The sequence below is a fragment of the Primulina eburnea genome, chromosome 9 (genome assembly GCF_022965805.1).
Source record: "Primulina eburnea isolate SZY01 chromosome 9, ASM2296580v1, whole genome shotgun sequence".
Taxonomy (NCBI): Eukaryota; Viridiplantae; Streptophyta; class Magnoliopsida; order Lamiales; family Gesneriaceae; genus Primulina; species Primulina eburnea.
In genome coordinates this window covers 15,457,285-15,527,397 of record NC_133109.1, presented here as the reverse complement: position 1 = coordinate 15,527,397, position 70,113 = coordinate 15,457,285, and the positions used below count along the sequence as shown (strand labels likewise).

The following is a 70,113-nucleotide window of genomic DNA, read 5'->3' as shown; positions in this document are numbered from 1 at the left end:
GTTTGCCAGAAGAACCGACTCCGCTGGAAATGATCGCTCCTGGTGAACCTGGGAACGAGATCAATGTCGAGAATCAACCGGACTTTGAAGTCTTGAATAAAGCTTTTCCCACTGCGCCTATGCGCCGAAGGTCAAAGAGACAAGCAGGGTTCGATCCTGACTTTGTTCCAACCAAGAAACCACAGGCATCTACCTCCTCAAATCTTCTGGACCCTGATTTCTCATCTAGAGACGACTCCAATGATGATGATTTTGAGTTGGTGGCTCGACCCAAACCAACTGCTGCTGCAAAGAAACCTGGTTCTACTTCTGGTATTCAAAAGCAAAACCCCATCACACATACTCAAAATGTTGCAGAAGAAAGAGTTCCTGATGAGCCTGTAGAAGATGAACAATCTCTGGCCGACTTTCTTGCTCCCCTTAAGGAAGAAAAGGCTGCCAAGAAACAAATTTCTAAGGATGATGAACCTGATTCAGAAATGATGAAGGAGTTTGAGCAAAACCGACCTGGAGCTTCTGATGATTCCTCTTCATCGTCTGTATCTAACTTTGAATCTGAGGAATAGGGGGATGCTGAATCTGAGGATATTGGCTCTGAAGCTAGTGAGTCTTCTGAAGATGTTGCTGCTACTGCTGCCGGTGTTGAGGTGGATGTTGACAACACCGAGCACCACATTGACTCTGCTGACTATGATTTAAGTAAGTCTTTTTCTCCCAAATTTTATTCTGAGGATGCCTTGGCATTATGGCCGATGTTTTTCAAAGAGAGCTGATTGAGGAGAAAAATATTGAGTTTAATGCATATGGGAAATACAATTTGATTGAGTTTCTCAAAGACCGAAGGGTTGCTATCCACAGTCACTACTGTTATGCCCTACTGTCGCCGTGTATTGTTAGAATTCTACTACAATCTCTTGTGCAGTGTTGGAGATGAGGAATCAGTGAAGTATGGGAGAGTGTTTGTTCGTGATCGTATTTACAAGTTCTCACCTTCTGTGATCAACGCATTCTATAACACTCCGGATATTGAGGAAGTTGAAGAGGATCTGGACATACATGCTGTAACCTCTGTGCTCACTGGAGGCCTGATCACAGTATTCCCTGATTATCCCAAAAAGTTGAGTGCGTATATCTCACTTCCTTTTTCTCCGTGCTTCACAAGACATCAATCTTGAATTGGAAGCCGTCCACCAATTCTACTACTATGACTAGATCTCAGGCCCTGGTGTTGTTTGCTATTGGTACTGGAAGGGCCTTTAACTTTGGAAATCTGGTGTTCAGGACAGCATTGCAATATGCTGAAGGAGACTTCAAGAAAACAAAGCTGCCCTACCCTTCACTGATTTATGGAATCTTGGAATCTCGAGGTTTTATTAGGGACATTGATGAAGATCACTGCCCTGTCAGAGAACCTCTGAAAATTTCTCCTGCTTATTTCAAAGGCAACAGAAAGATCGATCTGCCTTGGGTAAATTCAGGTGTTGCTCCGGATGTTGGCAACACTGATGATCCAACATTTGTACCTGTGCATGAGACGGCTGAATCGCCACCTACAGAGGTCCTTCCTACTGGTTATGCCACACTGTATATCTCCTACATTCAAGCTCAGATTGCCTATGGTCGACAACAAATTGAAAATGCCAAGAAGACCATTGAATATTATGAAAATCAAGTGGCTGACTATGAGCTTCTTGTGGGTGCAAGTGTCCATTCTGGACAAAAAAGGGGAGTAGATACAGATATAGCTGGAACCAGTGGAGCAAAAATGGCTGATGATGATGATGATGGCAGTAATGAAGGATAATGAGATTTTGAGTTTTTTTTCTCTCTTGATGGTTTTAGTCTCTCTTGATGGTTCTAGTACTTCTTACTTTAGTTGTCCTTTTATTCTCTCTGATATTTGTTCCTCCTGATCAATGAACTGTTTCAGTGTTATGATCTGAATGTTGCAACATGTAACATACAACACCTGTGTGAACTGTATTTTTCATAAGGGGAAGGCTAAACGGTAGAATTCAGGGGGAGTCAACGAAAGTTGGCTGAGTCACTGATTTGCTAATTCAAGGGGAGCTGAGCTGTTCAACCATTTTTGGGTTGTTTTGTACAGAAAAGCAAAAAGGGGGAGATTGAAAGGAATTTTATTCCTTGATATATTTTCTTTTTTGCATCTTTAATATTTTATCTTTCTAGACATGAGAATAATCTTGAAATTAATGATAGGATCTCGTATAAATTCAATATGTGATATAAGACTATATGACCAACAATATCTTTAAGATATGGCATAATCTTTAAGATATGATATCCTAGTTTTAAAAGAGTTTGTTTCCTAATGAAATTGCTTTCCATGTTTAACAGGACTAAGAAGAGAAGTTAATATAAAAAGGAGAGAAGAAGATACAGGGCACAACGAGGGAGATAGAGACGCATTCGTACGAAGAAAGGTTTTCTGATTGAAGCAATCCCGCGTCGTTGATAAAGTGTTGCTGTGAAGTGCTGACAACATCTGAAGACAACACCTAATCACGGTTTTGATTAGTGCGCTGATCTTTGAAGACTTTTTCACTTCTCAGTTGATGCATCCTATGTATTTTGGTTATACGGTTTGTTAGAGGTTTAGAATGCAATTTGTTACTCTCCTTAATAAGGGAGTTGTTTTATTCGTTCACTAGTATTGGTTTTTGTAAACTTATAAGTTTTTCTAGTGAATTATTTTGCCCTAAGGCACCACACAAGTATTTTTTACTTGTGCATAATTTATATCTCGTATCTCGTATAGTTATCATTCAAGTTGCGTGTTAGTGTATTAAACTATAATTTCCGTTGCATGTTGTCGTGAGTGTTACAACACCTACACACAACACCTACATTATGATACACACAACAATCACCCTCGTCACTCTCACACTGTGGGAACAGAACTTTCAAAATCGATATTTAGAACTGGAAAAATCAGTTAAATGAATTGAAAGAGTCTTCATTAGCTAAAGTATCCCTAACTGAAAGGACATCAATTTGAACTGAAAATGTCTAGCTGAACTGATTCGCTGATCAGTTTACTACTGATCAATTATCCACGATATCAGTTGAAGTATCAGTCGATAGACTGACAGTTCGTACAAAAGCAAAACAAATGTAACAGAGCAGAACAGTCTGATATTTCGTACCACTGTCAGATAAAATCAACAACTTGAACTAAATGATGATTGAACGGATGTTTGCCATTAAATGCATTCAATATTACAGTTGAGATTGGAGATTATATATAGCTTATCAACTAGTTGAAAAAAGTTAGTGAACAAACTAAACACATTATTGATGATTATCGATCAGTTGCGATACTCTCCTCAAGAATTTTTTGAATATACAATCTTCATTGTATTAATTCGTTTGAGGCTACTTATCAAAAGCGAATAAGTTTTCTGTTGTAAGGTATTTGAAAAGCTAAAAGTTTCAGTTTGGCAGTGCATAAGTTCAACTACAGAGGATTATAACAATCTGTTGCAATACATCAAAGCCTTTTAGTAAGAAACATATCATTGAGATAGAATGGATGACATAGGAACATTTGAAGATTCCGAACATTCATAAAATTCGTGTGTGCTAATTGCTTATCTATTCAGTTTTTAATATATTCTACACTGAGTATTCAATCCATATTTCAGTCTATTTTTGCACTATTATCAGTTGAATGATTTATATCGATAAACAAGTTTTCAAGATCAGTCCAATAAAAAGACTGATTCATATTTTAAAAGATTTGAAAAATCTCAAATGTTTATTCAACATCTCTTCTAAATATGCTAACTGTATTAACTTAGCCTATCATAATAAAATCCAAGAAGAGCATAATAAAATAGTTGTATTATAAAATTAGACATTTCTTAAATGAAAAATCAAAAAAAAAAAAATTGAACTACAATTACGTAAAACCGAATTATAACAACAGTTGCTCACCCCTAATCTAGGACACAACTTCCAACACGGTGAACCTTTTATAATTTTTGGGGATTATGATAATTCTAACCAGGAAATTACAAGCTACCAAGGGCACTACAATTCAATTGTGAATCTAAGGATCAATATTTAATAATCAATAAATCTCAAATATTGATAAATATTCATCATAACATGTATGATCGGAGTAGTTCTCTAAGCAAGGACGGATAACGCTGAATATTCATATATTTTTCTTAAAATCAATCAAAGTTACGCTGGGGATAAAGCTGGACCAAGGATTCTGACAGACACACACACATAAAATCATGATTCGTTCACATATACTAGTCAACTGGAGAATTCTACCCACATATATGTGTGTGTATATATATATATATATATAAATATACACGTATCGAGCCGTATTACCTCAAGCCGCCCTCGGAGGAAAAAATGAGTTATGCTATATTCTCACTGCTTCTAATCAGTTTCGTCACAGCTTTTTCTCTATTCATGAAAAAGAAAATAAAGCATTCCGACCATCCTCCAGGTCCTAAAAAACTCCCGATCATAGGCAACCTTCACCAACTTGGAAAATTTCCTCATAAATCTCTAAAAAAATTGTCCAAAATTCATGGAGATTTCATGTTGTTGCATCTAGGATCCGTGCCAACCCTGATCGTGTCTTCTGCCGATGCCGCACGAGAAATCTTTAAAGCACATGATCTTGCTTTCTCTGGGAGACCACCCTTGTATGCTGCTAAAAGACTGACTTACAATTCGTCGAGCATATCTTTAGCACCATACGGCGAATACTGGAGAGAAGCAAGAAAAGTCGTAGTTTTGGAACTATTGATATTAAAAGAGTCCAATCTTTTCAGAAAATAGTGGATCAAGAGTTGGCTCTCATGATCAATAAAGTTACTCACACAAAAAGTCCTGTTGATCTAAGTGCGACAATATTTTCCCTTATCAATAACATTATTCGTCGAGTGGCCTTCGGGACGAGGAGTGATCTTGATCACGGTAAAAGCGATGAAATTAGTGCAAAATTTCAAGAAATATTTCTTGAGACACAACACTTGTTGGGTGAATTTAATATTGCTGATTACTTTCCATCGATGGCTTGGATTAACAAATTTAATGGGGTAGACAAGAGGATCGGGAAGAATTTGGAGGATTTCGACATGTTTTTCGATAAAGTGATGGAAGAACACCTGGTTTCTAAAAGGGCTAAATCTGATTATGAAGATATTGTTGATGTGTTGCTTGAAATTAAAATGGATACAAATCAAGCCATTATTAAGAAAAATGAACACATCAAGGGTATACTCATAGTAAGCTTCTTTTTATTCTCTCATTTTCTATTTGAGGCTTCTTCTTCCATGTTAGTTTTTTCTCACTTCTATGATATTTTTTGTTTACGTTTAATTAAGATTTAATCATTTTTAATTTGGTGAGAAAATATTTGATTAAAAGTTTTTTTAAATATTTTATAAAATAATTGATGTTTATATGCAAAAATAAATGAGAAAAACAAAGGAAAACAATATCTAACATTTCAAATCAAAATAGGTTTTTTTTAATTATTTTTTATAAATGATTTTAATACGTATAAAAAAAATTATTTTTGTCGCATGAGTCATATATAAAATAAACAATATTTTGAAATAAATCAAAATAGTAGATAAAAACTTGACTAATATCCAATACATATCAACTTACGTGACTAAAAATATATCTCTAGCTAGATATGGAACAATCCATGCATGAAAATTGGTGTGATGGTTAGGAATTTGGACGATATTGGCGGCTTAATTATTTTGATCATGAAGATATAGGGGCCGTTTGATATCTGAAAAAGGAGTGAGTCTCATATGAGACCGTTTCACGGATCCTAATCTGTAAGACGAGTCAATCCTATCTATATTAATAATAAAAAATAATATTTTTTATGGATGACCCAAATAAGATATTCGTCTCACAAATACGACCCGTGAGACCGTCTCACACAAGTTTTTGTTCTGAAAAATATATATTGTTTGAAATTCCTTATCATACCCACACCCTTTGGATTTTCATTTAGCACTAAAGATTAATCCATGAGATATGAACATTTCAGGATGTATTCGTGGCTGGAAGCGATACTTCAACTGCAACCATCATATGGACAATGGCGGAACTCATAAGAAATCCAAGAGTTAAAGAAAAAGCTCAACAAGAAGTGAGAAACATATGCAAAGGGAAGTTAAAAGTAGAAGAAAACGACATCAACAAGCTCCCGTACCTCAAACTAACCGTAAAAGAGTCGCTCCGGCTCCATCCGCCCGCCCCGTTAATGATCCCTAGAGAAACTATCCAAGACTGTACCATTTCCAACAAATACGAAATCCCTACAAAAACAAGAGTGATTTTCAACGCAGCAGCAATTGGAATGGATCCGAATTATTGGAAAAACCCTGAAGAATTCTGGCCTGATAGATTTCTAAACAGAGATATTGATTTTCGAGGACAACATTTCGAGCTATTACCCTTTGGTGCTGGAAGAAGGGGTTGTCCCGGAATTAGTTTTGCTATATCGATTGTCGAGCTAACTCTTGCAAATCTTTTATTTCAGTTTGATTGGGAACTTCCGAAGGGAATTCTAGCGGAGAATATAAGTATGGAAGAACAACCGGGGATCACAATGCATAAGAAAGTTCCTCTTTGCCTAGTTGCTTCACCAGCAAAATTAGGCTAATTTATATTTTATATATTTCCTACGCATGTCTTTTTCCTTTACCAAAAAGCCCATGTATCTATTATATATATACACATATATATATACATACATACATATATATATATATATATATATATATATATATATATATATATACAGATATATAAAGACAAATAAATAAATAAAGTATGGATTTCGATACTAAATGCGACTGAAATTTGTCTTACGTTGGACATTCAAGGCAAGTAACAAACTAGTTTAAATCTAGCAATTAATATTTATCCGATTTTGTTATCTTAACTTTGCTTAGAGTTGGTCGATACGGTATATTGTATCGAAATTTCGGATATCGTATTACCGAAAATACCATTATGAGAAAAATGATATCATTACTACCGATACCGAAAAGTCGGTATGCTAAAGTTTCGTTATGATATCGGTAAAATACCATTATTCCGAATGTATATGTAAAAAAATTCATTTTCTTGTAATTCCAAGACCAACAGTGATCATCAATACTAAACAAATCTCTCAAGACAGTCAAAGAGAGCATGAAAGATATATACAAAACAAATTCATCGAGACAATAAACATCAACCGCAACATATATCTGGAGATCCAAGACATCAATGAACAGCAATAAACTTCGATCAACCGCAACATGTGCGACTTCTTCATCCGTTATCTTTGCAACAATGTCTCAGATCCTGTTATTTCTGAAGCCTGTCATCTTTTTAATAAGTTGAGGTCCAGCATCCAGTCCTCTAGCTAGTTGTAAGGTTAGGTGACAGATATAAGACTTCACAACAGCTTAAATTCTCAACTATGAGCCGAGTTGTTTCATACCATTATCATACTGAATAGTTCGGTATCGATGTCACACTGTACTGAAAATTTTAGTATACCAAAAATTTCAATAAATTTGATATTTTCTGGTATGGTAACACCTCGATATACCGAAAATTCAGTATTTTTCCCCATTCTTATATCACTTGGTAATGGAGATATCCCAAAACTAGCTAGAAAAATTATCTTGCTAAAAAAATAGATGTCAAAAGTCAAAATCTGATTCAAATATGGAGATGCTGAATCGATGTGAATATATGGGCAAATAAATTGGTTAGCAAAATAATATTGATCAAACTTTGGAAAAAAAAAATTAACTCTCTCAATAGTATTTGAATACACTAAAATAGTATCACAGGGGAACATATCATAGTTAGAAAAATATATTTAGTATTGTTATAACATAGTTTGATGGAAATTATTTTTTAATATTTTAGGCGTTGGGCACTGTGTAGCTAAAATAAATATAAGAAAAATTGCATTTTTAGTTATATATGTTTGTCAATTAGAGATTTTGATCGTCGATTTATGTTATCAAATTTAAATTTTAGTATCACATCTTCTAATTTTTCGTAATTTCTAAAATAAATATAAGAAAAATTGCATTTTTAGTTTTATATGTTTGTCAATTAGAGATTTTGATCGTCGATTTATGTTATCAAATTTGAATATTAGTATCGCATCTTCTAATTTTTCTTCATTTCTAAAATAAATATAAGAAAAATTTCTTTTTTAGTTTTATATGTTTGTCAATTAGCGATTTTTTATCGTCGATTTATGTTATCAAATTTGAATCTTAGTATCATATCTTCTAATTTTTTGTAATTTAATTTAGTCAATTTCATTATGAATGCTGATGTTACACTGTACACATAAAAGTCTTTGTGCTTCTCCTCTTCCATTCCATCTACACAATTCCTTTTGCCCCTAATTTAGGAACTGCTTCCTCCGAATTCATTCATCGGCTAATTCAGAAATTAGAACTTGAGCGTGCGAGCAATCAGCTGCATATATCAAAAAGGATGATGACCTGGCAACAAAACATCCACAGTCATGAACGGATATATTTGGAACAGATTACCGTTGCTAATTGAAGGTATAAATAGATCAGTTGACTTGAATCAATATATAGTTCCAACTCTCAATCATACAAAGAAAACTGATAATCTCCGGATTAAGATTTTAAAGCCCAACTGAAAATCAGCACACTCAACTAATTCATTATCATATCAGTTCAAGGATCAAATTCTTGCTTAGAATTTTTCAGTACTATTTGTAATTGAAAGTAAGAAGTCTTGGTTCTCAAAATTATTTAGATCAGAGTTTTTATTATGAGGTTCAGTCAGACAGTGTTTAAGTGTTGCTGAAGTGGGTGATTTCAAACTGCTTATAATTATCAAAGTCTTTTAGTGCAAGCCTTCCGTATAGAAAATCTCCAAACATCCAAAAAAAATTCACGTTTCAGTTTTCTACACCCAGTTTTATGGAGTCATTTGTTCAACCATTTTCAACAAGCCTACTTCCGTACAGGTACACTAATTAACTTTCTGAAAACCTTACTGACAAGAATCAAATTTCAATTTGCTAATCCAATCGAAATATTTTTGGGTACATTTATTCATTCCCCTCTAAATTTTAGCTTTGATATTAACAAGTGGTATCAGAGCAGTTCATTCATGTCCCTGAACAAAATATCATTTATGGCATCATTCAAAAAGTTTTTAATTTTCTCTAAAGAAGATTTTGATTTTTGGTATATCAGGATATTGCTACTACTATTATCATGACAAATAGAAGATTCATCAAATACTATATGCACATATTATTCAACGGTTAGAGTTTTATAAATATGTATTCTATAAGCTTTACTAACAAAATAATATCCTAAGAACATAGCTTAAGATACTCCAACATAATATTTAGCATCAAAAGAGATTAAATGAGTTTTACCATTAATGTTAATGAAACACTTATAAACAAATATGCGGAAATATGATATTTCTGATTGTTTTCTAGTCCAGATCTCATAGAGAGTATTTTCATTATTCATGTTAATCACTACTCTGTTCTATGTATAACATGCAATATTGATAGATTTTTCCCAAATCCTTTGATTGATTCCATATTCAGCTAGCATGGTTTGAGTTGCTTCTTTGAGTGTTTTGTTTCTTCTCTCAGCAACACTATTTTGTTGAGGCTATATTGCAGTTGAAATATCATGCTTAATGTCATTGTCTTCTAGATAGGTTGAAAGGATTCTATTAGTGAATTCAGTGACTCCGTCACTCATTATCCTATTCACCACAATGGTTCTTTCAATTTTTAATATTTTTAAGAGCTTGATGAGTTGGGCAGCGGTCTAATCATTAGAACACGGGAAGATCACCCGTGTAAATCGTGAAAAAACAACAATATTTACCAGAGTATAATTCTTTCTGCATAGGCTCATCACGGTTATTGTGGGGACCCGGACGCTAATCAAGTTCTTAATCATCATTGGGACTAATTAATCAATTATAAAACAGGGTCTAAATTTTTTTTTAAAATGCGGAACGTAGTGAAATCAAACTAATATACATATCAGTATAAAATACAATACAAGTCATGTACTGCATGCATTCAAAATAAACTAAGGTTCAACATCTAAATATCAAGTGTCAAAACCCTATATACATCCAAGTCCGAAGTCTCCACTCTATCACGATCTCTCCTCATCTCCTGGACCCTGATCTCATCCCACCTGTTGTCATGTACACATACAGACAAGACAACAGCCGGATAACTCCGGTGAGAATAAATCCCAGTATAAATCAACGAAACATGCAATCATATAAACAATATAAAGCATGTAATCAGGTAACAGATATATGTATCAAAATCTGAAACATAATCAATCATAAAACTTTCAAACATATACGTGACTCCACGTCTTAGACCAGACTCAATCCTAGTCTAGGGATCCCGGTTTCCAAATGTGGTATTCCTATATCGAATTCCGTAATAGAAGGAACTCTGTTCCTATTACTCGATATAACCAAATATGGTGTTCCTATATCGAATTCCGTAATAGAAGAATTCCAATCCTATTACTCGATATAACCAAACATCCGGTGTCCTGACCTAACCGTCATGGACTGTAGCTCAATCGCTAATATCCTTATCTTGAGACATCGTGCAATATGCCCGTGGCGATCCCGCCACTATCAGGCACTTCCGTCCCAAGATTTCTATACTATCTTGTGACATCGTGCAATGTTCCTGTGGTGATCCCACCACTATCAGGAACTTCTGTCACAAGATTACTCATCTACTACCTGTTATCTATAATTCAAGAGAACAAGTACATCAATCAAATCAATGCAAATATCAATGCAATAAAGTAAAGTATGTGATTTAGGGAAACTCAAGTCTAATCCGACTTAAGTCGATCTCCCAATACCACATTGACTTATACCTTTCTCTCGTCGATTTCTGGCTCAGTCGAAGTCCTGAATTCACAGTCTGTCTGGTAATGACAATATCAATAATCTCATGTCAATATACCTTTCAAATCAACACAACTCTGATTAATCTGGATTTAATTCAAATCATCGGCATAACGGCACAATTTCAGTATTCCCGTCAATACCAATATCAACAGATAACAATTACAAATCATAACTCATATCCATTCCAATCCATAATCAATCAATAATCCAAATATGTCTGATTTTCAATCGATATAATCAGAAAATCATAACATTTCCATAATAAATCCATTCTTCGGTCTGACTTCGATTCTACGATGTCTAACATGTCAAGAACATCATATATGAATTGTATCAAATTCCTACTGCATCATATTTTCAAATGATACCAGAAATCAATAAAACTTACGTCTAGTAGTAGCTGTCGATACGAGGATCGCTGCACCGTGTCCGGATTGAAATTCTGATAGACGGATCGTACAAAATCAATTTTCCCAAGCTTTAAAGAAACTTGAGGATTCTTTAGCGCTGTTCTCGATTTTCTTTACTGGAGCATGAATTGAAGATTATGATACATATATATCAAGTTGTATGGTGGTGACAAGTGTCCCACTCAATCCATATTTGCACTTTAGTCCATCAACTTTTCATTATTTACAATTCGGTCCTCAAAGCTCTTTTTAATTCCATTTCAATCCTAATTAGTTACAAAAATCATGAAATTTAATTCATCATTCCAAAATTTGTAATTTAAATAATCTCGGATTAACGCGATATAATCTCGGGCTTTACAGTTATTGTATCTAATATGTCCATGTGTCAGAGTTCTAGACATCAAGTCGTTGAGGTACTTTCTTTGTTCTTGAAAGTAGATCTAACCTGTATAACTAACAGACATGAAGGAAAAAATCTTATCCTTAGTGAATTCAATGTAGGCTACCTTGAGACCAAATTTTTCTTTCTAAGATTGACAATTGATTTGAAATTCAAATGATTAAGCAAATTTTGCAAAAGACAGTTCTTATTTCCATGCAAGGCAACAAAACATGTTGGAGCATTTTGGTTTTCATCATCCCATATAACTTTATATGTATTTTATTCTCTTAGTCCAGTTAGCATAATATCACAATTTTCATATTTAGCAGTGCATGTGTGTTTATGAAATTTGACAGAGTAAAAATTATCACAAAGTTGGCCAATACTATTCAAATTGTACCACAAATTTTCAACCAATAAAACATCTTTAATGATTACCTTGCAATGGATAATTTTAACGCTAACCACGGCTTTACCCTTTGAGTTATCACTGAATGTGACTTTTTGACTTTTGTGTTCCATGACTCATGATAATAACATGATGTTACAGGTCATGTGTCTGGAGCATCCACTGTCCATAAATTAAGAAGATTCTCTAAGAATCTTCTTGTTTATTATCTAAAATAATTGAAATAAGATTTTGGTACCCAAATCTAGTTGGGTCCTGAGCAGATTAACCCTTTAAGAACCCACACTTGAATTAGCTAAAACTGCTTACTAGTATGTGTATCCAAAAAGTGTGAGCATGTGCTTAAACCTGTGAGGTTGTGTGATGTGTTTTCTCTCTCACCTAATGTTGTTCAAGTCGTTCATTTTTCCCATTTAGTCTGTATTTCTTTTGAACAGGTCTACAATTGTCGTAACGGCTAGACTTCTCTTTCACAGATTAATCTCCGGCTAGACTTGGTTTTCTGCGAGACCAGTTCAAACCGTTGTGACGGCTTGACTTTTTCATGTTTTAACCATGTCCTGTAGGACTTAGAACTCTTCGGTTCGATATAACCTAAACCACGATGCTTGCCCCTATTTTCAAATTTAAATTATGTTTGGTTGAACTTTTTGTTGATCATGAATATATCGTGCTAGATCAGACAAATTTTATCATTTTAAACTTGTGTTTGTCTAGACACAATTGAATATTTACCTTAGAAGAACTGCACTCATTGTTTCCGAACCCAGACCTAGTTTTATAACCGATCGGATTTTGCAAATTATTAATCTTCTTAGTGCAGGCAGAAGACTTGTTCCAAACATTGACTAGAAGTGTCAATCATTTACTTTCATTTAAAGTTGCTTGGAACACTCTTCGCATATTATCATTTTCAGCCGCTAGCAGATTGATTTTTACTTTCAGACAATCGACTTTTTCTTTGCTTCGAACAGCTAAAGTTGTTTGACTTATCTGTCAGTTTTTTACTTTCTAATTTAGCTTCATTGAATAATAGCGAAAGCCTTTTATACTCATCTACGATATCATGCAGTTTCGTGACAAGATCCTTCGTGTAAATTCATTAGAATCAAAATCAAATACTATGTAATCAGATGTTTCCAACTTGACTTCTATGGTCTCTGGATTGATATCTGGCATGAGACATTGGACATTCTCATCATCAGTCTCGCTGGTATATGTCTCTGAACTTGTTCGTTTTGAGTCTGGATCAGCCCATTTTCTCGTACTCTCTTCATCAACCAACACTTTCTGCTCTTTTTTCTAGTAAGATCTTTTATCGTCTTTGGACTGTCTTTTCTCAAATGGTTTCTTATCGTCTTTCTTCGGCTGTTGTAATATGCAATGAAATGACCTTGATTTCCACAATTAAAGCAAGTTCAATTATCATCATATTGATCTTTTTTACGATATTAACTGAATTTAGACTGGTTTTTCTTCATAAATTTTCCCAAAAAATTTAACAAATAAAGATATAGCCACATTGCTTATCTGTTCAGCATATTTTCTGTAAAAGCTTCTTCATTGGAGGTTGTAATTGGGGCTATGGCAACTAAATCTTTGGTTGGTTGTGAAGTGAATGACTCCTCTTCTGTCCAGATCTCCAGCTCAAACTCATAGGCTTTAAGATGAGCAAACAAGTTGTGAAACTCAAGTTTCTTTAGATCCTTGGGCTCGAGTTTCTTTAGATCCGTGGGCTCTCTCATAACCACCGTCTTTGCATCACACTCTCTGTGCAGTACTCTCATATCCTTCAAAGTAATTTTGAGGTTAGAATATTTTTTACCAAGAGAATTCAATTCATTAATGATACTACAAAACTGTTAGTCGAACTCATTAAGAGTCACGTCGGGTTTCTTCTTTGTATTATCGAACTTCTGGATTGCAACAGTCAACTAGTTCTCCTTGGTTTGATTGTTGTCTTCACAAATTTGGGTCAGCTTCTCCCATATTTATTTAGTTGTTGAGGAAGTTTTGATTTTTCCCAACATGTTCTAGTTCAGGGACTTATAAAGGATGTCTTTGGCCACATTGTCAAGGTTTTCTTTCTTTTTATCATCTACAGTCCATTCAGACGGTGCTTTTCGTCCATCTGTGGTTCATCCTCGATCAGTTAAACTATTGTATGGGCTTTCACACTACAAGAAAAATGTAATATCCCAACCTTTTATCCTTCTAATGTCAAAAATGTTATTCTATGGTTTGGTATTATGGATATATGGTTAAGTTATTATTGATCATGGTTATTGTTATGGTTTATGATTATAGTTGATGGAAAGGTTGATATTTCATGTTATAGCATCAATATGGTTATTGTATTGTATTCATGATTATTTATTTTATGGTTTTGGTATGGTTAAGTTGATGGTTGTGTATTTGAGGAGTTGTTATTGTTGTGAAGGTATAATTTTAGGAGTTGGATTGATGGTTTGGATGGTTTGAGCCAAATAGGTAATTGGGGTGCAGAAACGGTATGAAAATTTTGGTATTTGTTACGGTTTTTAGCATGATGAATGGGATATTGATCCAAATGGCATGAGGCCAATTGCATTAGAAAGATAAGATAGAAGTCTATAACTTTCTTATTTTGAGTTTTGTTTAAATCATTAGGGAAGACGAGCCAAAAGTGGCCCGAAGTGTGTCGTGTGTTTCGTTGTCCTTCCACTAACACATGTTGGGAGAATGGGAATAACTCTTGACTCCGATATCCAAATGATCTGAAATTTGGAGAGGTGCAAGAAAACACATAGGGCTACAACTTTCATGTTTACCACTTTGGCTAATTCGGAAGATAAATTGCGGTTTTGGCCCCTGGCAGTGGGTACACGGACCCCTACACGGGCCTCTACACGGGGTCCGGGTCCGGCCATGCAAAATAAGTGATTTCCGGTGTTTACACGGACCAATACACGGACGGGGGCACGGGGTCCGTGTCTATGGCATAGAAAACACGTTTTTGGGAGAAATGAAGACTTGTAATCCATTTTCTAGACTCTTCTACTCACTTCTCTCCTTCTCCCTTTATTTCTATCGGTTTATGCCCTTTTCTCCTTCAAGTTTTTCTCTCCTTCATATTACACTTCAAGGTCAAGGATTATAGTGATCTCTTAGCTTATCCCACTAAGATTTCAAGCTTCAAGGTAAGAAATTTTATATTCTTGGAGTTTAGAAGGGTTTGGAGTTTTCAAGGGCTAAGTTGAATTGTTGATTTCTTGGATTAATGTTGATGATTGTTGGTTATTATTGTGTTTATTGTTGTAGGAAGCATTCAAGATTATCATAACTATCATTTTCTTGTGGGTAGTAAGTAGAAGCTTTCTTTTTAATGCTCACATGATATATATGTATGTAATCCATGTTTTTTGATGTCTAGCTCTTTCCATTGTTAATTTATTGATGTATGTATTGTTATTTGTTCATTGAGCCAAGAATACCATTGAATTCATTGTTAAGGAGCTAGTACTCTATTGTTGCCTATCAAGTATTTGTTAAATTGCCTCAATGAAGTTTCCTATGTTAAAGTCAAGGAATGATAGTAATTCATGCATGTCATTGGCCAATCACATGATTATGAGTATCTCTCACAGTTTTGATATATTTATATATCAAAGAGATACTATCCACAGGTCACAGGTCACAGGGCACAGACTATCATTTTCTTTCCTTTAATTCATGCCATGAAATACCATCTATGTTGTTTTGCTACCTATTGTTCATTGAAGATGATATTATTCATTGTTCATTGCTATTGACTTATTGTTCATTGCCATTGATTCATTGTTTATTGTCATTGTTATATCCATATTTCAAACCAACCTCATATATATATATATATATATATATATATATATATATATATATATATATATATATATATATATATATTTGTTATGTATAGCTTTCTGCTTACTGAGTTTTATCTCATTCCAGTTAATGTCATGTGATGCAGGTGATAAAAAGAATTGAACCGGATTGTCCAAGGAGAAGAAGTCATATAAAAGCAAATGGGAAAGATTTTGTTTGACCATGTCACTTTTATTTTGTTTTTGGTGAACATGAGAAGTTAACAAATTTCCTATTTTGTCAAAGGAAATTATGGGTTAAAATCATGTTGATATTTGGATATTGTTTTGGATGATACAAAGTCAAAGTTTGTGTAGACTAATTTTAAAAAAAAATGCTTTTGATGTAAATGTTTTATTATTCTTTTCCTTTAAAATGCAAAGGCTTCCGCGTATATTATTTCTTTAAATTTAAATGTCATGGGAGTGGGGTGTTTCAAAAAATGACATACGACAACGGTGAAAAACCATTGTCCTTTGTCCTGAAAAACCGTTGTTAAAGCCCTTGTGGTTAAAAGGTTCGCTCAAAGACAACGGTTTTCACCGTTGTAGTAGCTGCAATTTGCGCCGGTTTTTCTGAAACCTTCGCAAATAAAATTGGCGACGGATTTATTCAAAACCATCTTATTTCATGATTTACGTCGCTAATACTAGCGACGGTTTATTTCATGATTTCCGCGACGCTTTTTTAATAAGTTCCGTAGCTAATATTAGCGACATTATTTTCATGATTTCTCTCGCTAATATTTTCAGTAAAATGAAAAAAATTACTTTTAATAATTTAACAAATCTAAAAAAACTTACAATTTGTCTGTGCTAACAATATTCATGACATTAAATAACACTTAAAATTTAAATCGAAATTAAAATCGTGTAAGAGATAAAAAATTTAAGTGTTGTGGAGTGATGTGAAGGAATATGGAGCGAAATTGCGGATATTTATAGAAACTTTGCGACGGTTTTTGCTTCAACCGTCGCCAATAGCGACGGTAATTGCAAAACCATTGCATATTTTAAATTTGCGACGTTTTGTTTACAACCGTCACTACATATAGCGACGATTTTTAGAAACTGTCGCTAATTTACCGACGGTTTTAAGCAAAAGTGTCGCATGTTTTAAATTAGCGACGATGTTTCTTAAACCGTCGCGAATTGTAGCGACGGCTTCAGCAAAACCGTCGCTAAATATGGCAATAATTTCTCCAACGATTTTATAGAACCGTTATCACTGACCCCAAAATCGTTGTCTTTGACCCACAAAAAGACAACAGATTTATGAAAACCGTTGTATTTTGCCCCTGAAAGACAACGGTTTTTATAAAACCGTTATCTTTTGCTTAAAAAACCCACATACGACAATAGTTTTCACTAAAACTGTTGCTAAAAAGCATAAGACAACGGTTTTAGTAAAAACCGTTGTCATATATGCGTTATTGTTTTGGTTTTTTCTTGTAGTGTCATGATCATGATTAGACTGTCGGTTATGACATATCACTTATCATCATCTTGAGCTCCTAAATGTGTCTCCATACGTATTTTCCAATCATCATAGTTTTGTTTAAAAAAACATTTGAATCTTGTTAAAATATGTCATTTTAAAATGTAGCTATCAGAGTTAAAAAAAAAACCTGCTCTGATACCACTTACTCGGATTATGTTAGAATTTAGTGGGGGTCAATAAACTCTTTTAAAATTTTCTAAACTTTGAACCGTTGTTAACAAATTTTAGGTTGTTAAGAGATATTATTGAACGCCTAGTTTTGTTGTACAAATAAAAATTGAGTAAGTTTGTAAACGATCCGGCTTGACTAGTGATGAACTAGATATAGAAATTTGGTTATTTAATAAGAAATGGCTTTAAAAAATATTTGCAAGATTGTAAAATGATTATTCAATAATACAAGTATTTTTATGGATGTTGGGAGATAAAACTCTTACGTCATTCCTTCTTCCACCTAGGAAGATTTCCACCAAAAGACTTTTGTTTTACAATATCTTGTAACAAACCACTTCAACTAGGACTTAGCACTGCCTAAGATGAAACTCTTAGTGATCATTTTATAAATCTGGATATTTAAAAACCCTCGGTTCACCAGAAAATAATACAATATCCCAACGGTCACTCTTGACGGCTTGAATTGTTGGTGTGGCACAAAACAATTGAAACGTCCCTCACTTTAACTTTAAAATCCTACTAATTTTTTTATAAGCTATAAAATTCGAACGACTTATTTAAAATAACTCAACATTTAAAAATCTTAAATGCATAAAAATCCATAAAATCTCAACCACCAAAATCATATGTCAACCTTTAAAATTCTCCAAAACTAAACTGTAAAATAAAGCATAAAATCTCTAAATAAATAATCCTCAAAATCTTTACGTAAACTTTAAAATACTAAGAAAATGCAAAAAATAAATGTTCCTCGGGAGTGTACTGTCGGACTCGATCCACTCAAGCATCAACGCCTCCCTCAATATCATCATCAACTGCAACCATCCAAACCTAGAGAGTCTAATGGCAAAGCACGTTCTAACCGTGCATAACAAATAATACATATACATGCACATGCATAAAAATCATACTATTATTTAAAATAAGCTACCATAAATTTGTAAGCGTAAATAAATTATAAAACCATTAAATCGTAAATATTTCTATCATCGTATATCATTTTGTATGAAATTTGATTCTTGAAAGTGATTAGTTGTAATCATATTATCATGCGGTTGACTGATCAGTCTTAGCTCACCAATGTACATGGGGGCGGGCGTCAGTAACTTTCGTCACAGGGCCTCGGCCAAAAGTGGAAATACGATCGTCGGACTCCCTCAAGGGCCTTCTTTCTCACGATATCCCCAATCATATCATAATTGTCACAGTCAATTCACATCCTTCAAAATATTTCCTTTCCTTTTATTTATAACATATTGTATCCTTTAAAATTCGTAAAATAACATTTTTCAGGAAAAATCGTACATTTTTATTATATATCGTAAAATACCATATTTTCATCATAAACGTTTCAAAATATCATTTAGCATGTACTATGATTTTTTAGGACACTGCCAGACCCTTCGTACTACCCGGGACATGAAATGACAATTTTACCCTTGAACTCAAAATTCCCGATTTTGACTTTTTTCTCACTTATATTGACACGAGCGTATCCCAAATCATTGTATAAGTTTAAATTTGACTTCTAATATTTTTTAGACATAAACCCGAGTCTTTCGATTTAATTACTTAATAACTAAACCGTGAAGCGTTTAAACCCGAATTAATTCCAAACTTAATATTTGCTCCCAAACTTTAAACATAAGCTTTCCATACCTAATCTACCTCGTGAGCCACGAACCACATCCCGTGAGCCATGGTTCGAGCCACTGCTAAGCCATAGATGAGCCCTTCACAACTAAGCATCGCGCCTTGTCAAATCCTGAGCCACCTACGAGCCACTTCTGGCCATTCCTTGACCAGAACCTAGCCTACTCTCTTGGACCCCTATGAACCATGCCCAAACCACCGCAGCCAGCCAGGACTAGCTGCGCGCACACCATCATCATCACGCAAAGCTTGCGGCTCTTCTCCCTTGGACCATTGGACCACCGACGCTTAGCCAATCGTGCTCTCACCCTTAGCCACCCCATTCGAGACTACTAAGAACCCTCTGGTTCAAGCCTACATCATGCGCTCTTCTCCCTGCCTCGAACGCTAGCTGCGTACACGCACGCATGCTCACGCCCTTCGGGGTCGCGGTGCCTACCTTCATCGAGCCATGAGTCCAGCATGTCGTGGACTCCTCCTAACATCAAGTCGCAGCCAGCACAGGCCCCTGCCCATGCCCTGGTGTGGCTGCCCCCTTAACCGAGCCACATTGTCCCTTAAACCCCATGAATAGCCCTAGAAAGCCTAGGTTCGACTTCCTAGCCATGCACAGCCCCCAGCCTGAATCCAGCCTTCATCTTTGCCTAAACGACACTTTTCCTAGACCTTTAACATTTTATATTTGTAGCGTACCCATTAGAAATCATAACATGACTCATATACGTATAAAAACTTCGCAACTTTGAAGAATATACGTCTAACATTAAATAATTTGATCTAAATAACTTTTTATGCTTAAAAACATAAATCATGCATATTATGGATTGAATGGTGCAAAAAGAAGGTTTAGAAGTGTGCCTTTGCGGTTAAAATAATCGAATATTCGATCGTTGGAGTGGGTCGAGAGGAAGAACGAACGAGCGACGAAATCATTGAACTTTGCTCTCCAATTTTTCAAAAAAAAAATTGTGTATGCGTGGTGTGTGAAGTGGGCAGCTGCTATGAGGCTTTAGAACCCTAGGTTTGCTATTTAATTTTTTTAAAAATTTTAGATGTTAACATGTTAGGGTTTTATGCTTTTAAATTTAGGAGTAATTAGGCTCGAAAATCTTAGATAAATCATTAAGACCTATTTAATTTTAAAATAAAATTTTACAAAAATAATAATTTTTGGGCCTTTAAAAGTCCTTCGTTTGTCTAAAACCGGCTTCCCAGATAAAATCGAGCTCGTCTCATAAAATAATTTTGACACCAACATTTTTACAAAATTTTAATCACATTTGATAATATTATCGAGCCTTAAAAAAATTTATCGAAAAATATTTTCATCTTGGTCATCCCGATCTCTTTTCCCCAGCCTATTATTGAATGTCCAGATAAAATCTTTAATTTTCATGAAATCATGCAATTAAACCTTCAATCATATATTATATATCATTTAAGCATTTAAAACCAATTAAATAAAGCAATTAAGCAATTTAAATAATTTGCATGTATGCGGTTTACGTGGACTGATTTTTGGACGTTACAACAAAAGTTGATGATCTGATATAAACTGATAAAAGTGTGATAAGTGAGCAACTTGATATTGAAAGCTCGAGTGTGCTCGAATGTCTTAGAAAATATGCAGGCTTAAGATAAATTTGTTGATTCAGATGTCTTCTTCTCTTTGAAATCTACATATAGATAGTTGAAAATCTCCAACGGTCGGATTTAATTTTCAACGATCATCTGTACGATTACCTGATAGAATAGAAATGTCATTTTCAATTGCCCTACCTATCATTAAATGCCCATTAATGCTCCTTGTGCTTTTGCGACTTTAAGTTCCTTGCTTTTAAAAAAGATGACAGATTCTATCATTCAGGAGTTTTTAAGATATTGTGTAATCATTGTAAATATTACAGTCGTTTAATGTCTTGACTTATAGTATCCTTTGTAAAATTACTCGATTTTGATCGGTTGCAGCGTTTGGACTTTCAACGGTTTGAACACGTGTACTCTAAAATGACTTTCATCCGACTAGTTTGACAAATGATTTCATTTAGCTAGAGTTCATACAATATACGGATTGACTTTCTTGTGAGAATGACTTGAACTTCTGATTTTTTGTCTGAATTACTTGAAATGATCCAACGATCCGAAAACCTCAATATACAATTAAAGAGCGGTTGGATTTGTAGTAGCTCGATTCTTTTATTTGTTGATCACCAAAATCAATGGTAATATAAAAATTCTAACAAGGCCCGAGAGGGACTTTGGGGTCGTGTCTCACTTCTGGTGTTGTCTCAGTCTTTTCAGATCGGTCAAACCATTATCCTACTACTAGTATTGTCCCCAACAGAGACAGTCTTACCCATTAAGATCTGACATAACTCTTTACGATCTACATGGCCAATAAGATAAACGACATAGGGTTACAATCTTTTCCATTATGATCTGACATCCTTTTTTTACGGCCCACATGGCCAACAGGATCAAACAACGCATCGACAATAACATGACGCACAAGGGCCTTTCACGGGAGGTCAACCATCCTAGTGTTTCTTTAATTCATGCACGTTTAACCCAACAATTCATCCAAGCTTCTTGGGAGATTCGAACACATGACTTCACTTTGATTTTAGTTGTTAAGATCAATCTTTTACCATTAGCCCAAAAGCTATATAGGTTATCCAATGTGCAACTTTTTTTCATTATACTTTTTACAGCATAGAGCCTTGTTGTAGGCCCAGGGCCGAAGAGGAAGGGGGGTGATCACCGGTGCCATGAGGTTTCATGGATAATGAGCGGCTCCTGGAAGGCTTCTAGGCAGGGGGAACATGGATGAACCGATCTTACAACGGAAGGAGAGGGATTCCGAAACTGTTCAGGTATGAGACTGCGTAGTTGAAGAGGGTTTAAAAGATTTGATATGTACTACTCATATCAAGAAGGTGCACCTTTTTTTCGGTAGCTCATCACATAAGAACTCCAAAGTTAAGCGTGCTTGACTTGGGGCAATTCTGGGATGGGTGAGCTCTTGGGAAGTTTCCTAGGGTGCGTGTGAGTGGGGACATAAGCACGCTGGAAAGGCTCTTCTTGGTACAGTGAAGATAGTCGTCAAATCTAGGGTGTTACAGTTGGTATCAGAGCCGACCTCTCCGAGTACGGTGTGGTTCAAGGACGAACCAAGCGGAAGTTGGTGGGCATGTGAGGCCCGGGGCTGAAGAGGATGGCGGGTGATCGTCGGTGTCATGAAGCTACACGGACAATGAGCAGCTCCTGGCAGGCTTTTAGGGGGAGGGAATGTGGATGAACCGATCTTACACCGGAAGGAGAGTGATTACGAAATTATTCAGGTATGGGACTGTGCAGTTGAAGATGACTTAAAAGATTTGATATGTACTATTCATATAAAGAAGGTGCATCTTCTTTTCGGAAGCGCGTCACATAAGAACTCCAAAGTTAAGCGTGCTTGACTTGGGGCAATTCTGGGATGTGTGACCTCCTGAGAAGTTTCCTAGGGTGCGTGTGAGTGAGGACATAAGCACGCTGAAAAGACTCGTCTTGGTACAGTAAGGATAGTAGTCAAATCTGGGGCGTTACACTTGTACTAAGCGAGAGGTGGACATGAGAGGTTGCACTGATGTGGGTGCCAATTACCAGACTGTTAGGCAATTGAGTTCGAGAACATTTTTGGGGTCGTGCCTCACACTAGTGATATCTCAATCCTCGAGATCATCCTTACCATTATCCTGCCGCTAATATTGTGCCCAGCAAAGGCAGCCTTACCCATTAAATCAGACGTCCCTCTTTTTACTATCCACATGGTCAACTAGCTCAAACGGTGCAGCTTTAACAACACGACACGTGAGAAGTTCCCAAGAGTTCAACCATCATAATTCTTAGGTTAACCTTGCACACTTAAACAAATATTCAGAAAAGGGAATTAAGGTTGATTCTGAAAATTAAATATATTTCACATATTTATTTCTACTTCATAAAACATAAGTTTGAAATATAAGATATAGTGAGTGTTTCAACCTCTAAAAACAATGATTTTTAGATTTTATTTAATTTGAAAAGACAAAAATAAATATTTTGAAAATTAGTATTAAAAAAAACATTTTGAAAATGAGTAAAAGTCATTTTGGAACACAAGCTATTGATAAATTATCAAATTGATATATGAACTATTAAAAATAGTTTAATTGATATATGATCAAGTTATAAAATCAATTTTACGTTTTTGTTTAAATTATTTTTAAGTCTGGTATTATTATTGAATTCAACTAGATACAATTTTTTTTTTCAAAACTATTGTATTGATTAAAAGTATAAAAAAATTATATTTATTTAAAAATTATATTATAATATATATATATATATATATCATACTCATTATATAAACATGTTATAATATAGGTACAATTGTAGAAACTCAAAATTGTCTTCTACTTATCCTAGAGATTTTTGTAGACTTTTAATTGAACACATATCATTCTCACCGATATATATCTCTTTCTCACTCAAAATACGTGTTTTTCTCATATCTAAAGATTAATCGATAGTTTCTCAAATTTCAAAAGTATGAATCTTTTCTTGAATCGTTATTGATTTGATAAAATATATATTATGATTTCTATGTATTCAAATCATGTGTTCAACAAGTGTATTGTGGTTCATCCACGTAGGTGTGACTGGCAATTAAAATTTTGATGATTACATTATTGGTATTGACAGTAGCTTAGACAGTTTGGATAGTGTTTAGTGGAATCAATTTTTTATGATTTTACAGTAGTTTTTTTTATTAGTGGTGAGTCGATATCATTGTTTAATTCATTATTTTCTTTAAATTTCTTGAGATGAAATGGATTTTTTGAAGTAATACAAAAGATTTTCATAACAATATTTTTGTTTACTTTCCTTTGATATGCGAGCTAAAATACTCTCATAATATACTTTATTGTACTGTTTGGGTCTCTTTTTGGTTTCAATCTTAGCAGAGGATTTCACAGTGGTCAGGAATTAGGATATAAAAATCTATTTTAATTTTATGTGTATCAATATCTTGGAAGGTGAGGAGAAAATGCATCATATGAGGAGGCTTTGTTTTCTTAATTTAATGCCCGATGGTTTTACAGGATATAACAATAGGCTAAAAACATGTGTGTGTTTTGTATTCAAATATATATTATTCATTCATATGACATTATGATGACCAAATTCCCTAACAATTTTTGAACCCCATATGCAAAACCCTTTCGATACTTGGCCAGAAATATACAATACCTCTACATAAACTAGAAGAGCCTTGAAAGAAGGCGCGTTATCCATGAGAAAACCAACCAATGCTTCCCAAATCATCATCAAGCGGGGCTTCGGCACCAAGATATGCAAAGATGGGATAGCCCGAATCCGCACTTGTGTTGGATTCACATAAGAATGTGTATCTATTATATATTAACCATAATAATAAGTAAGTTTGACATATTAATATCTAATATTAATATTTTTAGGGCATTCAATAATATTAATTTCATTGCATTGTTAAATGTTGCACAGTAAAAAACATCACATGTATAGTCCATTTATGAACTAATTACATTGACTTAAAATCACTGTATATCATGTAGTTGTGATAAGCATAGAACTTAGGAGCTTCTTTCTTAAAATTCTTGTTAGTCCTTGTTGTTTTATTGTTTGTATCACTAGATCTTTTTACTTCTTTTGGTCAATATCTAGTAAAATATATATGATTGTTTGCTTCTTATCACCGTATATTTTATATCTTATGCATATTCAAGTAATACTTACAATGAGAGATTCATAAGCAAAATATAATGAGTGGACGACTATAGAGAGTAATGAATTGCTAAAACTCATGGTTGATACCGGAATGCGGGGATGGCGTGATAAGAATATAGTATTTAACAAAAAACCTGTGGAGAAAAAATACTTCCTGCTCTAAACGAAAAACTTGAATGTGAAAAGAGTACTATTACACAATATCAAAGTCGTTTAAAGTGGTTCAAACAGTGATATAACAATTATTGTAAGCTTATACGTCATAAATCTGATTTTGGATGAGATTCTGTGACAAAGAAATTCACTGCTAAAGATGAAGTATGGGGGGATTATTTCAAGGTAAAAGTCTTTGAGTTAAAATAATAAATTTATATTTATAATTAGAATTATAATTTATAACTAGTTTTAATGATTTTTTTTTTGTTCTTTACCAGTCTCATCCTAAACATGAATACTATCGGACAGACACTTTTGATGATTATGAAGATTTGAGAATTGCGGTCGGGACTGGAACTGCTACTGGAAAATATTCAATTGGATTACGAGATGACACTGATACAAGAACATTTGAGATAGAAGAAAATAGGGAAACTAATTTATTAGATGATTATGTCTTTGATTATGATAGTGGTGAATTCGTGCCAAGTGACAAACACGAATCTTCACACCAATCTCCATTTGTTGAGGACTCTGCTTTACCATTATCCCCTCAGCCCAGAAGTTCAAAGGTTCCACCAACAACAAAAAAACGAGATAGGGCTGAATTTGAAGCAAAATCAAGCACATTCAAGAATACAGACCCGAATTATATATGTGAAATATCTCACACTCTTGAGAAGGTAGTTTCTAAGATAGAATTAATAGAGAATGCATGTGATACTTGTTGGGATGCTATTGAAGAGGTCCCAAATTCGGATAATCGTACTCAATGCAAAGTGCTCGATTTACTTAACACCAGATTAAAGAAGATGGATTTCTTGAAAATGAAAATTGAAGAGCGTTCGGGATGGATAGACTATAAATTAAATGAATGAGTATTTTTAGGGACATGATCAATATTGAGTTATATTGTGATTTAATTTCTGGACATATTATTTTTATTTGTTTTTTGATTGTGGATTTTTGGATTATTTATATAAGTTTTGAGTTTTACATGGAATTGAAGAGTGTGGGCATGATACTAACAATTATCGTAATCTACATGGGACAATTTCTCAAAATGTTTTATCAACCATGTAACTTTGATTTAGAATTTATTTATGTGCTCAGTGGGTGGGATGGATCTACCCATGATTCAAACATATTGACAGATGCTTTATCAAGAAATAACGGGCTTAAAGTGCCATAAGGTATGTTTTTTGTTTTATATGCTACTTATTTAAAAATTTTGTAATTTCCAGGATTATATGTGTAATCACAAATATGGTTCGATAGGTAAATTTTTTTTAGTGGATTGTGGATATGCAAATCGGCGTCAATTCTTGGCTCTTTTATAGGTGTTCGTTATCATCTCCAAGAATTCACTGGCCAAGGTTGTCATCCTGGAGATGCAAAAGAATTATTCAATCTTCGTCATGTGTAATGCCCGAGATTTAATCAATGTAATCAGACGTTTATTAATTGACATAATGGAGGTTGTAGGAACTCAAATGAAGAAGCAGGGCATCGTTACAGTATAAGCCAAGATGTTGGACCGAACATCTCGCGCCCGAACGGTAGAAAAGAACCGCCTGAGCGCCAATTTTACGTCTTGGACAGAGTGTTTGGCGCCCGAGCGGTAAAATATTACCGCCCTAGCGCCAGGAGATGTTCAACCGAGGATCTTGACAGAAATTTCCGCGCTCGAGCGCGAGTCATGCAAAACGAAAGGGAGCCACTTGGCCATACATGCAACGCGTGTATATTTATATATATATACATACATATCAGTTGTAAGGAAGGAAAATGAAAAAAAAAACGAAAACCAAAGGAGAGAGTTTGACGTGGAGATTTGGGAATTGTGAACGATCCGCTCGTCTGATTGTGAATCCGAGTACGGTATTGTGTTCCTATCAACGCATGCTACAACTGGACGTAAGTTTTATTACGTTTAGTTATGATTTGAAATTATGATATTGTCATAATTGAATAGGAATCATATATGGTGTTCTTGATACAGCGGACATCATATATTTGAAGTCAGATTGAAGAACATATTGTTTATGTAATTGTTATGATTTTCGGTGTTGATTTGACTGAGATTCGATATCAGATTCGTGTTATCGTTGAGATTATGAGTTGTACCGATAGTGATTATGAGTTCTGGTATTATATATATGATGTTGAGATTGATGGGGTTATCGAGACTGTATTATTATGCCGTCGAAACATCAGTAGATTGATATTGATCAGATTTTGTATTGATTGAGATTGTATCGTACTTCGTTGACATTGATCAGAGTATGTCTGGATTTAGGTATTGATCAGAACATGTCTTAAATTGAATTGTACATTGATTTCATGCTCGTTGTATCTATGATATTTTGATATATTTGCAGCATCTGATTGATTGAATCGAATATCTAAAGGTTGTATTGAATACTCTGAGAACTGTGATTATTGTATATAGAAATTATTCAGATATGAATCCAGCTTGAAACATATTGTATTCAGAGTATGGGATATCTGAAGTTAGTATACCGATTGATTTTGACACAGTTGAGATTGTGATCAGTAGTTGGGAATGATACCGATATCAGGAAGATCAGAAATATCAGAAATTTCAGAAATGTCAGAAATTTATTTTTGGTCTGAGTTGGCAGATTATCTTATACGATTGTTTTTTTGTATCTACTTGAGTAGTGTTATTGTTCTAAAACAGTATTTGAGACAGCTTATTTTGTTTGGGGGCATATTATATTTGCAGATGATATATGGCAGTTGATCAGAACGACATGAAGACTTGATTGATTAGTCAGAATTGACAATATTGTCAGAAATTGTCGTTTTATGAGTTTACTGAACTCATTAGATCAGTATAGATTATTGATATTGTGAATCTAATTTGATAGTACTGTTATTCTGAGTCAGTGTTTGATACAGATTATTCAAACCGAATCAGAGCTGAATTCTAGAATTACGGCAGTTCAGATATTTAACCAAAATGTTCAGAACTTAATTTCGATAATCAGAGCAGAGCATCGATCAGAGTGACAGATATGTGATTTTTACTATATAAGAATGATTATCTTGTGATGTCAAATGTTTCAGAATTGTACAACAGAATTTGGTATCGATAGTCAGAACCGAATACCAGGTAGGTATTTTTCTTTAATTTATATTATTAATTGATTTGGTTGTACCGGATATTTCGAATTGAAATGACAGATATGGTCAGAAACGCCCAATAATCGATTCAGTATGTATCCGGATAGCAGAAAATGTTTTGATAGAAACAGATGAGAATAAATGTGGCATAATTTGTACTGAGATGTCTAAATTACCGACAAATGAAAATAGAAAGAAAGACAGAAACCAAGAGATTTATTACAGAATTTGTATATTTCTGACTAAACATGGGGAGTATATTTCGATGAATTTCGTAATGAAACAACTGCAATACTTTCCAGATTGTGATATGATATGATTGTGATTGACAGATTGTTCAAAATATATCTATTAGTTTGTACAAGATGACGTACAAACATGACCAGAGGACAAAGATCGATGTCAAAGAAATGGTCAGATTGACCAGAATATTGGAGTAGATTATATCAGATTGAAATTTTGATTGATTTTGTACTTATGGCAGAATATACCATGAGCTCTTTCATATATTATTCACAGACTGACAGATAGCCAGAGTGTACTATCCAGATATTGGAAGATAATTATGGAGCTGTAGTGCTAGATGCTAGCACTAGTTGACATGACATATTGTCACTATATGAATTATTGTATAATGATATCTATCAAATGAGTATTAAGATAGCTACAGATGAGACATTGTACAGTGAGTACTGCGGATTTCCTTTGAATGGGAATGATATTACGGTAATATTTGAGATTGAATTTGAGAAAAGCAGAGATCTGATAAAGAAAATGAAGCTGATTCAGAAAAGAATCTAAACCAGCTTCGAATGAACATACTGAATATGCCAGAGTCGGACGATGACTGTTAGTATTTGAAGCCGAAGATTGAGTATATCCTTAACCGGGATAAACAGATTTGATAACAGCTGATGATGTTGATTTGTTATGAGCTGTTGATTGGTATATACGGATGTTGTATAACCAGTATTGTGAGATTGATTTTATCAGAGTTACTTTGAGTTATATTATGATATTATATTTCTTGAAGTATTATTCCAGATTGAAATTAAAAATCCGTGAAAGACAGATAATTCAGAACGAAGACTATTCTGCTATTGAAAGTACAGTAAAGTCGTCAGAGCATCAAAGAAATTATCTGGGAGACAGATTCTGATATGAAACAAAGATTTCCAAAATTGTTTCATGGTTGTAAGTTTTCTGATTGATTCTGTTATGCATTTTTTTCCATATCTGATTTGATTGCCTGTGATTTCGGGGACGAAATCATATCTAAGGGGAGGAGAAATGTAATGCCCGAGATTTAATCAATGCAATCAGACATTTATTAATTGACAGAATTGAGGTTGTACGAACTCAAATGAAGAAGTAGGGCATCGTTACAGTATAAGCCAAGATGTTGGACCGAACATCTCCAGATGTTTGACGCGTCCGAACGGTAGAAAAGAACCGCCCGAGCGCCAATTTTACGTCTTGGACAGAATGTTTGGCGCCCGAGCGGTAGAATATTACCGCCCGAGCGCTAGGAGATGTTCAACCGAGGATCTTGACAGAAATTTCCGCGCCCGAGCGCGAGTCATGCAGAACGAAAGGGAGCCACTTGGCCATACATGCAACGCGTGTATATTTATATATATATACATACATATCAGTTGTAAAGAAGGAAACAGAAAGAAAAAGGAAAACCGAAGGAGAGAGTTTGACGTGGAGATTTGGGAATTGTGAACGATCCGCCCGTCTGATTGTGAATCCGAGTACGGTATTGTGTTCCTATCAACGCATGCTACAACTGGACGTAAGTTTTATTACGTTTAGATATGATTTAAAATTATGATATTGTCATAATTGAATAGGAATCATATATCGTGTTCCTGATACAGTGGACATCGTATATTTGAAGTCAGATTGAAGAACATATTGTTTATGTAATTGTTATGATTTTCGGTGTTGATTTGACTGAGATTCGTTATCAAATTTGTGTTATTGTTGAGATTATGAGTTGTACCGATAGTGATTATGAGTTCTGGTATTATATATATGATGTTGAGATTGACGGGGTTATCGAGACTGTATTATTATGCCGTCGAAACATCAGTAGATTGATATTGATCAGATTTTGTATTGATTGAGATTGTATCGTACTTCGTTGACATTGATCAGAGTATGTCTGGATTTGGGTATTGATCAGAACAGGTCTTAAATTGAATTGTACATTGATATTATGCATATTTGATATTGTCATTGCCAGATTGGGTATGAACCGATTGGAATGTGAGACTTTGTCTTTGTCATACCAAGAAGATAAATGTATAAATAAATGTTGATTCGGGATTGCACAACTCGAGTCAGGTTTGACTTGAGTTTCCCAAAATCACATACTTTATTTTATTGCATTGATATCTGCAGATTATCAGATTGATATGTTTAGTCTATTGAATGATAGCAGAGCCAGAGTTTTAGTTTAGGGCAAAACCGCCGAGTCTTTGTCAGAACCGCGAAGAGTCTAGACTTACGGTGTATCGATGATCTTAGATGTAGATCGACGTCTATTGTAGACATTCGATACAGCATACCAAAGTCTAAATTAGATCGGGATCCCTAGATTAGAAATGAGTCCTAGATTTAGGTACAGATTTGTATCGATTCCTGTGGTCAGATTAGATACATGTTTTAATGATTGTTTATGCTTTTATATATGTTTTATATGATTGCATTAATACATTGTTTATACTGAGATATTTATATCTCACCGGAGTTATCCGGCTGTTGTTTTGTCTGTATGTGTGCATGACAACAGGTGGGACAGGTTCTGGGTCACAGAGGTGAAGAAAGATCGAGTTAGAGTGGAGACTACGGACTTTGACTAGAGATAGGGTTTAAACACTTGTCATATAGTTGTTAAACCTTAGTTGAGACTGATTGTATATAGTGCAAAATTTGTACTTTTAATACTGACGTGTATGTTAAGATGTATGCCATTACGTTCCGCTTTTGATAATGTATTTTTAAAAAAATTTAGACCCTGTTTATCTTAATTGATTAAATTAGTCCCAATGACGATTAAGAAGATGACTAGCGTCCGGGGCCCCACAACAGGTGGTATCAGAGCGATAGATCCTTTAGACTGAGATAGAAGAGAATGAGCGGGGTAGATTGAGTTTTCTTTCCTTGCATGCAATTGCTAGCATGAGATTTATTTTAATGCTGATTGACATTGAGTATGCTAGCATGAGATTATGTTTTACTGCTTTAAAATACATGTTATCTGATTATCTGAGTTGAATTGATATTATGTATTATTGAGTATGAATCAGATTTGATTCTTGATCAGCAGTAAGATGATCAGAGAAAGATTGGAACAGATTTGTAGTATTTGGGTACTAATGTTTTGATAAGCAGATATACCTCCACGAAGAATTCCAGAAAGGGGTAGTACTTCGACTGAACAGATATATATATCAGAGACTCAGATGGAAATACAGTGGAAGAGGTTTCAGTCATTTCAACCGCCGATTTTAAATGATACTGAGACGCCAGTAGATTGTGAGAATTGGCTTGAAGACATAGAAATGCTATTTGAATTTCTTGGTTTCACAGAAGATTGTAAACTTACAATGATTGGGAACCAGCTACAGGATATTGCAAGAAGTTGGTGGCTGGTAACCAAAGAAGCCCTAGAACAGCGCAGTTCAGTAATTTCGTGGAAAATTTTTAAGGTTGAATTTTATCAACGATTTTTCCCCGTATCATATAGACAGGACAAAGGCGCAGAGTTTGCAAACTTGAGACAGGGTCAGTTGAGTATTGATGAGTATTTGGCCCAGTTCTTTACTTTGCTACGTTTTGCTCCTCTTGTGGCTAGAAATGATGAAGCTATATCTAGTCAGTTCATTCAGGGATTGAATCCGGAGATACGTACGTTGGTGAATGTGAAACGACCGATTAATTTTGCTGATACCTTGAACAGAGCCAAAAGAGCAGAAACAGTTCCGATAGGACAAAAGAGAGCATCATATGATCTTCCAGCACCGAATTCACATCAACTGCCTTCCAGAGTTGAGATTGGCGGTAGCAGTGGTAAAAAGACAGAACAGTTGGAAATTCGGAAGAAACAGTTTAAGAAGTTATGAGGTGGACCGAGTAGTTCATCTAGCTCCAGTGGTTCCAGCCCGAGTTATACTGGAGTATATTGCAGGACTTGCGGAGGGAGACATCCCACAGAGTACTGCTAGGGAGTACTTGATAGTTGCAATATATGTAGACAGGCGGGACACCTTGCTAGAGTTTGTCCACAGAGAGATTCCCGAAGATTTCAGGGATCAGGACCATCTGGTGGCAGTGACCGAAAAATAGCTCCAGGAGGCACTTGATGATATAGTGGCAGGTACTTTTACTCTATGATTATGTTGCATATGTATTGATATATACTAATGCATTCGTTATGAGTATTTTTGAATGAATTTCATTGATATATGTTGTATCTGTTGAGTCTGTTTGTACTGTAGTATTGATTCCCTTATTTTTTGGGAAAGAAAGATTGATATCAGAGATTTCTGTAAAATATTGTATACTACAGTAAGAGGGGAATGAGATCGAGTTAGATTATGATGTACTTGTGTTTCTGATTTGATCGCATTATTGATATTAATATGCTGAACAAGTACAGAACTATTGTAGATTCCTTCCAGAAAAATATAAGATTAAGATCAAATAGGGCTGATAAGTAGAAATTCCATAGTAAGGATTCTAGATCTACAATTCCTTTGAAATCTGTATTGTCTATGACTCGATTGATACAGAAAGGAGCAGATGGTATCCTTATGTATTCAGTAGACGTACTGAAATCGAGCCTAGCATTGGCAGATTTGCCAGTGATGTACGAGTTGGCTGATGTTTGCCCAGATAAGATTTCAGATTTGCTTTGTATTAGAAAGATAAATTTCAGAATTGAATCGATACCAGGTATTGTTTGTTGTTTTAGAATTCAGTACAGAATGATATTGAATGTACAGAATGACACTGAATGAATTGAAAGATCAGTAGAAGAGTACTGACCAGGAGTTACATCTGATTTAGTGTTTCTCTTTGGCATGTTTCAGTTTGTTCAGAGATATTCTGATGATTTCATGCTCGTTGTATCTATGATATTTTGATATATTTGCAGCATCTGATTGATTGAATCGAATATCTGAAGGTTGTATTGAATACTCTGAGAACTGTGATTATTGTATACAGAAATTATTCAGATATGAATCCAGCTTGAAACATATTGTATTCAGAGTATGGGATATCTGAAGTTAGTATACCGATTGATTTTGACACAGTTGAGATTGTGATCAGTAGTTGGGAATGATACCGATATCAGGAAGATCAGAAATATCAGAAATTTCAGAAATGTCAGAAATTTATTTTTGGTCTGAGTTGGCAGATTATCTTATACGATTGTTTTTTTGTATCTACTTGAGTAGTGTTATTGTTCTAAAACAGTATTTGAGACAGCTTATATTGTTTGGGGGCATATTATATTTGCAAATGATATATGGCAGTTGATCAGAACGACATGAAGACATGATTGATTAGTCAGAATTGACAATATTGTCAGAAATTGTCGTTTTATGAGTTTACTGAACTCATTAGATCAGTATAGATTATTGATATTGTGAATCTGATTTGATAGTACTGTTATTCTGAGTCAGTGTTTGATACAGATTATTCAAACCGAATCAGAGCTGAATTCTAGAATTACGGCAGTTCAGATATTTAACCAAAATGTTCAGAACTTAATTTCGATAATCAGAGCAGAGCATCGATCAGAGTGACAGATATGTGATTTTTACTATATAAGAATGATTATCTTGTGATGTCAAATGTTTCAGAATTGTACAACAGAATTTGGTATCGATAGTCAGAACCGAATACCAGGTAGGTATTTTTCTTTAATTTATATTATTAATTGATTTGGTTGTACCGGATATTTCGAATTGAAATGACAGATATGGTCAGAAACGCCCAATAATCGATTCAGTATGTATCCGGATAGCAGAAAATGTTTTGATAGAAACAGATGAGAATAAATGTGGCATAATTTGTACTGAGATGTCTAAATTACCGACAAATGAAAATAGAAAGAAAGACAGAAACCAAGAGATTTATTACAGAATTTGTATATTTCTGACTAAACATGGGGAGTATATTTCGATGAATTTCGTAATGAAACAACTGCAATACTTTCCAGATTGTGATATGATATGATTGTGATTGACAGATTGTTCAAAATATATCTATTAGTTTGTACAAGATGACGTACAAACATGACCAGAGGACAAAGATCGATGTCAAAGAAATGGTCAGATTGACCAGAATATTGGAGTAGATTATATCAGATTGAAATTTTGATTGATTTTGTACTTATGGCAGAATATACCATGAGCTCTTTCATATATTATTCACAGACTGACAGATAGCCAGAGTGTACTATCCAGATATTGGAAGATAATTATGGAGCTGTAGTGCTAGATGCTAGCACTAGTTGACATGACATATTGTCACTATATGAATTATTGTATAATGATATCTATCAAATGAGTATTAAGATAGCTACAGATGAGACATTGTACAGTGAGTACTGCGGATTTCCTTTGAATGGGAATGATATTACGGTAATATTTGAGATTGAATTTGAGAAAAGCAGAGATCTGATAAAGAAAATGAAGCTGATTCAGAAAAGAATCTAAACCAGCTTCGAATGAACATACTGAATATGCCAGAGTCGGACGATGACTGTTAGTATTTGAAGCCGAAGATTGAGTATATCCTTAACCGGGATAAACAGATTTGATAACAGCTGATGATGTTGATTTGTTATGAGCTGTTGATTGGTATATACGGATGTTGTATAACCAGTATTGTGAGATTGATTTTATCAGAGTTACTTTGAGTTATATTATGATATTATATTTCTTGAAGTATTATTCCAGATTGAAATTAAAAATCCGTGAAAGACAGATAATTCAGAACGAAGACTATTCTGCTATTGAAAGTACAGTAAAGTCGTCAGAGCATCAAAGAAATTATCTGGGAGACAGATTCTGATATGAAACAAAGATTTCCAAAATTGTTTCATGGTTGTAAGTTTTCTGATTGATTCTGTTATGCATTTTTTTCCATATCTGATTTGATTGCCTGTGATTTCGGGGACGAAATCATATCTAAGGGGGGGAGAAATGTAATGCCCGAGATTTAATCAATGCAATCAGACATTTATTAATTGACAGAATGGAGGTTGTAGGAACTCAAATGAAGAAGTAAGGCATCGTTACAGTATAAGCCAAGATGTTGGACCGAACATCTCCAGATGTCGGACCAAACATCTCCAGATGTCGGACCGAACATCTTGCGCCCGAACGGTAGAAAAGAACCGCCCGAGCGCCAATTTTACGTCTTGGACAGAATGTTTGGCGCCCGAGCGGTAGAATATTACCGCCCGAGCGCTAGGAGATGTTCAACCGAGGATCTTGACAGAAATTTCCGCGCCCGAGCGCGAGTCATGCAGAACGAAAGGGAGCCACTTGGCCATACATGCAACGCGTGTATATTTATATATATACATACATATCAGTTGTAAAGAAGGAAACAGAAAGAAAAAGGAAAACCGAAGGAGAGAGTTTGACGTGGAGATTTGGGAATTGTGAACGATCCGCCCGTCTGATTGTGAATCCGAGTACGGTATTGTGTTCCTATCAACGCATGCTACAACTGGACGTAAGTTTTATTACGTTTAGATATGATTTGAAATTATGATATTTTCATAATTGAATAGGAATCATATATCGTGTTCCTGATACAGTGGACATCGTATATTTGAAGTCAGATTGAAGAACATATTGTTTCTGTAATTGTTATGATTTTCGGTGTTGATTTGACTGAGATTCGATATCAAATTTGTGTTATTGTTGAGATTATGAGTTGTACCGATAGTGATTATGAGTTCTGGTATTATATATATGATATTGAGATTGACGGGGTTATCGAGACTGTATTATTATGACGTCGAAATATCAGTATATTGATATTGATCAGATTTTGTATTGATTGAGATTGTATCGTACTTTGTTGACATTGATCAGAGTATGTCTGGATTTGGGTATTGATCAGAACAGGTCTTAAATTGAATTGTACATTGATATTATGCATATTGATATTGTCATTGCCAGATTGGGTATGGACCGATTGGAATGTGAGACTTTGTCTTTGTCAGACCAAGAAGATAAATGTATAAATAAATGTTGATTCGAGATTGCACAACTCGAGTCAGGTTTGACTTGAGTTTCCCAAAATCACATACTTTATTTTATTGCATTGATATCTTCAGATTATCAGATTGATATGTTTAGTCTATTGAATGATAGCAGAGCCAGAGTTTGAGTCTAGGGCAGATCAACCTAGCTAGGGCAGAACCGCCGAGTCTTTGTCAGAACCGCGAAGACTCTAGACTTACGGTGTATCGATGAGCTTAGATGTAGATCGACGTCTATTGTAGACATTCGATACAGCATACCAAAGTCTAAATTAGATCGGGATCTCTAGATTAGAAATGAGTCCTAGATTTAGGTACAGATTTGTATCGATTCATGTTGTCAGATTAGATACATGTTTTAATGATTGTTTATGTTTTTATATATGTTTTATATGATTGCATTAATACATTGTTTATACTGAGATATTTATATCTCACCGGAGTTATCCGGCTGTTGTCTTGTCTGTATGTGTGCATGACAACAGGTGGGACATGTTCAGGGTCACAGAGGTGAAGAAAGATCGAGTTAGAGTGGAGACTGCGAACTTGGACTAGAGATAGGGTTTAAACACTTTTCATATAGTTGTTAAACCTTAGTTGAGACTGATTGTATATAGTGGAAGATTTGTACTTTTAATACTGACGTGTATGTTAAGATGTATGCCATTACGTTCCGCTTTTGTTGTATTTTTAAAAAAAAATTAGACTCTGTTTATCTTAATTGATTAAATTAGTCCCAATGACGATTAAGAAGATGATTAGCGTTCGGGTCCCCACATCATGCCTATTTGAGGAACACCATTGAGAGGATATTTGATATATTTAAATCGTAGTTCAAAATATTCAAAACAGCTCCTCCATTTCCATATACAACGCAGACGGAGCTTGTATTGGCTTTCGTCGGATTGCACAATTTTCTTCGGAAGGAATGTCGATATGATGAAATTTCAGTTGAACCAGAGAATGAAGTTCCATAACCTTCATCAGAACAAGTTTACGAAGATACCAACTTTGATCAAATATTTGACACGGATTGCACAATTTTCTTCGAAAGGAATGTCGATCTGATGAATTTTCAGTTGAACCAGAGAATGAAGTTCCATAACCTTCATCAGAACAAGTTTACGAAGATACCAACTTTAATCAAATATTTGACACTCAAGAACAACAATGAGCAAATGCAAATGCATGTAGGGATACTATAGCAAATCAAATGTAGATTGACATTGATCATATTTACAACAACGAACCTTAGATTTTTTTCATAGCGCTGCCTAAAATTTATTAAATTTCGTACTATTTTGATTAGTTATTTATGTATATATAAACGTACAAAATTCACATCATCAACGAAAAGTTTATAAATATTTACAAAAATCTTGCAAAAAGTCCACAAAAATCCATGGAATTCTGTTTACAAATCTTTGAACTTCTATAAAATTCAATAAAAATCTATCAAATTCACGAAAATATATAATTTTAAAAAAGTCATTGAAAATCATTAAATCTTTATATTGAAATGCTATTGTGTTTGTGTTTTTGCCTCCACGTACTACCATTTTTTTCAAAAGATGTATCTTTTTCATTTGACGTTGAACGTTTTTCTAGATATTTAATAAATAAATTTCTTCTTATTTATTTTTAATATAATAAATATAAATTTATTTCTAAAATTTTAATCAATAAACTAATCTTGAAAATTAAATTTATATTTAGTTGAATTTAAAGACGATATTGAATTTAATGCAAATTAAACAAAGTGTAAAATTGATTTTCTTGTTTGATCTTTTACCAATTAAGCTATGTTCAATTGATTATGTATTAATTTGATAATTTATCTTCGAATACCGAAATAACTCTTTTGTAAATCATTAATATGGAAAATGAACTTTTAAAATTTGAAAAGTTAATTTGAACTAGTTACATCCACACGCGATGCGTGTGTACAAATTTTTTTTATCATTATCGATGAACTAAAGTGTAATTTGACAATTTATGGAGTGACTAAATTGATATTTGAATTGTTGAAATAAAAAAATAAAATAAAAATGTGTGTTGAAATTTAAAAAACAAAACAAAGCAACAAAAAACAAAAATGTAATATTAATATTATATAAGGGTAAAATAGGAAGGAAAAGTTGGTGTCCTCTTAGGTAGTTAGTATCATGTGCTCAAACTTAATATAATAGTATAGATTTATTGAAAGTAATTTTTCTCGTTGCAGATTTATATGAGAGGAAAAAAAGATTTACCACCGTTTGTTTTATTTGTGAAACTTCTGAGAAAAAGCCAGTAGTGGTGAAACCGCATGTGACTCCCCACTGCCCTTCGACAAGACCATGTACCCTCCACTCTCCACCGACTAGTGCTTCTATCGTTTCACATACAAAAGCGCAAGTGCTGTGCAACAAGGTAAAGAAACATCTGTTTTCGAAGAAAAAGAGAGAACAAGATTTTGGCCTCTTCTTTTTCTTGTTTTTTCTTATGTTTCTGTGTTTTGGCAGAAGTTTTATAATTCAATCTATTGGGTTTATCTTTTTATTGGATTTTCGTTGAGTTCCTGCGTGATTTCCGTATAACTTTTGGTTCTTTATGCCTCTATTGTTCTTTTTCTAGTAATGTGGGAAATTTCAACTTTTTTATTGGATGCTCAAGAAGTGAAAAGGTGTAGTCTTTGTAGTGTTTTGATAATGCTCCGTAATAATGTTCACTTTTGTTATTGTTTTTACTTTTCAGTTGGGATTTGGTTTGTGGCTTCTCATTGTATTTGGGGAGTTAATAGCTATATTTCTTCAGCATGATTGTTGACATAAATATGATTTTATAATTTTATTTTTTTAAGATTCAAATTATTTTATTATGAAGTATTTGAACCATGGTTGTCAAAACATGGATGCATGTGATTCAAGAAGTGGAAGCTAATTAGATAAGTTTTATCCAAGACCTAAACTCATATTAGACCAAAACTCCAATACCTTGTACTTGAAACAACATGATCAGCATCATCAGAACATTGATGATTATAGTTTCTTCTTTTGATGTTTCTGATTAACCGTGTAGTACTGATGTTTTCTTTAGGCAAAGCTAGCTACAAAAGTCACTTCAAAATGTAGCCCTTGTTGCCTTGGCTGCTAAGCGTGAAAATGTTGTTCCGTGAAATTTTATTTTTGTTCCTTTCATAACAATCTACTTCTATAGGTTCAAGAGCTCATGGGTGCCAAGAGTTCAAAGAGATCGATTTCTGGTCGGTATACATCTTATGTATCCAGTTCAAATTCATTGACACATCAAAGATGTCAACATACTTCACATGCTCAACCGGGTCACAGCTACGAATATCCACATTCAACCTACGGCGGTCCACCACCCCATGAATATAAAGGAAATCCGGGGAAATACTTGAGAATAGATGACAACTACAGCAACTTAGATCAGGTAGAACTATGCTGTTAAAATTCCCGTACTAGCATAAAATGATGTGACATTGCTGGTTTGAGAATTTGAATTGTTTTTTATTGCTGAGATATGAAACTATCTGTTGCATCATTCAACCATTAGAATGTTGAGTTCTGTAGGTCACTGAGGCCTTAGCACGCGCGGGTCTGGAATCCTCTAACTTAATCATTGGTATTGATTTCACCAAGAGCAATGAGTGGACAGGTATGTCATTTGTGCCAAAAAAAATGCTTTTGAAGAATTTACAATGCAGTGTAATTGAAATTCTTTAATTTCAGGTGCAAAATCATTTCACCGAAGAAGTTTGCATCACATTGCAGATGAGCAAAATCCTTATGAAGAAGCCATATCAATAATTGGAAGAACACTGTCCAAATTTGATGAAGATAATTTAATTCCTTGTTTTGGTTTCGGAGATGGTGTTTTTCTTTTCAGAACTCTTTTATTGAACTCTTTTATCACTCAAGAAAATGGAGAGAACTTACCATTCTCAACATTGACAGCTTCAACACATGACCAAGAAGTATTCAGCTTCTTTCCTGATGGAAGATTTTGTGATGGTTTTGAGGAAGTGTTGACTCGATATAGAGAACTAGTTCCTCAGTTACGACTAGCAGGTTTGAGTTCAATTTCAGCCTTTTTTATTCATGTGCTCGTCTTGGCTGCTCATTTTAAGTTGTCATCTTGTCTCTGTAGGACCAACATCATTTGCTCCTGTCATTGAAATGGCTATAAGTATTGTAGAGCAAAGTGGCGGCCAATACCACGTTTTACTGATTATAGCTGATGGACAGGTAGCATATTATGTATGACAAGATCAAATGTGTTATTTGATTCTTCGAAACTTCATACATACGATTATTTGTGTCTATTTTATGCAAGTGTCTAGTTACGAAATCTGAATGTTTCTACACCTAATATACATTCATCTCCTGACGTAACTGCCATTGAAAAGTAGATGGCTCACCTTGTAAATCTTTATTTCTTCAAGGTTATTTGATTTACAGGTCACAAGAAGTGTTGATACTGATCATGGACAATTAAGTCATCAAGAAAAGAAAACTGTGGATGCAATAGTCAAAGCAAGGTACTTTCAACCATGTCTATGGTTCGGCGTCAGTAAATATTTGCTTGTAACTTCTGTGCTAAAATTGTAATCTAAAACTAGCCATTTTTCAACATCCTATTGTTCGACTGCAGTAAGTACCCGTTGTCCATTATATTAGTGGGTGTTGGTGATGGGCCATGGGATATGATGAAAGAATTTGATGATAATATTCCTGCTCGAGCATTTGACAATTTCCAGGCTAGTTACTTCACCCCATCTCATTGTTCTTGGTTACAAGTGGAAAATAAAGATATATGTGGCTAAGACCTTAGTCTGATCCCCTCTCATTTCTTGCCTATTTTCTAGTTTGTAAACTTCACAGAAATAATGTCGAAAAACATGGAGCCATCCAGAAAAGAGACCGCGTTTTCACTTGCTGCCTTAATGGAAATACCTTCACAGTATAAAGCCACTCTGGAGCTGAACATTCTTGGGTAAATTGTTTAGCCCGAGTCAATTGCTTTCTTTATTTACTTCCTCTTTCATGGGAATTTATTCATGTTGCAATCTTCTATTTTTCTTTACCCTTTCTGGCTTCAGTGCTTCTCGAGTCAAGGATGCAGATAGGGTTCCTCTCCCTCCTCCTCTCTATGGGACAGCTGCTTTTGCCGCATCTAAGCCATCTCGTTCTAGTAGTTTCCAACCAAGTGCACCTTCTTCTACTGGGAATGTTTCAGTTGCTAGTTCCAGCCAATCTATGAACAACACTTCGGATAACCATGTAATATGCTTCTTATTTTCTCTAACCAAGAGGATTTTAAACAGCTCTTTACTCTGTTGATAGTTACCTGCTCTTGTATCATTGTCACTCTCATAATTTTTCCTCTTATTCGATGGGCACGTTTAGAAAGTAGATCACGGTTCTTGAATGGCTGAAACATCATGGCTGGGGGAATTGTTTGTCTTGTATTCGTAAGCCAAAATCTATTAATTTGGATAGAAACATTTTTTGACATGTTATCCTCTCGTTTGCAATCCATAACGTTGACTCATATATTTGTGGAACAAAAATCTTGCTTTCATAATATGAAAATTGACGATTTTGCCTTCTTGAGAAATTCTATACTCCAAATACAATTATATAGAATATTTTCTCATCATTTCTTGTCGACCTTTGACAGCTTTGCCCCATCTGCATTACCGACCCAAAGGATATGGCCTTTGGCTGTGGACACCAGGTATAAAAAACTGCTCTTACTTTACTCATTACTAACATTGAGAACTAAAATTAACTAAATTCTTCCACTCCACATTCGTTCTTCGGTCTCGCCCTATCGCTCCTCTCTTGTCGTCAACAGACATGCTGTGAATGTGCACGAGACCTTTCGTCATGCCCAATCTGCCGACAACCCATTGAGACGAGGATAAAGCTCTACTAGATAGAGCTCTCTCTGTGTAATTCTTCAGTCGCATTTAATCAATCGTCGTACTTGTAATAATACAGCTTCATGATCTGGATAGTCGTTTTCAATCAAACATTTTCTTGAAGCGTTCTATCTTATTTTTCTCACAAATAAGAAGCAACACATCCCTTGTCGAACTTGTATCTAACATTAATTATGGAATTGGATTTTACGTTGTTTAATGAATTCTTGCTTGCCTTACATACTTGAACTTTGCCTCATGTTTCTTCCTGCTTGATTCTTGATTCCCCAAAAGAATGACGACTATTTATATAATCATATCAATTTGATTGTGATGATACCAAAAAATTTGTGTATCCTAGAGTTCGGTCTGGTGAGCCAAATACTTCAATGTTCTTTGCAGTTTTAATGATATCCGAAGATAGACGTTTTGGTCATGAAGTGACCGGCCTGAATATGGCCAAGCTAATTGTGGTTTGGCTAAATCTTGCACGGATGAACAAACGTTTGAGGGTAACGTAATTGTTTTTGTTGTAGTCTTTTTGATGTTTAAGTCAGTTCGGTGATCAAACTTAAGAGTTTAAATATAATAGTGTTCGTGTAAGTAATGAGTGAATGAATCAAAGTTCAAAGAATACTTGGTATTTTTAAGGTTGAAACTACGGGAAATTGGCCTCCAGTCCCCAGCCGTCGATTTTTTTTGTAGTCAGTTCCTAGGTACTTTTTTAGTACCACATTTCCACATGAAGTGTACCACATTTTGTATGACATAGTACCACAATTTTGTAGGGTAGGAGTGAACCCAAAGAAATGTTTTGATTGATGATTTTTCACCAACTTTCCCTTGAAACTATGTACATTATATGGTAAGAATTCTAAGATAAATGGTTTTTAATAGGGTAAATTACTCTGAATATTAAATTTTGTTGATATTTTCCTATCTCATATATTAAATAAAATGTAGTGAAATTTCACACGAGCAGCATCTCTAATAAGGGTATGACTGAGGCTAAGTAAAATGTAGTGAAATTTTACTAAGTATAAATTTATTGACCACCCTACAAAACCTCTTCTCGGGGAATAACTAAGAACAAGTAATCTTAGTAAAGTTTTACTAAAAATAAATTCATCGACTCGAGCAGTGCCTCTGCCTGGAGAATAACTAATAATTTACTAAATATAAATTCATTGACCCGAGCAGTACCTCTACCTGGATAATAACTAAGAACAACTAAAATATAGTGAAATTTTACTAAATTTTGGTTCAGACCGTGTTTAGTTTCTTTTTTTTCACCAACAAAACTTGCTGGACTTTTGAAATGACTAGACAAAGCTATACTTTTTAATCGGCCAGACATATATGTTCTTTAGGATGCCGAGATGGTCAGGCTTTTGTGATTTTCAGAGATCGTTATTCTTATGAAGTGTACCAGGCTGTGCTGGGGATTATAGGTTCCAAGCTGGTTGGACTTTGTGGTCGGCCAAGTTCCGTTGGACTTACGAAATGTGACAAGCTATGTCGGGCTTTTAAAGCACCGAGCTGGAGGGGATTTGTGGTCTGCCAAGCTCTGTTGGATTTATGAAATGTGCCAGTCTGTGTTGGAATTTAAGGTGATGAGCTGTTCGGGCTTTGTGGTCGGCCATGGTCCGTTGGACTTACGAAATGTGTCAGTCTGTGCTTAGTTTTAAGGTGCCGAGCTGGTCAAGCTTGTGGTTGGCCAAGCTCCGTTGGACTTGCAAAATTTTAGTGCTGGTCTTTAATGTGCCCTAGCTGGTCGGGCTTTACAAGTTCTTTCCCAGGGGCATTCTTATGAGATGACCAACCATTGTTGGATTTAAATTTATTTTGCATTCAGGAGATTTAATTAAAAACCTATATAGAATAATTTATTGGGAAAATATCCAAACTACGTAAAGGTTCAAAAAAAAATCTTCTTAAAAAAGCATTAACAATATTAAAAAGAGGGTCAATTTCACTTACTTGACCCGCGAGTCTTCTATGACTAATATTTCTTGAGATGACAGGCATTTCAGAGTCGTTTAGTCCTTCTTCCTTCTGCATCCTTTAAGTAATATGCTGATATTCTAGCTTTCTCTGCAATCTTGAATGGTTCTTCATACTTAGGATTCAACTGTGCTCTTTCTCCGTGCCATTGAATTCTATTCATAACCAAGTCTCCCAACTCAAACGCGTGAGGTCGGACCCTTTTATTATAATTTCGAGCCAATCTTTTCTTGTAAGAGTTTAAAAGAACAACTTCTAGGCTCCTTTTCGCTTCTATTAAATCAAAGTCCATGGCTCATAGGTCATCATTGTCTGATCCTTAAATTATCACTCGAACACTGTCTAGACTGATCTTCGCAGGCAGGACGACTTCCGAACTATAAACCGTGTTATAAGGAGTTTCTCCTGTGCCAATTTGCTCAGTAGTTTGATAAGACCATAAGATTCTCTTGAGTTCATCTACCCACTTGCCTTTGGCCTACCCTATCCTAATCTTCGGTCCTTGAACAATTGATCTGCTAGTAACTTTTACTTGGTCATTGCTCTGTGGGTAGCTACTGAAGTGAAGATCTACTCGATCTTCATTTCCCTGCTCCATGCTTGTACTTTTGACCCACATAACTACCTTCCATTGTCCAAGATAATCTTCTTGGTATGCCGAAGTGATAGGCAATGTTTTTTCAGATGAAACTTAAACCTTTCTTTTCCGTGATCCGACCTAATGGCTCAGCCTCCACCTACTTAGAGAAGTAATCGACTGCTACCTACATAATATTTTTTGCCCGGTCGTGATAGAAAATGTCCCAAAATTTCCAAATGTCATTGATCAAAGGGGCACAATGACACCACAACTTTCATGAGCTCGGCTTGTGGGGACCCGGACGCTAATCAAGTTCTTAATCATCATTGGGACTAATTAATTAATTATAAAACAGGGTCTAAAATTTTTTTCTTTTAAAATTGCGGAACGTAGTGAAATAACACATATATACATCTCAGTATATAAAATACAAATCCTGTATTACAAACATTTATTCAAACTATAGTTCAACAACTAATGTCAAGTATTCAAACCCTATCTCAGATCAAAGTCCGTAGTCTCCACTCTAACTCGATCTCTCCTCATCTCCTCGACCCTGAACCTGTCCCACCTGTTGTCAAGTACACATACAGACAAGACAACAGCCGGATAAACCGGTGAGAATAACTCCCAGTATAAATCAATGAAACATGCAATCATATAACAAATATAAAGCATGTAATCAGGTATCAACAATATGTAACAATCTGAAACATAATCACTAACACACTGTCAACAATACTCGTAGCTACAAAATTCAGACTAGACTCAACCCTAGTCTAGGGTTCCCGGTTCCAGACGTCGGTCTGCATATATCGACTAACAGTAATAGAAAAGACTCTAGTTCTATCCACGCCGATATAGTATCGATTAACAGTAATAGAAAAGACTCCAGTTCTATCCACACCGATACAGTATCGATTAACAGTAATAGACGAAACCCTTATTCTATTCACATTGATATATTATCGATTACCAGTAATAGAGCAAGCCCTGATTCTATTCACATTGATATGATATCGATTACCAGTAATAGAACAAAGTCCGATTCTATCCACATCGATATAACATCGATTAACAGTAATAGAAGGAACGATGAATCTATCCACATCGATATAATATCAATCAACAGTAATAGAATAAGCTATACATCTATCCACATCGATGTAATATCAACTAACAGTAATAGAAGAAGTTATCAGTCTACCCACATCGATAATCCATCATCTAATGACAGACTTTGGCACTACCGCCAATACACCATCTTATGACATCGTGCAATGTGCCCGTGGCGATCCCACCACTAACGGCACTTCTGTCATAAGATTACTCTTCTAATACCTGTAATCTATAACTCAAGAAAACAAGTATATCAATCAATCAATGCAAATATCAATGCAATAAAGTACAGTATGTGATTTAGGGAAACCCAAGTCTAAACCGACTCAAGTCCATCTCCCAATACCACATTGACTTATACATTTTTCTTCATGATCTGACGAAGACGAAGACTCCATTTCACGTCTGTCCATGTCAATATGAATTCACAATATCGAATAGACTGTGTCAATATACAGCTCAGTTCAAAGCCTGTTCTGATTAATATCGAATCAAGACACAATCCAATTCATATCGACAATATCACGATATAATCACAATCAATACTGAGTCTGATCAATATCAATTCATTGATGTTTCGACGGTATGACAATACAATTTCAGTAACCCCGTCAATCCCAACATCACAGATATAATACCAGAGCTCATAATCAATATCGATACTAGTCATAATCTCAATAACAATACATATCTGATATGAATTCTCAGTCACATCGACTCCGAAAATCATAACAATTACATAAACGGTCCGTTTCTCAATCTGACTTCGCTTCTATGATGTCTAGCATGACAAGAACATCATATATGAATCATAGTCAATTCTGACAATAGTCTAATTTCAAAACATGTCAAAACGTAGCAAAACTTACGTCCAGTTGTAGCCTACGTTGATAGAAACTCGGTACTGTACTCAGATTCAAAATCTGACGGACGGATTTCTCACAAAAGGCGTAAGGATTTTATGGGGAATTTCTCGTGCTTCCTTTCTCGTTTATCTTCTTTCTTACAATTCATCATTCACATTTGTATGTATATATGTATATATATATATACATCTCACGCCTGTATACAAACGTGGCTTCTTTATGTTTTGCATGACTCGCGCTCGAGCGGTAAGAAACTACCGCTCGAGCGCGGCAGTTTCTGTCCCAGCATTTCGGCTTTGTACCTTGGCGATCGGGCGGTCAAAATCTACTGCCCGGGCGCCACATCTTCTGCCCGAACTTCCTCGAATTTCACATGTAGTCTTATTTTCGTGTCCCGATTAATCCTTTCATAATCATATCAACTTATATATCAATAATTATAGATTACTAGGATTAAATTTCCAGGCATTACACGGCTGGTTGCCACTGCAAATTATCATGCAGTTGAAAACTTTACATTTTTCCACCGTGTCCATGACATCTTTTTTCATAGTAGTCCATAAAAACCCATCTGACAAGGCCATTTGTGTTAGAGCCATGCTGCCCAGATGATTTTCACAACCCTCATGAATTTCTCGCAACATATAATTGGCCTCATCATCTCATAAACATTTTAAGAAAGGTCTGGAGAAAGAACTCTTGTACAAAGTGTTGTCTAGAAGGACAAAACGGAGAGACCTTCTCTTGATGTCTCATTCTTTTGTGTTCAATAGGAGGTGTCCCTTGGGTCAGATATTGATGAATATAATATCTCCAATCTTTTTCTTTTGTTTCTGTCCTGGTCTTCTCGGTTTTCTTTATCTGAGAGACATAACTCTTGGATGACATCTGAGTTGTGGGGTCAACTCAAAAAACTACCCATTTTTTCCAATTGATCTACTTTCCCATTATCCGTTCGGGAGACATGCTGAATAGTGAGCTCGACAAACGCTTCCCCGACCCGGTTGAAGGCTTGGGAATACTTTACCATCTTGTCATTCTTCACTTCAAATTCCCCATTACTTTGATGAATCACGAATGATGCGATCGTGGTTGATCAAGTTCCAAAGAAGGCATGAGATTCGTTAGAGCTGCTTGAAGGACCTATAACGAGGGGACGAAACAAGAAGTTTAAAGAAGCACTTCAAGGACTCGTGGTGAGCTACCAAATTATAGGAGTTTGGGGAACATGGCAACAATGTTGGAGGTCATTGGAACATCATTCAAGTACTAAATGATCAAGAGGACAGTAGCTGATGAGAATCCAAGTACGAATGAATAGCAAGCACGAATATAGAAATCGCACCCTCAATTCAATAACAAACAAGGATCTATTATGTTGTCCCGATCTTTTGAAACAAGTAAAGATTTGTAATATTCACCTCTAAGTGATTAACACTTAGCAACAAATATCAACGATGATAACAATCGAATTTCGTACGAACCTTCAAAGAACTTGTTTTGACAATCCGTGCGAAGAACAATCGACAAACGCCACAAAGATGAAAATCTTTGATAAATTTGATTTGGTTTTCTTCTTGTGAAGAACAAAGCTAAAAGCTTTGAAAATTGAGAAAAACTCAAACAATTTTCATATCATTCAATGTATCTCGTTTTTGCAATAATACAATCATTATATAATAATATCATAACAAGAAAGTAGTGTGAAAAGGCTAAACAAAAGTGTCTAGCAATTTTGACACGGAAGTCCAGACCGCGGGTGCGCTGCAGACTGGACCGCGGGTGCGGTACAGTCTCGGGAAAAAAAATAAATTTTTTTTTTTTTTTTTTATAAAACATGACCGCGGGTGCGGCCCTGTTTTGAGCGCGGGTGCGGTGCTGCTTCGGCGAATTTCATCTTGGAGCGCGGGTGCACTCCCTGTTGGAGCGCGGGTGCGGTTCTGCTTCGACCATGACCACTTGAATAACATTCCAAAAACCTCCAATATTATTCCCATGATTCCCAACCTCCTCTAATTTAGATATCCAACTTGTAGGACTTTCTTGATAGCTCATCAGGAGTCCTTGAAGTGCATCTTTAAACTTCTTGCTTCTTCCCCTCGTTATAGGTCCTTCGTTATATTCTTTGTTGAACTCCACCACTTGCTTGAATATGCTTGATTCATCATCTTTTATCACAATCAAGCTTGAAAGTCTGAAGCAACAACACATCTTAAATCTTCCCCCAAACGTTTGCACACGGTGCCTAGCCAGATTCATATCAGTAGCACCTACGAAAAATCTCGCGCACCCGCGTGCAACGCATAACAGTACAAAAGCTGCCACACACCTGCATGAGAACACGCGAACCCGCGCGCACCATACTGCCCAAAAGTGAAGAAAAAGGGAACTTAATTTTTGATATCTTTTTTTTTTGTAAACATATATGAAAATTTTTATGCATTATCTAACACATTATTGAGTTTATACAAAATATTTTTGTGAGTTTTCTCTCAAACATTTTCAAAGCCTTGTTTTGTTCAAACAAAATCAAACTTATCAAAGATTTAATCTTTATGACGTTTATCGATTGTTTTCACACAGATTGTCAAAAAAAAGTTCTTTGAAGGATCATTTGAATTTCGATTGTTATTTTTTTTGAATATTTGTTGCTAAGTTCTTTGTAGCTTAGAGGTGAATATCACAATTCATTATTTGTTTCAAAATATCGAGAAAACACTACATTCTTTATTTATCGAATCGATGGTGTGACTCCATTTTTGAGCGCGTTTTCTTTTCGTGTTTGAAGAATCGTATCATTTTGTATCAAAGCTTCTGGTTCCTTTTCTATTCAAGTAAGTACACCGCTTTTATTATCAGATCTAAATTAATTCTTCGTTTGTTTCCAGATCTGGTTTGTTAAATCGTTCTTGACTTTCATGAATTTTGTGATTCTCGAAAATTTGGCGAGTCGTGATTTTTTTTTCGAGTTGCACGAAACATCCTTGTGCAATACCCAAAAAAATACAAAAATTTTAATTTTTTGCTATAATTTGGTTTTGTGATTTTTTTATATTCTCTTTTGTGAGTCATATTCAAGTGTCTCTCATAGTTAAAAAAAATTTCAAATTTCTTGACTTTGCGCAATCCAAGTGAGACAGCTGCAAGTGTCCACGAGTTGAATCTGATAAGTTTGATATATACAAATACAAAGCTTGAGTGTACCTTCGAGAAAACTCTCAAATTCAAGTGAAAATACTTGAGTGCGAGCGTTATTTCTTTGGAGAGACTAGTGACTATTTGAAGTGAGGAGAGAAAAATATAGGAAATACGACTGAATTTTCTTTGGAGTGACCCTGAGAATTCGAGTGAGAAATATCTTTTTATTCTACAACGTTTCTTACAGGTACAATGTCTGAAAGAAAAAATGGAGAAAGAGGTAGGAGATGATGCAAACCAAGGACTTTATAATATTCCAAATGGAGGTGTTGTTCGGTCATTTCAGTAGGATGATGAGGACCTAGTTGGAGCCCTTACATGAGAGGTCGGATAGGCTTTAGGGTAGTACTAGTGGAGTAGGTCAAAACTTAAGAATGTGGGTAGAAGCGAATACGAGGATGGGTTTGATATGGTCGGCGACTACGAGAGCCAAAATGAGACTAGGGGAAGGAACAAGGGTGATAGAGGATCTTGGAGAGGAAGAGGTGAAGTTGTACAAAGTAGGTACCACAATGGTAACAAGGAAGATGGAAATTTGTGTAGCATTATTATGAAGATTCCGTCTTTCCACAGTAAATCTGACCCAAAGGCTTATTAAAATGGGAAAAACGAGTAGAATTTGTTTTCGACTATCACCACTACTCCGAACTCAAAAAGGTTAAGTTGCTGGTGGTTGAGTTTGTAGATTATGCTCTTATTTGGTGGTATCAACTACTGACCACTAAGAGAAGATTTGGCAATGAGAGACCTACTTGGGTTGAGATGAATAGTGTCATGAGGAAGAGGTTTGTGCATATAATCACTACTATAGAGAGATGTTTAAGAGGTTACAAACTTTGAGACATGATGTAAAGAGTGTCGAGGATTACTATAAAAAGATGGAAGTAGTCATTATTATGACAAATATAGAGGAGTATCGAGAGGCTACTATGGCTCGTTTTCTAGGTGGATTAAACAGGGAAATTCAAGATCAAGTGGAGCTTAGATACTACTTGGATCTAGACGAGATGGTACAAATTACGATAAAGGTGGAGAAACAACTCAAGAGGAGAGGAAATGTGATTTTTGTACTTGGATCTAATCACAATTCGAGTTGAATGTTTGTATGTTAATTTAAATAAATGTGATTTTTGTACTACCAAACTTGTTTTCCTTGGTTTCTTAGTAAGCTCACAGAGCATACAAGTTGATGAATACAAGGTAAGTGCTGTTCGAGATTGGTTAGTGGCTACTACTATTAGCCAAGTTCAAAGTTTTCATGGTCTTGCAAGCTTCTATAAGAGATTTGTAAAAGATTTTAGCACATTTGTGACACCGATGATGGTAGTGATTAAGATGAATGTCCCATTCTATTGAGGCAAGGAGCAAGAGAAGTCTTTTAATGAGATTAAACAAAAATTAATTAATACTCCTTTACTTGTTTTGCATAACTTTGCTATTATCTTTGAAATTGAATGTGATATTTCAGGTGTAGGTATTGGGGGAGTCTTGATGCAAGGAAAACGACTAGTGGCATATTTCGTAAGAAGCTTAATGGAGGAGCGCTGAATTATCCAACATATGACAAATAGCTATATGCGCTTGTGAGGACTCTTGAAACATGACATCACTACTTGAGGCATAAAGAATTTGTGATTCATACAGATCATGAATCTCTAAAGCACATTAAATGCAACAAAAGTTGAACGAGAGGAATGCTAAATAGGTGGCGTTCATGGAGACATTCCCCTACATAATCAAGTATTAACAAGATAAGGAAATTGTAGTGGCCGATGCACTATCACGGAGGTATGTTCTAATCTCTACCTTGGAATCAAAAATTTTGGGGTTCGAACATGTGGGAGAGTTATATGTGTTGGATGAGGACCTCAAGGAGGTATTTGAAACTTGTATTCATGGTACTCATGACAAATTTTATTTGCATAATGGTTTCTTATTTGGAGAAGATATATTGTGCATTCATAAATCTTCAATTCTAGAATTACTTGTCAGAGAGAAACATGAAGGTAGTTTAATGAGACACTTTGGTGTGGCTAAAACTTTGAGTGCTTTGTATGAACATTTCCATTGACCACATATGAAGCGTGATATTGAGCGTGTATGTGAAAAATGCATAACATGTCAACAACCTAAGTCTATAACACAACCACGTGGATTGTATACACAACTTTATATCCCTTGTGAACCTTGGATTCATATTTATATGGACTTAGTTTTGGGTTTGCTTATAACTAAAAAGGGGAGGGAGGGATTCAACATTTTGTGTTGTTGATAGATTTTCAAAAATGCACATTTTATTGCATGCTATAAAACTGATGATGCATCTAACATTGCAGACTTGTTATTTAGAGAGATCGTTAGGTTGCATGGTATGTTTAGGAAAAATTGTGTCTGATCGTGATGTTAAATTTTTGAGTTACTTTTGTAAAACATTATAGGCTAAACTTGGCCCGAAATTGTTTTTATACTACCTGTTATCCTCAAACAGATGGAAAAACTGAGGTTGTTAATACGACTTTAGGAACACTATTGCGTTTAATTATTAAAATAATTTGAAAAATTGGGAAAATGCTTGTCATTTGTTGAGTTTTTTAATAATCGTATTGTGCATTCTACTACAAATTATTCACCATTTGAGATTGTTTATGGTTTTAACCCTTTAATTCTTTTGGATTTGATATCTTTACCTGTGAGTGAAAGGTTAAACATGGATGGCAAAAAGAAGGCTGAATTTGTTAGGAGTATGCATGAAAGGGTCAAGGCTAATATTGAGAAGAATAACTCGCAATACACAAAGAAAGCCAAATACGGGAAGAAAAATGTGGTGTTTGAGAAGGGAGATTAGGTGTGGTTGTACCTACGGAATGAAAGGTTTCCAGAGAAGAGACGTTCAAAGCTCATTGTTGGAATATTATAGGTTTCAGAGTTTGACAAATTAATATTAAAGGAACTGAAGAATCCAGGTGATTGAACAGACACAACTGAAAACTTCGCTTTGAACTGAACTGAAAAACCTTATCAACTAAAGTTTTCGTAACTGATAGGAAATCGGTTACAACTAATAATTCCCAGCTGAACTAATCAGCCGATCAGTTGATCTCTCATCAATAGGCATCTACATCAGTTAAAAGATTAGTAGAACAGTCTAACAGGTTGTACCAAAGCAGAACAGTTGTATTAGAACAAGGCAGTTTGAAAAGCTTGTACTACTCTCAGATAAATTTATTACACGACGAATCAACAGATAATTGTCATTAAATGAGCACTAAATGCATTTTGATAGGATCAGTTAATCGAATAAAGAGTGTTTAGAAGGGGGGGGGGGTTGAATAAACACTCCTCGAATTTAAAATATTCTTCGACAATATAAATTCAGTTTTGTTACAAACTGAAACTGAATATCCCGTCGGTCAATAACAATTAGTTAAACTGAATAAAACAGTTATGGAAAACTAACTGACTGAAAGATAGAGTATCTAACTGAAAATGATAACTGAATTAATGACACAACAATTTGTTTCTGGATGTTCGGAGAATTGAATAACTCCTACGTCACCCCTTCTATCACGAAGATAGGATATCACTAAAAGACTTTGATCAAATACACGACACTGTACTGACCCACTTCAGTTTGGGCTTATCACTTTGCCAAAACTGAAACTCTTAGCATACAACACTTTTATAGATCGTAACTGATCTTTAGCACAACTTAGAAAATCTATCAACAATTACAAAGTGCTATTTAAGCTCAAGAATGTAGTCTTGAATACTATTGATATGACTAATAAGCGTGAGCTTTGATTTCTGATTGTGAGTAGATATTTTTGCAACGTAACAGCAAGTAGAATGAGATAACTGAAAGTCGGTAGTACTTCAGTTGCTGCCTTCGACTATTTATAGGCTCTCTTCTCAACGGTAACATTAAAGAATGTTGGAATATTCTAACCGTTGATTGCCACGTCGATATATTCTGACAATCGTACACTGTTCATTCTGCAATGCGGCGTTCCACTACTAGTTGCAGGTATATGTACTATTTTGTCTGTTGTCGCTTTCAACTGATGACGTGTACAGTGAGAGATCAGCTGGTAACGAATCAGTTGCCGAGAATGAACTTCAGTTGAATAGAACAGTTGACTAATGTTCAGCAGATGACGTGTTCAGTTGATGATCAGTTCAGTTGCTGAGTTCAGTTGGTAAGTCTTTTTGTCAAAACACCGGAATTAAGATTCCAACACATTTAATATGACCGTTGAGATCAAAGAATATATATAGCTGAACGAATCAGTTGAAATAACGTGTTGGTCGAGCTTTTAAAAGCGAATATTCAAAGTAATCAAATTAATCATTTGCGATACACTATATTCTTAAGATTTCTGATCGCATTCTCAAGCTCTACATTCATTGTATTTATCAGTAGCATTCAGGCTACGAATTAGAGTATATTTCAGTTTTACAAACTGTATAGGAAGTGTCATACTAAGAGTTTGAGTTTGGCAGTGTGTAAGAACAACTGAAGTGGATTATTACAAACTATTGTAATACATCAAAGTCTTTTAGTGAAATCTTATCATTGTGATAGAATGGGTGTCGTAGGAGCATTTGAAGTCTCTGAACATCCAGAAAATTTCTCATGTTCATTTTAGTTATCAGCTATATCCATTTAAAGTATTCAATCTATATTTTAGTCTTTTTCCGCACTTGTTTAAGTTAACTGATTTATATTGACACACAATATTCTCGGATCAGTTCCTCACAGAACTGATTCATACTTTTAAAAAATAGTTTTAAAAGCTAAAGTGTTTATTAAACCCCCTTTCTAAACACTTTAACCACCCAAACCGATCCTAACAAGTGCTATCAGAGTTGTTAATCTTGTTTTGAATATTTTCACGCTCAAAACTGATGAGAAACACCATGTCTTCTTTCAATAAAATTAATATGTCTTTTTGAAAAGAATTCGATGACTGAAAGATAAGAATGCAGGCTCATCTATCTGCTCAGGACGATGATATGTGGTACATCATCACAGACAGACCAATGAAAATCGTGAAAATCAATAATGTTCTTGCTCTGACTGATGGAACACCACACCGGATAGAGAAGCCACGAGATGAGTGGACTTCTGAAGACAAAAGAAAAGTCAACCTGGATAATATAGCCAAAGACATTCTATACAAGACTCTAGACAAGAACACCTTCAGCAAGATCAGGATGTGCAAAACAGCCAAAAAAACTTGGGAAAGGCTGATCCAGCTATGTGAAGGAAACGAGCAAAAAAAAAAGAACATGCTGTCTGTTGCTATTATAACTGCGTAAAAATGAAAGCTGGGGAATCCATGAATGAATTTGATGAAAGATTAAGCAATATATTAAATGAACTGAATACACTTGGAAAAGCGCACTCAAATAAAGAGATTGCTCTAAAACTGATGCGAGGTCTTCCCAAGAAATAGGATGTAAAGACCATGGCAATGAGGGAATCTAAGGACTTGAACAAGGTGGAACTGCACGATCTATTTGCAGACTTAAAAGCTTATGAATTTTAAATGCAAACCAGAGAAGGCGAATCAACCATTCCACCAGTTACAACTGCCTTAAGTGCAATAAAACTGGAACCATCAGTTTCAACAAAGAAGTCAGTAGAACAATTAAGCAGTGACGTCATGTTATTGTTTCTAAGAAAATTTGGAAAATTCATAAGAAAGAACCAAGGCTCGTATCAAAGAAACTATCAAAGGAATGAACCCAAGGAGGAATCAAATGCATGTTTCAAATATGGAAAACCGGTCACTTCATTGCTGACTATTCAAAGCTCAAAAAGGATGTAGAAGATCTGTTGAAAAGGGTAAAAAGTCTTTCGAGCACAGAAAAAGGTTCTGGGATGAAAATAAGTCATCTAGAAAGAAGCATGAAGCTCTGGTAGCGGAAGAAAACAAGTCTAAGTGGGCTGACTCAGATAGTGAAGCATCTGAAACTGAAGGTTATAGCAGTTCGAGAGATGAAGAAGAGGTAAAGTGCCTCATGATGCTGAGCTGGAATTCTGCAGTGATCAAGTATTCAATTTCAGCTCCACTGACTTTACCAAAGAAGAGATTATCTCTGCACTTCATGAAATGATAAATAAGTACCGCAAACTGTCATTAAATATTTAGAACTGAAAGAATATGGAGTTGAGGCTTTTACAATAATATTCTTGATATTATATATGTTATGGTGGGTGGTGTGAATTATCTTTTTGATTATATTATTATAAAAAATTTAGAAATTTAAAAAATATATATATTGTTACTTTATATATTATGTGAAAATAAGAATAATAATAAAAACACATATAAAGCAAGATGATCCCTCAAAGGACATAACTGATATTATCAAATTAGTTGAAAGCTTAAAACGTAGAAGAGGAGATTGCTGAACTAAAAGCTAAAAAGAAGAAAGCGATATATTAATTCAGCAGCTAAGAGTTGAAAACTCTAAATTGACTGAAATAATTCAAGCTTGGAACAAGTCATCGGTTACACTGACTAAAATGCAGGGTTTGCAAAAACCAGTGGGAGATAAAACTGGTCTGGGCTTTGGTAGCCAAGATGAACCTCAACTAGTGGCACAATTCCAAAACTGAACACAGACAAAGTAAAATATATTCACTTTGTCAAGTCAGTTATGGTACATAAGAAAAAACAACTGAAAAATCAGTTGAGAATATGAACAAGGCACGACAAGATGGAATTGGGTATAGTCCCAAAAGTACAGTCGAATCAAATAATTGGTCATCCAAAAGGTCTGGTTTGCCAAAATAAGATCAGCCAGAAACTGCTATTACAATTATTATAATAGCAAGTCTGTTCAGAAGCGATACCAAATGAGCAATAAGAATAAAATATCTCAAACACATGTTGTATGTTTCCCACCGTATTCACAAAACAAACACAAATTAGGAAAGGTTGTTTGGAGCACAAAAACTGGTAGATCAGTTCGATTGATATAAATTTGGGTTCCTGCAGGATTAACCAGTTCTGGACCCAAATAGATTTGGGCACCAAATTAATTTATCATTTGTGATTGCAGGTTATAGGTAAAATGATCAAAGATTCAGTTTGGTACTTGTACAGTAGATGTTCAAGACATATTATTGGAAATGACGAACTGATAGCCCAACTGATCAAATATCATGGACCTAAGATCAGCTTTGGTTATGCTTCTCAAGGTAAAACCGTGGGTAAGGGTAAGGTTAACCATGGTAACATAACCATCAATGATGTAATACTTGTTGATAACTTAAAATATAATTAATCACCATAAGTCAATTATGTGATAACGATTATTCAGTAGAATTCAGTAAGCATGCATGTTAAGTCAGAAATGCTACTGGTGAGTTAAACTTAACAGGAAACAAATGTGGAAACACATACAAATAAGTTGGAACAATCCATCTGATAAACCACTTTGCTTAATAGCCTCTAATCAATCTCAGTATAGGCTATGACATAAGAGATCAAACCACCTAAACTTCAAAACCATTGCACAACTGAGCAAACACGAGCTGGTAACTGGTTTGCCCAAAAGTGATTTCTCAAAAGACAAAATTTTTTCAGCTTGTCAGTTCGGAAAGCAAGCTAGATCCTCTTTTAAAAACAAAGGTAGTAAATCTTCACCCGATGCTTAGAACTGATGCATATAGATTTATTCGGTCCAATACCAATCATGAGCTTAGGGAGAATGAAATACACTCTCGTGATTGTTGATGATTTCCCAAGATTTACTTGGGTCATGAGCATAGGGGAAATGAAATACACCACAACAGAATGGTGTAGCAGAATGAAGAAATCAAACTCATAAGGAGGCAACAAGAACAATGCTAGCTGATTCGGGTATCTCTCAAAGATTTTGGGTAGAAGCAGTTACCACCACGTGTTACACTCAAAACAGATCAATGATTAACAAAAATCATTCGAAAACCCCATATGAGATTGGCATGGTAAGAAAAGCGTGGTTTCCTACTTTAAAATCTTCGGGTGTAAGTGCTTTATTCATAAGAATGGTGAAAATCACTAAACAACAATCGATGTTAAATCGAAAGAAAAATTATTTATAGGATATTCATTTGTTGGCAAAGAATATAAAATTTTCAATAAACGAACTCTAAAAATGTTGAAGAATCCATATATGTTGTATTTGATAAAAATGTGCTAACTGATAAGCCAACTGTTCAGTTGAGCGGATAAAGAAGATGACAATGGAGAAGAAAATCATATCGCCAAAAAATTTCTCAGAGACCAGAAACAGAAGTGGTGGAACCACTAGTTGGATAAAATACAGCTCTTAAAAATTAGTTTGAAGATCAGTCAGAAAATATTCAGTGACAAACTGATATAATTGCAACTGAAGCAGAAGAACTTGGGCAATTACGAACTGACCAGAATTGCAAATAATTCAAGCAGATCCAAATTACAAATGGAGCAGAAATCATCCTCAAAATTTGATAGTAGGTAATCCATTTGATCCGGTGAAAACCAGAAATCAGATGTTGAATTTTTTTATTCATTCTGCCTTCGTATCACAACTGGAACCGAAAAAAACTGAAGAAGCTCTAATTGATCATAGTTGGATCACTGCTATGCAAAAAGAGCTTAATCAGCTCACACAGAATAATGTCTGGACATTAGTTCTAAGACCCTGTTTGAAATCTATTATAGGTAATGGGTATACCATAATAAACTGAACGAAGACGGTTCATTTTGGCCCAATTAAGCACGATTGTTCGCAAAAGGATACATGTAAGAGGAAGGAATTGATTATGACGAGACCTATACTCTATTTTCTAGAGTGGAAGCAATCATAATATTCCTAGCCTACGCATCCTACAAAAATTTCAAAGTATACCAGATGGACGTCAAAAGCGCATTTCTAAATGGTCAGCTGCAAGAAGAGATGTATGTAGAAAAACCTCCACGTTATGTTAACTACTTACTCCCTAATCATGTTTATCATCTCAATAAAGCATTATATGGTCTGAAACAAGCTCTTCGAGCTTGGTATGAGACTTTATCAAAGTTCTTGGTCGATCACAAGTTCATAGTGGGAAAAGTTGACAAAACATTGTTCAAATTCACCAAGAAAGATTATTTATTAATTGTCCAAATCTATGTTGACGATATCATATTTGGGTCAACTAACTTTGAATTATGTGATAAGTTTGCTAAGCTGATGCAGGAGAAATTCGAGATGAGCATGTTGGGTGAATTGACATTCTTCTTAGGCTTGAAAGTGAAGCAAGTAGAAACTAGTATCTTTATCGGTCAAACCAAATATACGAAGGAATTGCTAAAGAAATTTGGCATGGAATCATATTTTGCTACATCCACTCCCATAAGCTCATCAATTAAATTAGATAAATAAGAAGAGGGAATATCAGTTGAGATGGCTATACAGAGGTTATAATACGTTTTCTATTTTACCTAACTGCTAATCATCCTGATATTATGTTTGCTGCCTATTTATGTGGTAGATTTTAGGCTAATCCTAAACAATCGTATTTCCTAGCTGTCAAACGTATATTAAAATATCTAAAAGGCACACAAAATGTGGGCTCATGGTATGCTAAGGACTCATCTTTCAACTTAGTTGGAAATTCATATGCAAACTATGTTGGATGTAAGCTTGATTGCAAAAGTACAAGTGGATTATGCCAGTTTTTAGGGGACAGACTGATCTCATGGTTCAACATAAAGCATACATCTACTTCCACAACTGAAGCTAAATATTTAGCTGTTGGAAGTTTTTGTGCCTAATTGCTCTGTATTCAGCAGCAACTGAAAGATTATGGAGAACTAGCTGAAGAGTCACGGATCTTCTGCGACAACACCAGCTCCATTGCAATTACATATAGTCCAGTTATTCATTCTAGAACTAAGCACATTGATGTCAGACATCATTTCATCGGATACCACACTCACAAGAAGAATATCAGACTGGAGTATATCTCAACTGAACAAAAAGCAGCAGACATATTCACAAAACCTCTACCGGACGCTAAGTTTTCTTATTTCCAAAATATACTTGGATTATTGATTTAACTTATCTCTTTAACATTTTAATATTTTATTTACTTCCACAATTTAGTGTTGGAGAGAATGAAAAAGAAATCTTGAACGAAATGCATAATAAAGAAAATAAACTTTTATTTCATTAAATTAATTTAGCCCTAATGTTCGTGCTTTTACATCATATATTTTCCTATCTACAACATCCCTCCATAAGGACATCCAGCGGCCATCCCGTCGGTGCTGGTCTTCAAGAATTGATATGAGAAGGCAATCCTTCTATGAACCTTCTGCTCCTTGAAGAGCATCAGGAGTTAGACACCTTCATCCTTGAAGATGTTAGCATTACGGAGGACGCCTAGACGGCGTTGATGTTTCCTCTCCATTACCACAAGCTTCCTTGTGGCAACAGGTCCGCTACAAGGGAGACCTATCTCCCTGTAGAACTGTAGCTCGAGGAGCTTAGACCAGGTTAATAGCGTCTTCTCCAAGACACTGTCCTCATATTTTTGTTTTCGTCTGGCCACTATGGCTCGTTGAAACTCTTGAGCAAGATCTGGTTCAAAAGAACTGCTAGCTCCATCCATATTTTACTTCGTCAAAAATTTGTTTAAAGAATCTCAAGTGATTTCATCCTTCAACTGTTTAATATTATTTATTGACTCTAACCATATGAAGGGTTGCACTCATTATGGTGACTTTGAAGTGACAAGAGAATGCAAAAAGGCTTCCATCATCCGCCGATTGCTCAACTTCCAAGGATATGATCACTTAACTTTGCAGTATGTTCAATTTAGGAGGAATATCGAATTTAAGCATGTCAACTGATAAGAAAATTAATCAGTCGCTCATTAACTAAACTGCACCAGTTTCGAACTGATTAGTTAGTATCTGAATAAATTGACCTTATCCCATATATTGAAAAATCTTAATTCGTGTTAAAATTCCTTGATTAAATTCATGACCAAGAAAAATTTACTCATTTAAATTTTATAATTTCAAATGTTTATTAGTTTCATATAAACCATTTTCACTAGTTATTAAAGGCTAATTATCGAATAATCCTACTTATTTGATCAAAACCTCGCACGGACTGCTAAGTGTCCAAAATTTTGAAAGGCCGTGGATATACATTGAAACCGCCTCTCAGAAAGTGCCTCATCATTTTCAAAATTTAAAATTTCGTACTCTCAAAGCAAATTACTCGCAAACTTATCTTTTTCCAGCAAAACTCAAATCAAATGGCATCGCAGATTCCTGCTTACTTTTCCAACACAGTTGCAGTCGATTTTGAATTAATATTTGCTCATTCTGAAGAATCGGTTCAGATCGTCTTTGAGAAGATCGAAACATCTGATTTTTGCACTTTTCTAGGGTTATCAACCTAAGAAATCTAATCTGCTGAAATCATCTCCATCTACGAATCAAGCTCGATCACAACTGATGGGAAGATTCACATGAAGGTAAATGATAACATTCTGATTGTGGATGAAGATTTCTTCATAAACTTGTTTCAGCTGCCAACTGAAGGCTCTCAAGTTTCTCAAAGGTCTCAGCTGCTGTAATTGAGGAAAGGTAGACTACTTTATCTACAAATGCGGACAAGATCAAAGTGTCTGATCTAAAAAAAGAACTGAAGCCAGAATACCAACAACTGGCAGATATTGTTGCCAAGGGTCTTCTAGCATAGGCCGATCCTTTGCTGCCCTAACCATTGAAAAATTTCAAGCTATGATTGCCATTTTCAAAGGGATAAAGATGAACTGGTCATCAATCCTCTTCTCAATTCTGAAGAACATGATTCAAACTTCAAAGCAGTCCAAAGGCTTCGCACTTCAGTTGAGCAGGCTCATTGAGATCTCAGGGATACCTTCAGTACCCTACTCTTCACTCATCAAATTTAAGATATTTGCAGCCTCCAAAGTTCATCTAAAGAAGAATGGGGTTACCAAATCAATAGCAAAGGTTAAGAAAACTGACAAGATAAAACCAGCTGTTGCCCCCAATTCTAAAAGAAGACTGAATCTTTCCACCAATGACTCGGAGAAGACTCCTTCTCCTGTCTTGATGAAGAAACCCGGGTCGAGAAGACCAAACCTACTGCTACTGCTGGAGCTCTTCCTGAGTTCCGATTTTTGCCTTGCGAAGCCCAACAACTGCTCTCAGCTGTTCCTCTTTAGTCAGTTCAACCAATTGCCCAACCAAAGCGACTGCACTCGTTCACCCCTCTACTATCATAAATTATTTTGGGGAAAATCCAAAACTGATAGCAGTCCAAGCTCATCTCAAAACAGTTGTTCGTCCCACAATTCTACCTCAAGCTAGCCCAAAAGGAGTAATCGTCATAGAATCTGTGGACACAACTAATTTGACAATAGATTTGCCTCATGTTTTAACTGATACAAAAGGCAAAGAAAAGCTGATTGAGAAACCAAGATCCAAAAATTCCATTCAGACTCAAATTGATATTCTCATGCAAGATATCAATGAGCATGCTGAACGAAAGCTGGACCGCTTCAACGAATGGGTGAACTTTTGCACCGTCACCCTTGCCAAGAAGCTAAAGAAGAAGAAGGTTTTGAAGAAATTCATCTCCTTAGAATCAATTGTCATGAAGGCTATTAAATCTGCTACAGTCGCCTACTTGAACATACATAACTTCATCATTTTGCGTAGAGATATGATTCAATGCAAGTGACTCATAACATAATCGCCTGATCAGACTAAACCATAGTACTGGGATGACAGAGACGTATCCACTGCCACATACATGAGATCCTCGTTCATAATTTAACAGGCTGATTGGTCCTCGTTCATGATTTAACGGTTTCCCATCTCGTCTAAACCCGTTCATAATTTAACGGGGTGGGTTGGTCCCCGTTCATGATTTAACGCTTTCCAACCCATACATAAATTGGTGACAAGACATTTAGCATACCTCAAAAACTTGAAAATATTTTTTTGCACGTCAAAATACTTACTTAGCGTCGAGGGATTTATTGGACTTCGATTGGGGCTGTTGCTGCACATATTAACATGAATTCACATGCTTAATTTGCATAACTTAGACGTAGGTACACATGCTCACCACCAAACTCCATAAAGAACTTAAGACGTTCTAAACCACTCGGAAATTGACCTCATTTAAATCATCGTACTAACCCAAGACATGAAACTCCAAAGACACGATAAAATTCTCCCAAAACATGAAGTACACGGACCCCGTGCCCGGGTCCGTGTATGAGTCCGTGTAGGTGCGCAAGGGAAATGCTCGGGAAATAGAAAGGACACGACGCCATGCCCAGGTCCGGCTCTGGGTCTGTGTCGGTGCGCAAGAAGAAATTCTCGGAAAGAAGTGGGGACACGGACCCCGTGCCCAGGTCCGGCTCCGGGTCCGTGTTGGGTCGCAAAAATGGCATTAATAAGAAACGAAGGCATGGATCCCGTGCCAGGGTCAGTGTCCGGGTTCGTTTACCTGCGCGACTTTCAAACTCACGAAAATCCAATACACGCAATGCTTATCATCCTAGACTCGATTGTACGGACCATGAACCGACATCCCGAGACCCATCCTAGCATTCCATAACATCGAGCCAAATTCGCACAAACACCCAAAGCAATGACGTCCACCCTTCGATACACACAATTCAAAAACGTGGCAACTGAAACCAACTCGTTTCTTACGAGTTCTAATGCATTCGAGTGCCTATCGACACTAAACGACATATCAAATAACATCCCAACATCATACTAAGCATACCTAGACGCAGCAGCGATCACCCGTCGATTCCCAACGAAGCCTGCAACAATAAAATCTCAAGAACACATCAATACATAATTTTCTGAAAACGCAGTTTGTGCAGTCCCATGAAAAACGTCATAACTCATTCAATTTTTATCCAAATATTTCGAATTTACTGTCAAATCGAAGATATCAAAAAGTTCTACAATTTTTGTGTTGAAAGTTTTCTCAGAATCACGACCGAAAAATCGCAGTATTTAAAAAGACAGTAAAAACGAGTTTTCAGATCTAAAATTATTTCAAAACTGATCCCAACCAATTTCCGCTCAAACGACGAACGTCACACATGAATTTTTACGCATAAAAATAACACAACACATAATATGATGAGATCGATGCAGAAATAACAGAATATACGTGCCTTTGATATTTAAAATATATCGTAACGACGATACCGAAGCGGAGATGGCATGAGGATTGATCCGGGACGAACCTGGCGCTAAAATCTTGTAATAAAATTCATGAAAAGTTGCTGGAAATTTTCAGAGAGTGGGGCGGCTGCTCTTGATTCTTAGAACCCTCTGATTTTCTCTTTAAAAAAAAATATAAAATCTGAATGTGTGTGTTATACGGTATTTAGTGTGTGTTTGTGTGTGTGAGCGTGTGTTTGGGTAGGAAATGTGTATGCGTGTGTTTGGGTAGGAAATAAGGGAGAATTTTGGTTTAATTACTTCCTTAATCAAAATAATTAAAGTATTATCTCCCTATTAACCTCTAATTAAAACCTTTAATTAAAATAGAACACACAAAATGCTAATTTAAAATGTTTCAAACTCTTAAATCAATAAATAAATAAATTAGGCTTTAAAATACTAACAACCTAATAAATTAGTTAAAATACCCCAACCTCAACTTAAAATAAAATTCTGCATTTTAAATTGCCAAGACCGCCACCTGTCTCTCTCTCGATCCCGTCTCGAATAATCGCCTGAAACATGAAACTTGAAAAACATTTTAACGTGGATATCATGAACATTAAAATAATACAATTTAAATAAATCATGCATCACTAGAAATCATTTTAAGCTTTAATAAAATATTTAACAATTAAATAAATGCATGGGTTATACGTGTACTGAGTTTGGGCACTACAAAGATATTGCTCCATAACAGCTTGCAGTTGTGGAATACTCTCAGAAGGGAAAGGGGAAAGAAAAAGTTTCTATTGAATAATTTTCTCCTGAAAGATCCCTCGACGCCGATTTAATGCTGGAGACCATAGTTTCATAACTAAGCAATCTTGGTTCAAGCATCAATCATATCAAATCTACTCAACTATTGCATTCTTTAAGACTGGATACCTTGAAAGAACATACAATAAAGGACTTAAACAAACTGACCAAAGATGGGGTTGTTCTTTTTGATTCAATTGAAAAGATCAAAAGAGAATTGGTTACAATTTTTGTTCTGTTTACTTCACAAGACCAACTCATCAATCGCATTGATTTTGTTCATACCAGTCTCTCTAAAATGATTGACTCACTGCAACAACAACTTGCTGAAATGTCTGCTCAAGTAAGTTCAGCATTCCTAATCTTCACAAGAATGGCCGATGTTGACAAAAAAGGGGAAGAATAGTAGACAAAGGCAGCATGAGCAAGCAGCATGAAGAGAAATGAACTAGACAAACTAGCTGATAAAGGACCAGCTGAGAAGAAATCAAAGAAATAATTTCTAAAGTGTCTCAAATCAGTTGATTAGTCTGGAAACTTAATTTTTATTTGAAATGTTTGTAAGAATCTGTACTTACCTCTTTCAAATCAATAAAAATTGTCATTGCTATATATGTACGAATCTGTACATTATATTATCTACAAACCTAAGTTTTGTTAAACATCGAAAATAGATAAATTGTTGGAATATTATAGGATTCGGAGTTTGACAAATTAACATTAAAGTAACTGAAGAATCCAGCTGATTGAATAGACGCAACTGAAGACTTCGCTTTGAACTGAACTGAAAAACCTTATTAACTGAAGTTTTCGTAACTGATACAATTGATAATGCATAGCTGAACTAATCAGTTGATCTCATCAGTAGGTGTCTACATCAGTTAAAAGATCAGCAGAACAGTTTGATAGGCCGTGCCAAAACAGAACAGCTGTATCAGAACAAGGCAGTCTGAAAATCTTGTACTACTGTCAGATAAAGCTACTACACGACGAATCAATGGATAGTTGTCATTAAATGAGCATTAAATGCATTAAAATGACCGTTGCGATCAAAGACTACATATAGCTGAATGAATCAGTTGAAAGAAGGTGTTGGTCGAGCTTTTAAAAGTGATATTCAAAGTAATCAAATCAATCAGTTGCGATACACTATATTCTCAAGATTTCTGATCGCATACTCAAGTTCTACATTCATTGTATTTATCAGTAGCATGCAGGAAACAAATTAGAGCATATTTCAATTTTACAAACTGTATAAGAAGTATTATGCTAAGAGTTTCAGTTTGACAGTGTGTAAGACCAATTGAAGTGGATTATTACAAATTTTTGTAATACATCAAAGTTTTTAGTGAAATTCTATCTTTGTGATAGAAGATGTGACGTAGGAGCATTTGAAGTCTCTGAACATCTAAAAAAAATCTCGTGTTAATTTCAGTTATTAGCTATATCAATTTAAAGTATTCAATCTACATTTCAGTCCTTTTCCGCACTTGTTTAAGTTGACTGATTTATATCGACGCATAGGATTCTAGGATCTAATTCCTACTTTTATAAAAGAATTTTAAAAGCTAAAGTGTTATTCAATCTCCTTTTCTAAACACTTTACCAACCCAAACCGATCCTAACACTCCTGCCTAGGGGTGATGGACCATTTCAAGTGCTTGTAATGATCAATGACAATGCCTACAAACTAGACTTACCAGGTGAGTACAACGTCAGTTTTACTTTTAATGTTAGTGATCTTTCGTTGTTTGATGTAGGAGATGATCAAGATTTGATGACAAATCCATTTCAAGAAGAGGATTGTCATGCCCGAGAATTATAGAATTGATAAACCAAGATTATTAATCTTCATTAACGTGAGACTCGGAAGATATGAGAATGCATGACATGCAATGAAGGAAGAAAAGACATGAGAAAATAGAGTTTGCAGGACCGCACCCGCGGTGCAAACATGACCGCCCCCGCGGTCATAAATTATGAAATTTTGTAAGAAAGGCCGTAGCCACACCGCACCCGCGGTGCTAGAAGGACCGCACCCGCGGTGCAGCTACAGTAGGGTGACCGCACCCGCAGTAAGAACAAGACCGCACCCACGGTCGTTGGATTTTTGAAAATGAAAAGCTGCCGAAGCATGAGCGCACCCGCGCTCCTGGAATCACCGCACTCGCGGTCATGCGTGTAGCTTGAAAAATAAGCCATGTTTCCTGTGTTGCATGCAGTATATATATATATATATATATATATATATATATATGAATGACACGTAAATTCCTCAGAAATTCAGATAAGGGTCGAGGCTTTGAGAGAAAAATCCTTACGCCTTTTAGACTTGCGATTGTGAAAGATCCATCTATCAGAATTCAAATCCGAACGCAGTATCGTGTTCCTCTTGACTCAAGCTACACAAGGACGTAAGTTTTGTTAAGTTTTGAGATGTTTTGAAAATATGATGTTGCTAGAATCGAATATGATTCAGATATGGTGTTTCTACTACCGTAGACATTGTAGAATTGAAGTAAGATTAAAGAACAGACTGTTTCTGTAATTTTTATGATTTTTAAAAGATATTGACGGAGATTCGATATCATATTTGTGTTATCATTGAGATTATGAGTTATATCAGTATTGATTATGAGTTCTAGTATTATATCTGTGATGTTGAGATTGACGAGATTATTCAGATTGTATTGTTATGCCGTCGAAACATCAGTTGATTTAGATTGATCAGATTCAGATATGATTTCGATTATATTGTGATGTCGATGATATGAATTAGATTGTATTTTCTTCAGACATTGATCAGATTATGTACTGAGTTGAGTATTGATCAGAACAGATAGTGTATTGAGTTATTCACTGATACAGTGCATTCGATATTGTCATTTCAGATTTGATATGGACAGATTCGAATACAGGTCATCGTCTTCGTCAGACAGGGACGACAAAGGTATAATTCATGTGATATTCGGGAAGATGCAACTCAATTGAGATCCCATTTGAGTTTCCCAACAAAATCACATACTAGAATTATTGTTGTTTATTTTATGATATGATTATGATGCGTTTATAGATGATATATTCATATCTTTTGTGATGATTATGCTTTGTTTACAGATTGTTATGAAAGGAGATCGGTTACGGTGACCGGAAGCGCAACGGAAGTTTAAAAATTTTAATTTTCATCAAGAAATTTCGGCCACCTAGTGAAATTGTGTAGAAAATTCAATAAAACACAAAATGACAATCATAGTGTGTTAAGAAATGTACCTATCAATCACAAGGATTGATGTATGGCTCCAACTAAGGTGTAAACACCTTAGCTCTTCAATGGTAGAAACTATCTACAAGCTCTCCTTGTTCTTGAATCTTTCCTTCAAATTAGGCCCACCACCAACTAACTAGAACCATTCTAATTTTGCACTAGAAAAATTAGACCATATTTCTTTGAGAAGTGTAGTGTTTCTTCAACAATTGAAGAACAAAAAAATTGGAGAGGATGAATAGTATTTTCGGCCACTATTCATGCTAGGAGAGAAGGAGAGACATTTTTTTGGTTGTGGGAAAAGTTAAAGTAAAAAAGTTGCATGCCAAGATTTGGTTATACAAAAAGTTGTCTCCCAACCTTTCATCTCCCTTGCATGCCTTTCTATTTGGGTTTGTAACAATTACAAAGCCCATGGACTTTTATTTAAATTGTCTCAAACCCATTTGAGTCCAATTAGACTTTACTTGATTTTACTCAAGCCCACTAGTTAAATAATTATTTTCAATTGGGTTCTACAAGGCCCAATGTTATTTAATTAATCCAACACTTGAATTAATTTAATTATTTGGACTCTACTAGGCCCACTAGTGTTTAATTAATTCAACACTTGAATTAATTTAATTTAGTCCATAATAATGTTTATGAAAATCACAATTTTCAAATACATTATTCACTTGGCCAAATTTTAATTTAGGAACACTTCAATTAATTAAAATTTATATTTCTCTCATAGAAGTCATACTTCTATTTTTCTTTACGCTTATAAACTCATTTATAAGACGTTCAACACATTGAACTATTTTCTCCTTTTTAGAAGTCTTACTTCTAATTTTCCTTACGCTTATAAACTCCTTTATAAGCCATTCAACACATTGAACTATTTCTCTTCTCAACGGGATCTAGAAAGCTAGTACTTGTGTGGCCCTCAATGGTTCATTGATACAACTAGCCGTGGGTTCACATCTCCATGTGATTCGGACTAAACACGTCCTTATATGAGCATACCCCAATTGCTCCATTCTTACTTATCAACTCCTTGATAACAAGAACGTCAGAACTCAAGTCTGATAATACCCAACCAACCATGTTAAACGCCTAGCAGCATCGCTTACATGATTCCCTAGGTATCAAATGATAGTGCCTGCAAGAACCATTCAATTATGGTTAGCGTACAGTACGGTCCCTTCAACTCATATATCCCGACCGATTCGACAACCATTGGTTTATCGAGAGTTGTCAATGAATCGATACTATGTGTCATGTCGTAGTTGCATCGATGGTGTAATCTATGAAACCCCTTTCATAATTACAACCATATTCTGATCA

General features: G+C 35.3%; 2 protein-coding genes and 1 pseudogene across 4 annotated transcripts; all 3 read left to right on the top strand.

Moving 5' to 3' along the window:
* Nucleotides 1–4,338: 4,338 nt before the first annotated feature.
* LOC140841309 (strychnine-11-hydroxylase-like) lies at nt 4,339–6,718 on the top strand (annotated as a pseudogene).
* Nucleotides 6,719–22,230: 15,512 nt separating this feature from the next.
* Nucleotides 22,231–26,232, top strand: LOC140840752 (uncharacterized protein At2g29880-like). Its single transcript, XM_073207920.1, has 2 exons — nt 22,231–22,281; nt 25,633–26,232. Exons 1-2 carry the CDS (start codon nt 22,231–22,233, stop codon nt 26,230–26,232), a joined length of 651 nt encoding a protein of 216 aa, XP_073064021.1.
* A 12,848-nt stretch (nt 26,233–39,080) lies between these two features.
* On the top strand, nt 39,081–42,971 carry LOC140841308 (E3 ubiquitin-protein ligase RGLG2-like). 3 transcript variants are annotated; one of them, XM_073208607.1, is made up of 12 exons: nt 39,081–39,215; nt 40,002–40,238; nt 40,379–40,463; nt 40,538–40,678; nt 40,763–40,876; nt 40,956–41,053; nt 41,267–41,346; nt 41,460–41,565; nt 41,674–41,801; nt 41,908–42,088; nt 42,489–42,545; nt 42,666–42,971. In XM_073208607.1, the coding sequence occupies exons 2-12, from the start codon at nt 40,014–40,016 to the stop codon at nt 42,744–42,746; spliced, it is 1,296 nt and encodes a 431-aa protein (XP_073064708.1). In that variant the 5' UTR covers nt 39,081–39,215; nt 40,002–40,013; the 3' UTR covers nt 42,747–42,971. The 3 variants fall into 3 exon arrangements, with proteins under 3 accessions (XP_073064708.1, XP_073064710.1, XP_073064709.1); XM_073208609.1 differs by lacking the exon at nt 39,081–39,215 and adding an exon at nt 39,233–39,376; XM_073208608.1 differs by lacking the exon at nt 39,081–39,215 and adding an exon at nt 39,233–39,468.
* The last annotated feature ends 27,142 nt before the right edge of the window (nt 42,972–70,113 follow it).

Excerpts from the sequence above, each read along its gene's own strand:
- LOC140841308 (XM_073208607.1), top strand. The coding sequence starts at position 40,014 with ATGGGTGCCAAGAGTTCAAAGAGATCGATTTCTGGTCGGTATACATCT. Across the intron at positions 41,347-41,459 it reads GATGCAATAGTCAAAGCAAG|TAAGTACCCGTTGTCCATTA; the intron begins GTACTTTCAACC and ends GTTCGACTGCAG. Across the intron at positions 42,089-42,488 it reads ACAACACTTCGGATAACCAT|CTTTGCCCCATCTGCATTAC; the intron begins GTAATATGCTTC and ends GACCTTTGACAG.
- LOC140840752 (XM_073207920.1), top strand. The coding sequence starts at position 22,231 with ATGGATGAACCGATCTTACAACGGAAGGAGAGGGATTCCGAAACTGTT. Across the intron at positions 22,282-25,632 it reads GGGATTCCGAAACTGTTCAG|TCTCATCCTAAACATGAATA; the intron begins GTATGAGACTGC and ends GTTCTTTACCAG.